This window comes from Aquarana catesbeiana, linkage group LG08, assembly GCF_042186555.1.
Source record: "Aquarana catesbeiana isolate 2022-GZ linkage group LG08, ASM4218655v1, whole genome shotgun sequence".
In the NCBI taxonomy this organism is placed as follows: domain Eukaryota; kingdom Metazoa; phylum Chordata; class Amphibia; order Anura; family Ranidae; genus Aquarana; species Aquarana catesbeiana.
This window is the reverse complement of record NC_133331.1, coordinates 21,188,501-21,260,589: the sequence shown is the minus strand read 5'-3', so window position 1 is coordinate 21,260,589 and position 72,089 is coordinate 21,188,501. Positions and strand designations below refer to the sequence as shown.

At 43.4% G+C, this 72,089-nt stretch overlaps 1 protein-coding gene across 2 annotated transcripts; it reads right to left on the bottom strand.

Annotated features, from left to right (window-relative positions):
• Nucleotides 1-20,225: 20,225 nt before the first annotated feature.
• Nucleotides 20,226-69,430, bottom strand: LOC141105223 (killer cell lectin-like receptor subfamily G member 1). 2 transcript variants are annotated; one of them, XM_073595113.1, is made up of 7 exons: nt 69,252-69,430; nt 64,324-64,425; nt 52,170-52,247; nt 48,819-48,863; nt 44,270-44,421; nt 23,204-23,325; nt 20,226-23,049 (listed from the first exon to the last, which is right to left on the bottom strand). In XM_073595113.1, the coding sequence occupies exons 1-7, from the start codon at nt 69,262-69,264 to the stop codon at nt 22,926-22,928; spliced, it is 636 nt and encodes a 211-aa protein (XP_073451214.1). In that variant the 5' UTR covers nt 69,265-69,430; the 3' UTR covers nt 20,226-22,925. The 2 variants fall into 2 exon arrangements, with proteins under 2 accessions (XP_073451214.1, XP_073451215.1); XM_073595114.1 differs by lacking the exon at nt 48,819-48,863.
• Nucleotides 69,431-72,089: the final 2,659 nt, after the last annotated feature.

The window sequence follows — 72,089 nt, the reverse complement described above, 5'->3', positions numbered from 1 at the left end:
ATGGTGCTGCTATAAGACCTACAAACAGTACAAAATATTTTACAGCACACACATACAAGAATGACATTTCCTGCAGGGCTAGTTAAAAAATACCTGAACATATTCAAAAAATACGGGGGGGGTTTGGTCACACTATATGGTCATATAGTGCTAAGCCCACTTACTGCGACAAAGTACCCCGAATTAGTGGGTCCTACTCTAGTAATAGAATGGAAGATCCTTTGTCTCAATCATGGGAGCTGAACTCCTCTATGTGGGAGAACTGAAGGGGATACATCCTATACACTGGTGGCCACTAAATAAGAGGTAATAAGGAGGGGGAGGGGTGCTCCAGCCCAAAAAACCTGGTCAGGGCCTATTACAATATATAAGAATATATTTGGGGGGCACATCATACAATGTGTTTAAATTCAAGATGGTGCTGCTATAAGACCAACAAACTGTACAAAATATTTTACAGCGCACACATACAAGAATGACATTTCCTGCAGGGCTAGTTAAAAACACCTGAACATATTCAAAAAATACGGGGGTTTGGTCACACTATATGATCATATAGTGCTAAGTAGGGATGAGCCGAACACCCCCCTGTTCGGTTCGCACCAGAACTTGCGAACAGGAAAAAAATTATTTCGAACACGCGAACACCGTTAAAGTCTATGGGACACGAACATGAATAATCAAAAGTGCTAATTTTAAAGGCTTACATATGCAAGTTATTGTCATAAAAAGTGTTTGGGCGCATGTTTCCCGTGTTTAGAACAGTCTGACAGCAAAATGACATTTCAATGGAAAAAAAGTCATTTAAAACTACTAGCGGCTATTAACCACTTCAGCCCCGGACTATTATGCTGCCTAAGGACCAGAGGACTTTTTACAATTTGGCACTGCGTCGCTTTAACTGCTAATTGCGCGGTCATGCAATGCTGTACCCAAATGAAATTTGTGTCCCTTTCTTCCCACAAATAGAGCTTTCTTTTGATGGTATTTGATCACCTCTGCCGTTTTTATTTTTTGCGCTAGAAACAGAAAAAGACCGAAAATTTTGAAAAAAAATGATATTTTCTAGTTTTTGTTATAAAAAAAATCCAATAAACTCAATTTTAGTCATACATTTAGGTCAAAATGTATTCGGCCACATGTGTAAAGAAAGGTGCAGCGCTAATAAAACATAATTAAAATAAATAATACATTTACAGGAGCAAGATACGGAAATATCAAAATGCTAAAAATCAATATGCTAAAAAACATAAAGTCCTTCAGTAGCATACAAAACTAGATGCATGCACTAGTAATGTCCAATCATTATATCACACGTGACAGCTAATGATGTCCAAGTATTCAGTGAATATCCACCACACGTGACTGCATGCCATTAAGGTAGTAGATGAGTGTGCCCAACACCGATATAATGAGTGGCCTCTCACCTGATGACCAGGACCCTTTTGTTATAGAGGGTCAATAAAGCATTCCCATATGGGTCAATTGACAGGGGATCCTGTTTGGATGAAGGTAATCCGTCAGGAGACACAGGGCTGAAGGTGAGGATGGCTCTAACCAGAGCTATGGATAAGGATGGCTCTCACATGGTATATGTAATATAAAAGGACAAAACATAGTGCTCTCTGTACATACCAATTTATTTAAATGAGTAAAAAATGTCACTTACAAAAATGGCACTTCACAAGTGCCAGAACGAACACAACAAGATTGATGGAGAACCGCCGTGCAGAGACACGGAGTGGAGCATGCGCGGTAGCAGCGGGTGACGTCACGCCGTTACGTTCTGGACGCGTTGCGTCCCAGTGGGCGGGGACTTCTTCAGCACATCTGCTGAAGAAGTCCCCGCCCACTGGGACGCAACGCGTCCAGAACGTAACGGCGTGACGTCACCCGCTGCTACCGCGCATGCTCCACTCCGTGATCTGCTGAAGAAGTCCCCGCCCACTGGGACGCAACGCGTCCAGAACGTAACGGCGTGACGTCACCCGCTGCTACCGCGCATGCTCCACTCCGTGTCTCTGCACGGCGGTTCTCCATCAATCTTGTTGTGTTCGTTCTGGCACTTGTGAAGTGCCATTTTTGTAAGTGACATTTTTTACTCATTTAAATAAATTGGTATGTACAGAGAGCACTATGTTTTGTCCTTTTATATTACATATACCATGTGAGAGCCATCCTTATCCATAGCTCTGGTTAGAGCCATCCTCACCTTCAGCCCTGTGTCTCCTGACGGATTACCTTCATCCAAACAGGATCCCCTGTCAATTGACCCATATGGGAATGCTTTATTGACCCTCTATAACAAAAGGGTCCTGGTCATCAGGTGAGAGGCCACTCATTATATCGGTGTTGGGCACACTCATCTACTACCTTAATGGCATGCAGTCACGTGTGGTGGATATTCACTGAATACTTGGACATCATTAGTTGTCACGTGTGATATAATGATTGGACATTACTAGTGCATGCATCTAGTTTTGTATGCTACTGAAGGACTTTATGTTTTTTAGCATATTGATTTTTAGCATTTTGATATTTCCGTATCTTGCTCCTGTAAATGTATTATTTATTTTAATTATGTTTTATTAGCGCTGCACCTTTCTTTACATATTTTATTGAGGGATTTGATTGTTTGACCCTGGTGTACAGCTGCTTAGTTTGTGTTTTTTTGCATACACGCGCTGATTTACTTATCCCATTTGCTGTATTCGGCCACATGTCTTTGGTAAAAAAAATGTCAATAAGTGTTTTTTTTTTTTTTCTTTATTATTTTTTTGCTTTTTTATCTGATTTTTAAACTGTTCCTTTCATTTTTTTTTTTTTTTTTTTAATCATTTTTATTGTTATCTCAGGGAATGTAAATATCCCCTATGATAGCAATAGGTAGTGACAGGTACTCTTTTTTGGAAAAATTGGGGTCTATTAGACCCTAGATTTCTCCTCTGCCCTCAAAGCATCTGACCACACCAAGATCGGTGTGATAAAATGCTTTTCCAATTTCCCAATGGCGCTGTTTACATCTGACAAAATCAAAGTCATGAAATGCTCGTAGCTTCCAGTTTCTTAGGCCATAGAGATGTTTGGAGCCACTCCGGTCTCTGATCAGCTCTATGGTCAGCTGGCTGAATCACCGGCTGCATTCTCAGGTTCCCTGTTGAGACAGGAGAGCCAGAGAAAAACACGGAAGACGGTGGGGGGGGGGCATTCCCTCCCACTGCTTGTAAAAGCAGTCTAGAGGCTAATTAGCTGCTAGGATTGCTTTTACATGAAAGCCGACCGCTGGCTGAAAAGAATGATACCAAGATGATACCTAAACCTACAGGCATCATTCTGGTATAACCACTCAAAGTCGTGAATGGCATACCTGAAGACATAAAAATGGTTAACAATAAAACACAGTAAACGGTGAAGTATAAAAAATTGCATACCTGAAAAGCAAACATGATAAAACATAATAACAATAAAATATTGCAGAATAGAATACAGTAAAAAAGAGCAGAACAATAGAGAGAGAATAGAGAGAGAGAGAACAATAAAACGACAACTATTTTTTTTTATTCTATATATATTTTTTTTTTTTTACACTTTTTTTGTAACTAACTTTTATAACTGTAACCGGTTCCAGGTTCGGGTCTCTCAAAATGCGATGGCATCTTGGGAGACCCTGTGAAAGTGTGCCTAGTCTGTGCAATGCTGTACGCTACGCTAATACTCAACTAGTGAATGGTAGCGTTCAAAACATTCACCAATGCAAAGACAAGGATTGTCAGGACAGGAGGGACAATAATAGCGGGTGTCACGCCTATATCCGCGCTTGCTGCAGACACAACATCTTTTTTAGGGGGTTCGTTGGGTAGGGGTACTCGGTAGGACATAAAGAAAATGCCTCTCATGCAGCTGACTGCATTTGGTTGGGGATGTGAATGGGGGAAGTACGGGCACTGCAGAAGTGGTGGGTTCCCAATTAGGATTGGCGAATGCAGCAGGAAGGGCATTATGGGCACAACGGGCCTGTGTTTGTCTTTTTGGTGGCAGCGGGACACTACTTGTGCTTGCCACCTCACCAGCTTGAACTGCACTTATGGGACTCGCCACGTCACCAAGTGTTACTGCAGTGCTGGTTTGACTACGACCGGGGTGTACTAGGCCGCTGGTGCTTGCCAGTTCACCAAAACGCTACCAGAAAAACTGTTAGCGATCGCAGGGATCAGGCCTGACTCTGTGAACGCTGCAGTTATGCGTTTAGAGTTTTGTAAGTGACAGTGATCGATCGATACTGCACTTTGGTGGGCTGGGCTGGGCCGAGCGGAGGGGCAAAACGCAGGTGCTAGCAGGTATCTGGGCTGATCCCGCTAACACTGCGTTTTTGGGAACCCTAAACTGCTGGGGATGCTAGTATAGATCTGATCGGATCAGATATTGATCCGTTCAGATACTACATTACTAAGGGAGGTGTACGGTGCGTGCGTGAGTGTTAGCGGTACTGGCGCTAATCTGACGCTGCCTGGGGCTGGTGCTTGCCAGTTCACCATAACGCTACCAAAAAAACTGTTAGCGATCGCAGGGATCAGGCCTGACTCTGCGAACGCTGCAGTTAAGCATTTAGTGTTTTGTAAGTGACAGTGATCGATCGATACTGCACTTGGGTGGGCTGGGCTGGGCCGGGCGGAGGGGCAAAACGCAGGTGCTAGCAGGTATCTGGGCTGATCCCACTAACACTGCATTTTTGGGAACCCTAAACTGCTGGGGACGCTAGTACAGATCTGATCGGATCAGATATTGATCCGTTCAGATACTATACCACTAAGGGAGGCGTATGCTGCGTGCGTGGGTTTTAGCGGTACTAGCGCTAATCTGACGCTGCCTGGGGCGACGCATATCACCGCCGGGCGATCAGGGGGCTAAACCTTTATTCGGTAATAAATGGCGGGTGCCCTGACACTATAAAAAATAAATGAACTAACCAGCGTCACCCGTAACAGTTATACGGTGATCAGTGGTGAAAGGGTTAACTAGGGGGCAATCAAGGGGTTAAAACCTTTATTAGGAAGTATATGGGGGTCCCTGTCAAAAACGCTGACGGCGAACCTAAATATTTACCTCCCTAACTAGCGTCACCAGCGACACTAATACAGCGATCAGAAAAATGATCGCTTAGCGACACTGGCGATGGGGGGTGATCAAGGGGTTAAAAATTTATTAGGGGGGTTAGGGGGGTATCCTAGACCTAAAGGGGGCTAACAGTAACTGTCCCACCACACTAACTGTCACAAACTGACACCATGCAGTAATCAGAAAAAAAAAAAAAACTGCTTGGTGTCAGTGTGACGGGGGGGGGAGGGGTGATCGGGGGGGATCGGGGGGTAATTGGGGGGGGGATCGGGGGTGTAATGTATGCCTGGCGTGTTCTACTGTATGTGTGTGTTTGTGTAACTCACATTCCAGTCTTCTCTCCTCGGCGCCGGAACGGAAAATGCGGAGCTGAGGAGAGATGACATCATTTCCTCTGCCTCTGTGTACAGAGGCAGGGAAATGATCCCATTGGCCAGGAGCGATCGCGAGGGGGGGGCACGATGGATGGCCTCCCCCTCACCACCAATCGCCGGGGAGGATTTGCCGACCGCCACAGGCACCAGGGGGGGGGGTCCGATCAGACCCCCCACCCGCGGGCAGGCAAGGACGTACCTGTAAGCCCTTTTGCCTGCCCGTGCTACTCTGCCGACGTACATTGTCGTGCGGCGGTCGTCAAGTGGTTAATGAATTGCCAGTCCGACAATACACTTAAACGTTCATTGATAAAAACGGCATGGGAATTCCCCACAGGGGAACCCCGAACCAGAATAAAAAAAAAAAATGGCGTGGGGTCCCCCTCAAAATCTATACCAGACCCTTCAGGTCTGGTGTGGATTTTAAGGGGAACCCCGCGCCAAAATTAAAAATAAATGCCATGGGGTCCCCCAAAAATCCATACCAGACCCTTATCCGAGCACGCAACCCCCCCTCCTGAACCGTACCAGGCCACATGCCCTCAACATTGGAAGGGTGCTTTGGTCTAGCCCCCCAAAACACCTTGTCCCCATGTTGATGGGGACAAGGGCCTCATCCCCACAACCCTTGCCCGGTGGTTGTGGGGGTCTGCGGGCGTGGGGCTTATTGGAATCTGGAAGCCCCCTTTAACAAGGAGACCCCCAGATCCCAGCTCTCCCCCCTGTGTGAAATGGTAAGGGGGTACAAAAGTACCCCTACCATTTCACAAAAAAACTGTCAAAAATGACAAGAGACAGTTTTTGACAATTCCTTTATTTAAATGTTTCTTCTTTCTTCTATCTTCTGTCTTCTTTCTTCTATCCTCTATCCTCCTTCGGTTTCTTCCTCTATCTTCTTCTGGTTCTTCTGGTTCTTCCTCCGATGTTCTCGTCCGGCATTGTACGGCGGAGTTTGCTGTTTCCATTACTGTTTTTTCCCCTCTGCTGACAGTTCTTGTCAGCATTACTGTTGATTAGCTGTCTCACCCCCAGCTGACGAGACATAATTACCGCCCTTTGCTCCACCTGACGTCTGCCCGGCCATTTGGTTGATAACCAGCAAAATGGCTGTGCCTGTCAGCCTCCGGAAAATGGCCGCTATGCAATCATCTATAGACTTCAAGAAAATGGCCGCCCATTATATCCTATGGGTGAGCTATTTAAAGACACTCATTGTGCCACCCTGCATCCCCTGATGAAGTCACGTGGTGTGTGACGTCACGCGCAGGGACGGGACAGGCACTCTATGCTGACTGTTGATACAAGCTCGCTGCTCGTCTGAGATAAGGAATCGTTTGACTTGTTTTTATGTGAGTACCTTTTATGCTAATAAAACCCAGCTTGTTGCCAACAATATATTTGGGACCTTCCTTTTGTTCTTTTCCCATTGGGGACCCCCTCTATATACGTGGAGGAACTGAGTTCCCATATGAGGCTGCCGCCCATAGGATTAAAGGTTGTCGCCCCCATATACTGGTCTGATGTTGGTATCCCATCACCTGGAAGGATCTAGCCCCTGCACCAGGAGGAAGGGTCGTTATTCCTACTATTGGTTTATTCTGTTACCCCATTACCTGAAGGTAAGGGGCCACTACTTATAAGTGTGTGGTGTGTTGCACGAAGAGGATACATCACTGTATACTGGTTCCAGTCACCTCACTCCCCTCAAGAGGACTGCTATATGTGCACTTTATTTTGGACATTTCTAGTCATTTGTCACAAAAGATTTCATTTTGGTTTGCACTAGTCACTTTGTTCACTGTTTGCTTGTTGCCTGGCGTACTTAATGTGCCTGGCGTGCACATTACTTGCATTATCTTACCAGCCCAATTTAAGATTCATTTCACCCTGTTGCACTTTATTTACCCATTGGGGTTGTTTATTGCACTTTGATTCACTATTATTTTGCACATGTTTTTGGTCACATGTGGGCTGGTCTATTTATTTATCATATCACAGCTAATAGCTATTAGTTAATACTAGCATGATACCATAAGCACGGTCACTTTCTTGGTAATTTTGCATTTATTACATTAGTGCATTTACTACTAGCACTGTCACTTTGGTTTTATATATTTTTATTATGTTTATGTACTGTATTTATCATGTTCTTGTTGGATGAGCGCAACACCACTTTTTAATCTATTTGACACCATCCACTGCCTGACTGACACCATCCACTTCTCTACTGACACTGTGTTCTGCTTTGTACTCTGATATGTCCTCCATGCCCTGCTGTGTACTCCCTGATGTGCCCTACGAGAGAGAGAGAGAGAGAGAGAGAGAGAGAGAGAGAGAGAGAGAGAGAGATGCAATTATTTTAGTAAATATTAACTGCTAAATACCTTTTCTCATCAGTAATATATAGCAGCCTTGTGATTTTTATCAGTGTCTGGTTAAAGCTTGCCTGGGGGAGGAATTTCCATTCTACTCTGACTGTCCTTTGAGGCTGCAGGACCTCTGCTGTCTAGACAGTGCTGATTGGCCCAGTGCTGATTACATGCACCCTCCCAAGAAAAAAGAAAAACTCTTTTGCATTACACACCAAACTGAGCATGCGTAACATGTCCCCAAGCCTCTGTACTGTCAGCAGATGGATTGAGGACTATGGAAGAAGGGGAAGATCAGAGAAGACAGGATCACACAGCCTTTCACACAGTAAAGAGGATTAACCCCTTAGGTTCCACAGTGAGTATAACAAGCATGCTTTACTGCATATACACTACAGACTGATTTTACTATTGTGGGTTTAGTAACACTTTAAGGACTTGATGAACTCTCCACTTAACTGGCTTACAGGTATAGTGCTAACGTGTTTCCTGAGTATGCTTTCATATACAAGAAGATGGCAACCAACCTAGAGCATTACCATAACACAATTTTATTAAATTAATATTACAAATTTACATGCATAACATGCACAAGCATATCAACAAATGCGAATTACAATGCCTTCAGGTCTACAGCGCTCAACTGATGACATGAGAAAACCTCATAGCGTCCAAAATGGCTTATGCGCTTCTAGGGTCAAGCCCCCTTCCTCAGAACCAAAAGTATGGATGAGTGAATGCCTGTTTATATATCATACTATGCTATCAACCATGGTGTCAACTCAAGTCCTTCCCCTCTGCAGAGGGGTGGGATCACAAGTCACCTCGGCATACTGTTCTAAACAACTAGAGTGATATTGCCAAGTACACAAACCTGGGGTCAAATGCTAATCTAGTAACATCCATAAAATAGTGCATAGCACACCATACCTCCATCCCGTGTGTCAATTCCCAAGTCTATAAATAATAAGGCCTGATGATCCCATCTTTAAATGAATGTAACATGGTATAAGGCAAATACATTCGCACTTCTGGTTATTGACACTTTCTTGTGCATCATCTTTAGAAGAGGCTTCCTTCTGGGATGGCAGCCATGCAGACCAATTTGATGCAGTGTGCGGTGTATGGTCTGAGCACTGACAGGCTGACCCCCCACCCCTTCAACCTCTGCAGCAATGCTGACAGAACTCATACATCTATTTCCCAAAGACAACCTCTGGATATAACGCTGAGCACGTGCACTCAACTTCTTTGGTTGACCATGGCGAGGCCTGTTCTGAGTGGAACCTGTCCGGTAAACCACTGTATGGTCTTGGCCACCTTGCTGCAGCTCAGTTTCAGAGTCTTGGCAATCTTCTTATAGCCTAGGCCATCTTTATGTAGAGCAACAATTCTTTTTTTCAGATCCTCAGAGAGATCTTTGCCATGAGATGCCATGTTGAACTTCCAGTGACCAGTATGAGAGAGTGAGAGCGATAACACCAAATTTAACCCACCTGCTCCCCATTCACACCTGAGACCTTGTAACACTAACGAGTCACATGACACCGGGGAGGGAAAATGGCTAATTGGGCCCAATTTGGACATTTTCACTTAGGGGTGTACTCACTTTTGTTGCCAGCGGTTTAGACATTAATGGCTGTGTGTTGAGTTATTTTGAGGGGACAGCAAATTTACACTGTTATACAAGCTGTACACTCACTACTTTACATTGTAGCAAAGTGTCATTTCTTCAGTGTTGTCACATGAAAAGGTATAATATAATATTTACAAAAATGTGAGGGGTGTACTCACTTTTGTGAGATACTGTATAAGCTAGCATTCAGCTATCCATACTTTTGGCTCTGAAGAAGAGGGCTTAACCCTCGAAAAGCCATTTTCGATGCTATGAGGTCTTCCCATGTCATGAGTTGAACGCTGTGGACCTGGAGTCATTCTCATATGCATTCCTTGATACACTTGTGCATGTCATGAGTTGCATGTGCATGTCATTTGTGAGTATAACATTTGTAATATTGATCTAATAAAATTTTGTTATGGTAATACGCTAGGTCGTGTGCCTATCTTTGTTGTTGGCTGAGCCATGAACACCTGGAAGTATTTATTTATTTATTTATTTATTTCAGGTACTTATATAGCGCCGTCGATTTACGCAGCGCTTTACATATATATATTATACATTCACATCAGTCCCTATACCCTCAAGGAGCTTACAATCTAAGGTCCCTAACTCACATTCATACCTATACTAGGGCCAATTTAGACAGGATCCAATTAACCTACCAGCATGTCTTTGGAGTGTGGGAGGAAACCGGAGTACCCGGAGGAAACCCACGCAGACACAGGGAGAACATGCAAACTCCAGGCAGGTAGTGTTGTGGTCGGGATTCGAACCAGCGACCCTTCTTACTGCTAGGCGAGAGTGCTACCCACTGCACCACTGTGCCACCCAAGGCAAACTTAACCCTTTCCTAACTCCTGGGAAGCCTGCTAACTTACTAACACAATACTAACATAACAGATGTACCCATACATATTTTACATCTGTAGCCAAGGGTTTGCTAATATAAAGGTGTTACAGTTGTTATTGTTTTAAATGAGTTTGGCTCCCTCCAGTGTCTTCTTAATGCTGTTAGGACTTTCTTTAATTTCTAAAAAGGAACGCAGCAAAGCATTGTCAGAGATGTAGTTTGGAGGAGAAGTTGACTCTGTTAGCTGGATCAGCCCTGAACTACAATACAGACAATGCAAAGCATGCAGAACGGCTTGCTGGGAGCAGTAATAAAAGGATCAGTTTGGCCATCTTTCAGCCTCTCTGGACGCCATTCAATACCTGCCAGCAGGAGGTCTGTGTGTGTGTGACCAGGATACATGCGGCCTATACAGTGTGAAGCCAGATCGCCAGCCTCTGAGGTACCTCAAAGTACAGCCCTACCAGCTTAGCAAGCAGATCGGTTTGCAGTACCAGGAAATCTGGAAGTTTCCTGCACTTCAGTCATCTGGAGAAGCGGTACAGCACAACCATCACTTTTCATCAGACTGAGACATCGGGAGGGGAGTCCAGATGGAGCCTCACAGCATCTGAGTCTATTGTGGTGAGAGGGCATCTGCCCATTGTAATAAAGTGCACTGTTTGCTGAGTGAGTTATTTTACAGAATGCTGGCGAGACTTGTAGTTCCACGGAGGTGAATCTACTCCTTCACAGGCAACATACAGCTGAACTCTGGGGTTTGTTATTCCCTGCGCTGTAAGGTCAGTACTGTATTACACTCACACATAAGGAGGAAGTTACAAGTGCCATATTTCCTCAGTTAAGCAGTTATCAACATACAATTTATTCTACAGTTTGCTTTTTCTCCCTTTCCCCTTGTGGATTACAAATGCTGCAGTTTAATCTACAGACTAGCTGAAGATATCTGGAGTCAAGGAACTTTTCACACCTTCTGCAAAGCATTACTGTTCTATTTGTAGCTTGAAAAGTGAATTACAAATTTGGGGGAGCCATTGAGTACATGTCAAATATTGCATTGTTGAATGTAAAGTAATTTGGTGTGTGTATTGAGGCCTCAGTGGAAAGGTGTTTAATATAGGTATTGAGTGATATTGAACACTTGTCCCATTGTACACCTGTCTACATATACTCCCTATGGTGATTATACCGTATATGGCCACAGTTAATATACTTGAATTGAGTGCTACCAACTGTCATTAATTGTTTGTGTCTATTCACATTGTTCATTGTGTTTATTATTCACTCTAGTAAACTTTCTGAGTGGTTCAGTGACATTGTGTGAGTTCCTCATTGATAACACCCTATTGCAGAATGGAACCCAAGGTGTCAGAGGTAAGAGAGGATCTGCAGAGTCGGGGTAGCCAGTGGGGTATAGAGTCAATCAGTAGCCCTCACGGGGTACCGCTACACACCTCTCTTGAACAACATTGTAGAAATAAAGTTAACTTAATTTTGTACCACACACCTGTAAACACTTGCTTACAGGATGTTAATTTAAAGTAGGGGATAATGGAGGGGGGTTCACTCCATCTGAAAAAACATCAGACTGGCAATGAAAAGGAGACGGGTCTACTCAATTCAAATCTGTCAATATAGCCAAGCTAGAAAATAAGTTTCATTTCTTTTGAAAAGAGACATTTCTGTGGATGGAAAAACAGATTGTACAAAGGAAACAAAACCACCAGAACCCAGTGTGTGATAACACACGATGACCACACAGAGATGGAGAAGACCTTTGAGGCACTACACAAACATATACATATGCTGCAAGAATGTTTTCAAAATATGTACATGAAATAAGTGTAAAAAATCTTGCCATATGTGAAGTCTACACATTTAGCCTCACCCTGCTGAGAATGTAATCTTCACATATGGTCATGCAATTTTTTTACACCACCTTACCAAAATGTGATTATGTTATTGCCTTTGTCTCTGTGGGAGATTTCCCATAATTTCTTGCTCTAATGCTTCCCAGAGAGTCTCATCCATGTGTCATAGAGCCTCATCAATCATGTTTGTAATTTTTCTATAAACTGTCTCTCTCTCCTGACGGTACATTGATGCATTCTGAGCAGTTAAATGAAGTCTTCTCTACTTTTAACATTTTTCTAATTTCTAAAAACCTCTTAACATGTTTCAAAACCTCTTAACATGTTTCAAACAAAATGATACTCATTTGATCTTCCCAAGAAGCATGATACAGCTTGGGTGTAGACCATTTGTATCCAAACTGCTTTAAACTGCTGATTAAAGCTTTGGATCCACTCTGGAGATCCTTGGCGTGATAGTGACATTCTTTTGCTCTATTCTTCCCACTGACACTAATGATGGGGCCCTATTCCATGCCCTGATATCAACAATGCAGCCTTATTTCTCCCACTGATACCAATGGTGGGGTGCTATTCCTCCCACCGATACCAGCAATGGTGCACTATTCTTTCCAAAGACACTAATGATGGGGCCCTATTCCATGCCCTGATATCAACAATGCAGCCTTATTTCTCCCACTGATACCAATGGTGGGGTGCTATTCCTCCCAGCGATACCAACAATGGTGCACTATTCTTTCCAAAGACACCAATGATGGGGCACTATTTCTACTCCTAATACCAACAATGGAGCAATATTCCTCCCACTGATATCGATGATGCTGGGTGCTCGCAGGTCACTCAGCTGTGTTAGAAAAGCAAATGAATATTCGCTTTCCTAACACTAAACCATCTCCCCGCCAATCAGGTGCTCAGGTCTGTTACCCGTCACCTGATTGGCTGAAACGGCAGGCGCTGTGATTGGACCCCTACCAGTGGTCCAATCATAGCAGAGGACGGGAAGAGAGGATGGGAGAAGACATCGAGGAGCTGTCCCACCGCCACAGAGACAGGGTAAATGCAGATGGCGGATGGGAGGGCACACTGGCAGCATTTGATGGAGCACAGTGGCTGCGTTTGATAGGGCACAGTGGGAGCATTTGATGGAGCACAGTGGCAGCATTTGATGGGGCACAGTGGGAGCATTTGATGGGGCACAGTGGCAGCATTTGATGGCACAGTGTCAGCATTTGATATGGCACAGTGCCTGCATTTGATGGGCACAGTGGTTACATTTGATGACACGGTGGCAGCAATTGATAGGCACAGTGACTGCATTTGATGGCACAGTGGCTGTGTTTGATGGTGCAGTGGCGGCAATCGATAGGCACAGTGGCTGTGTTTGATGGTACAGTGGCGGCAATTGATGGTACAGTGGCTGCGTTTGATGGCACAGTGGCGGTAATTGATGGGCACAGTGGCTGTGTGTGATGGCACAGTGGCTGAGTTTGATGGTACAGTGGCTGCGTTTGATGGCACAGTGGTGGCAATTGATGGGCACACTGGCTGCATTTGATGGCACAGTGGCAGCAATTGATGGGCACAGTGGCTGCGTTTGATGGCACTGTGGCGGCAATTGATGGGCACAGTGGCTGCGTTTGATGTTACAGTGGCAGCAATTGATGGGCACAGTGGCTGCGTTTGATGGCACAGTGGCTGCGATTTATGGTACAGTGAGGCTGCAATTGATGTTTTTTTTTTTAAGAATTTTTCAGTTTGTTTGCGCCCCCCCCAAAAAAAATTTGGGGCACCAGCCGCCACTGATGATGGGGCATTCTTTACTCCCATTGACTTCAGGGCATTTTCTACTCACACTGGCCACAGTCCAGCCCCCCTTAAAAGTCTGAAGGTCAGTAAAATAGCCCTTTGTTGAGAACATTTGGAGACCCCCGATGTAGACCATGGACCATTGTACTATGAAGACACTTAGGTCTAAAGTCAAAAGCTAATGGTCAGCTCTTCAAACAGCGGCATTTCCGTTTGGACATTGGTCAGTTGAAACATTCCTCGTTTTATAGCTTACAGGCTCCAGTCCCCTGCAGTAGTTTTTTCTCCCCCATGTCATTATACAAATAATAAATATACCAAAACATAAAGCGCTTCAGGTGTCCACCAAGATCCACTAATAAATCAAAATATAAAGAAAAATAAAATATATAAAAATATATAAAAACACCTTCAAATGACCCCATAACACTGACACAAAGATTAAAAATAAATAAATAGGATACTATTTGCCACATTCCATGGAAAGAACCAAAGAACATGCTTGCTATTTGCTTTAGATGTTGGCCATTCATATATCACTGAGTTTATACCTCCACACATGGTGGTGAATTGTATTTTATTTGATTTGCTTTTAATCTGTGAGTTAGAGTTATTGGGTACAGTGATTTGAATAAAGATATATATATATATATATATATATATATATATATATATTTTTTTTTTTTTTATTTAGTGGATCATGGAGGACTCCTGAAGCTCTTTCCATATTGTTACATTTATTTTTTGCTTTGGAGTCAACGTACCTCCCCCCTTTTTAAAGCGTAACTCCACTTTTGATCAGAAAAAAAACATTCCCCCCTGGGTGATCTATGTATATTGCAAGGATTATAACAACCTTTGTTGCAGATTCCTAACTTTTGTTATTCTGAAAAAAATCCCTGTTTGTTCCTCTGTGCCTTTGTGCTAAGTGGGTCCAATGGTAGTGGTTTCATAATTATCTATCAGCTGTGCCCCTGCACAGCACTAAAGAGGAAATATGTTGGGCCTGGATACCATTAGACGTGTTCCTATTGGAAGTATACAAACAAGATATTTGGGGGGCACACCTTCACATTAAAGCTGGTGCAACCATAAGACCATACAATAGAAGAAAAATATTACAGCGCACACATGCAAAAAAACATTCACCTCCAGCAAGGCTAGTTAAAAACACCTAAACATTCTCAAAAAGACATTTTCAAAAATATGGGGATTTGGTCACACCATATTGCTATATGGTGCTAAGCCCACTTACTGCGACAAAGTACCCCATGATTAGTGGGTCCTACACTTTCCATAGATTTGTGAGATCCCGCTTCTCTGAACCATGAGAGCTACACTCTTCTAAATGGGAGAATTTAAAGGTCTCCACCTATGACACAAGTGCATGTGTGCGCTGTAATATTTTTTTTCTCCTATTGGAAGTATCTCACCAAAAATTAAACTTTTGTTTCAAGGGATGCCTGAAATCTTTGGCTCACCAATTTTCCCAGAAGTCTGCCTATCACACAAGCAGGAAATTATGTTTCTGGTGTGTGTTCAGTACACACTCTGTGTACAGAACAACTCCAGGTAGCCATATTGCATTGCATTTATAGAAAATTACAGCGGCTGTAGATCCCAAATTAATTTCCTATATCTGTGGTCATGTGACACTTGGGATCCCAACTTCTTTCTGGAAGGAAGGTTCTTCTTCAAGTATTCTCGCCATCACCTGTTGACATGGACACTTCTTATTGGGTTCATCAGTGGGATCCTGACAGGGCCCTGAAGACTCCATCAGAAGAGTGATGATATCTCAATGAGGAGCAGCAATATGCCTGGTGACGGGCTCAAATTGCTGCAGTGGATCACTAGTCTTCAGTCCTGGATAAGGTGTCATAGAGGATCAGGTGACAATGGACTCTTTTATTCTAAATCGGTGGGGTATATACAGTGTGGACGGAAAGTATTCAGACCCCCTTAAATTTTTCACTCTTTGTTATATTGCAGCCATTAAAATCGTTTAAGTTCATTTTTTCCCTCATTAATGTACACACAGCACCCCATATTGACGGAAAAACACAGAATTGTTGACATTTTAGCAGATTTATTAAAAAAGAAAAACTGAAATATCACATGGTCCTAAGTATTCAGACCCTTTGCTGTGACACTCATATATTTAACTCAGGTGCTGTCCATTTCTTCTGATCATCCTCGAGATGGTTCTACACCTTCATTTGAGTCCAGCTGTGTTTGATTATACTGATTGGACTTTATTAGGAAAGCCACACACCTATCTATATAAGACCTTACAGCTCACAGTGCATGTCAGAGCAAATGAGAATCATGAGGTCAAAGGAACTGCCTGAAGAGCTCAGAGACAGAATTGTGGCAAGGCACAGATCTGGCCAAGGTTACAAAAAATTTCTGCTGCACTTAAGGTTCCTAAGAGCACAGTGGCCTCCATAATCCTTAAATGAAAGACGTTTGGGATGACCAGAACCCTTCCAAAACTGGCTGTCCGGCCAAACTGAGCTATCGGGGAGAAGAGCCTTGGTGAGAGAGGTAAAGAAGAACCCAAAGATCACTGTGGCTGAGCTCCAGAGATGCAGTCGGGAGATGAGAGAAAGTTGTAGAAAGTCAGCAATCACTGCAGCCCTCCACCAGTCAGGGCTTTATGGCAGAGTGGCCAGACGGAAGCCTCTCCTCAGCGCAAGACACATGAAAGCCCGCATGGAGTTTGCTAAAAAAAACACCTGAAGGACTCCAAGATGGTGAGAAATCAGATTCTCTGGTCTGATGAGCCCAAGATAGAACTTTTTGGCCTTAATTGTAAGCGGTATGTGTGGAGAAAACCAGGCACTGCTCATCACCTGTCCAATACAGTCCCAACAGTGAAGCATGGTGGTGGAAGGATCATGTTGTGGGGGTGTTTTTCAGCTGCAAGGACAGGACGACTGGTTGCAATCAAGGGAAAGATGAATGCGGCCAGAGTGCTCAGGACCTCAGACTGGGCCGAAGCTTTACCTTCCAACAAGACAATGACCCTAATCACACAGCTAAAATAACGAAGGAGTGGCTTCAGAACAACTCCGTGACTATTTTTGAATGGCCCAGCCAGAGCCCTGACTTAAACCCAATTGAGCATCTCTGGAGAGACCTAAAAATGGCTGTCCACCAACGTTTACCATCCAACCTGACAGAACTGGAGAGGATCTGCAAGGAGGAATGGCAGAGGATCCCCAAATCCAGGTGTGAAAAACTTGTTGTTTCTTTCCAAAAAAGACTCATGGCTGTATTAGAACAAAAGGGGCTTCTACTAAATACTGAGCAAAGGGTCTGAATACTTAGGACCATGTCATATTTCAGTTTTTCTTTTTTAATAAATCTGCAAAAATGTCAACAATTCTGTGTTTTTCTGTCAATATGGGGTGCTGTGTGTACATTAATGAGGAAAAAAATGAACTTTTTAAATGATTTTAGCAAATGGCTGCAATATAACAAAGAGTGAAAAATTTCCGTCCCTACTGTAATATATTTATATTACCCTACTGCCCTACTGACCCTGTCCACTACCCTACTGACACCAACCTCTGTTCTACTGACACCAATATCTGCCCTACTGACACCATCCACTGCTCTACTGATGTGCTGCCGTATATATATATATATACACACACACAAACACACATATATATGCACACATGCATACTGTGTGTGTTTGAGCTTTGGGGTGCACACTCTAATACAATAGGCTTCACACCTATGCTTGTTACCAATTATTAAATTCCTACATCATGTATATGGGAAGAGCCTGCAAGAGTGCATAATGGATGTTTGAATGAACATGGTTTAGGAGATATTTTTTTTACCTACAGGTAAGCCTTATTATAAACTTACCTGTAGGTAAAAGTAAAAAAAAAAGGTATACAACCGCTTTAATGCCAAAACCAACATTTATTATATTACAGCTTACCAATTCATAGATGTAGTGGCTGAATTAGTTTTCTTTTTAGGCTTTCTCTCCTTTATTTTTACCTGGTCACCTGGCTAGGAAGTCTATTGTTTTTCAAAAGAACAAGCTGTACTGCAGATGTCTCAGTTACGGAGATGAGACAAGCCATTTGACACTGCCAGGGGTGCTTGCAATGATCAGCTTTTATTTATTGATGTAAAACCTTTATCCCAAAAGGAGAAAAACGTTTGCTGTAACTGATTTTAAAGTGTTGGCTAGAGTTTGGCTTCAATGTGTTAGTGTATTTAAATCTGCTAGTACATCTAACACACATGCACACACACACTGATAATGTTCTGTCTGCTGTGCTCCTTCATCCAAGGGGTGCTCAAATACAGGGGGTGTGTTACTGGCCAGATCACTACAAAACAGAGGGGAAAAAAGCCTAAAAAAGAAAATGAATGCAGCCACCACATCTAATGATTGATAAGCTGCAATCTATTAAATTTTTATTTTTGGGTTTAATGCCATGTTAATGTGTGGCACATAACAATGAAACATAATAGACTAGTGCAATATAGGCAGTTATATATGTATTATTATTTTTATTAATATCTTTTTATGAAGTGTCCAAACCATTATCCAATATCATCTTGGGCTTGTAACAAAGTGCAACTTTCACATACATGTACATACGTTTGGAATACATGTGCAATTAAGGGAGAAGTACGGGTAAAGCTCATTTGGCTGTACTTCTCCTTTGGATCACAGGAGTGCAGTTAGTTCTGCACTCCTGTGACCCGTTTTCAGCAGACAGCGGGCTGACGTCACAGAGCCGGTCCAGGCTCGGACAAGATCCAGACACTGGAGTCGGGATCCACCCACATGCTTGCACCGGCACCTGGATCAGCCTCTCAGTGAGCCACTGAGAGTCTGAGCCGGTCGCTCCCACCCCTCCACAGCCCAGCACTCTAGTAAGTGCAGGGGGGAGGGCAGAGCAGAGAGCCGGTGATTGACAGTCAGCAGCTCTCTGCTCATGGAGCTCTGAGAATTGAGTGATCAGCGGTGTTTGATCGCTCTGTTCATAGTGATAGGGCTGGTGGCATGCAGCATCCACCTAGGTAAGTATGGTTAACTGCTTGCCGACCAGCCGCCGCAGTTGTACTGCGGCAACGTGGCTCGGCTGCGCGAATCGCCGTCATGTTATGTTGCTTCTAATTTTGGCCACTAGTGGCACGCGCCCTGCTCGGCCACAGAGCCGATGCGAGCGCCCAGCGGTCCGTCATCTCCCCTACACAGTCCCCTCCCTTCTTCAGTTAGAGCACACTCTAGGGAACACAGTTAACCCCTTGATCGCCCCCTAGTGTTAACCCCTTCCCTGCCAGTGACATTTATACAGTAATCAATGCATTTTAAAAGCACTGATCGCTGTATAAATGTCAGTGGTCCCAAAAATGTGTTAAAATTGTCCGATTTGTCCGCCATAATGTCGCAGTCCCGATAAAAATCGCAGATCGCCGCCATTACTAGTAAAAAAAAAAAAATAATAATTAAAAAAATGCCATAAAACTATCCCCTATTTTGTAGACGCGATAACTTTTGTGGAAACCAATCAATATACGCTTATTGCGATTATTTTTTACCAAAAATAAGTAGAAGAATACGTATCGGCCTAAACTGAGGAAAAAAAAAAATTTATATATTTTTGGGGGATAGTTATTATAGCAAAAAGTAAAAAATATTGCGTTTTTTTCAAAATTGTCGCTCTTTGTTTATAGCGAAAAAAATAAAAACCGCAGAAGTGATCAAATACCACCAAAATAAAGCTCTATTTGTGGGAAAAAAAGGACATCAATTTTGTTTGGGGGCCACGTCGCACGACTGCGCAATTGTCAGTTAAAGCGAAGCAGTGCTGAATAGCAAAAAGTGCTCTGGTCAGGAAGGGGGAAATCTTCCGGGGCTGAAGCGGTTAAAAAAAATTTGGATTATGGAATATGGAATTATGGAAAAATGGAATATGGATTTACCATACTTCTCTTTTAATGCCCATCTTTTGAAACTGAAAAACAGATTAGCAAAGTTCTATTTGCTGAATGGTAGGTGTAACGAGCCCCTTGCTCGCTCGGTTCCACTCTCCTGACACTCCTCTGCAGCAATAGAATCAGATTGCAGATCCCAACATCTGATGGCTCAGTCATCCAATGCTCCGGGATTAGAACTACAGCGTGTGCTGTTCTAACCCAGTTGTGATAGCTCAGAACAAACACCAGGCAGGCTGTATGTAAGTTCAACCAGGAATCTCTCTTTATTGACAGGAATACAGTCTCTTTTATACAATACAAGAGGAGATGCAGACCTGCTCATATTACTCTAATAATACAGCTGTAACCTAATTAACCTAATTAACATGAACTAATTAACTAATCCCTTTAGACAGCCTAGATGACTCAGACATGACCTTTAGGCCAGACTGGCCGTCTTGTAGTTCAGAAAATCCAATCAACATTATCACAATAGCAGAGTTAATTAAACACAAACAATGATGGGGATCTAATGACTCTTAGATCCCATACTAGAGATTTATTTACAATACACATTTTAGCAGACAACAGACAGGTAGCTGGAATTGATGACATTAGCATTTAACAGTAGGAGTCCCAACGGTAGGAATCAGTCACTATTCTAATATGGCAAATCCAGGGTCCCCAGAGTCTGTGTGTCCTGGGGGACCAGGACCCGAATTCACAGTAATACCGCCTCAAGGGTCCCCAGGCATACAGCTCACAAAGAGCACCGTTCCCCCAAATGCCAGGGCCCACGATCGATCGGCAAGAGGCTAGCATACAGTCCCCTCCAAAAGTCTCTCTCCTGGCTAGGTCTGTCACAGTAGGGTATGTGCAAGGTATTTATTTTTTATTTTTAATCTTGTGAAACCATCTTTGTCTATTTAGAAAAGGTAAAGCAGCTCTTTTTGTTGTGTTTGGTGCATTGTGCGCATGCAAATGATTAGTCTTCAATTCCTTTTTCCTACATCCGGGCTTTTTATGTATATGCACAGGATGAAGTATTTGGATGGCTCCCTGGTAAACTTGCCCTCAATTCTGTTAAGACTGAACTCCACACAAAAACATTTTTATAGGTAGAACTCTTTAGGCCTCATGCGCACTGGACATTATAATAACGTTATAAAAACGCCAGTAGCTTTGCAGTAAGTTTTTCAACTTTTTTCAACTTTTTTAACGTCTTTGCAATAGCGTTTTTTTTAGCGTTTTTCCGCGTTAGCATTTTAGAGGTTTTTTTTTTTTTGAAGAAAAAAATGTTTTTTTTTTTTTTTTTTCAATGGATCAAAAACATTAAGGCTCCATGCACACTGGAGCTCATAAACTGCAGTTTATTGGACTTTGGGCGTTTTTTTTTTTAAAGCCCATAAACTCCACTCTATGTTAGCCATGGTCGTTTTTTAGCTTCAATGAGCAGTGGAGTTTATGGGCTTTTTTCTGAACGCCAGAAATTCGCATTCAAAGTGCCGTTTTTCACCACCCAAAAAACGTCAAAAACCGCCAAACGCCAATAAACGCTCATAAACGCGGGTTAATTAGCATTCGGCGTTCTATTTTTTAAATGCATTGTGGGAGTTTGGAATGCATTGTGGGATTTTTGGAGTGTCCTCTGTGTATTTTTATTAAAAACGCCCATAAACGCTAACGCTAAAAAACGCTCATAAACGCTAGTACAAAACGCTGTTAAAAGCACGTTTTTCATTCAGAGTTTTCTGCAAGCAATCTGGCGTCCAGAAAAAGCTTTTTTGAGCTTCAGTGTGCATGGAGCCTAAAAAACGCTGGTGAGCAACGTTTTTGAGCGTTTATCAGCGTTTATCAGCGTTAGAGTGTTTTTACAGCTGAATAACGTCTCTCAGAATCCAATAGTTTTGGGGTTTCTTTACTGCTCAAAAACGCCACTGCTCAAAACTGCTGATGTGTGCATGGACACATAGGATACCATGATGGAGAGTTTAATTACTGTAGAAAAAAAATGTCTACAGCCAAAAACAGCTGCTGTAAAAACGTCAAAAAACGTCCAGTGTGCGTGAGGCCTAGTAATAGTCACAAAATACACAAATACACTTTGTGAGCACCAAATGCCTTTGCAAACCACACAGATAAGACAAGACCAGTCCCCCTGCACAAGGAGATAGAGTAGAAGTAAACGGTCTTTATTACAGGGAATTTCACACTGGATTACTGCACAGATCTGGAAGAAATACACAAAGCTCACCGAGATTCAAGAAGAAGACACGTGATGAATGGATTAGGTAATTTTTGCTAATCCTGGAGTTCAGCTTAAATGTAGAACTAAAAGAAAAACTTTTTTTTTTTAATTTTGAATAGAGCAAGAAGGGGTTAAGTCAGATTTGTTTGTTTCCTATTGGGGAGATTTCTTTCACTTCCTGTCCCATAGCCAAAACAGGAAGTGAGAGAAAATCCCTCCAAAGTGAAGGAATTCCAGGGTGTCACCAGACCTTGTGTCCCCATTGGAAGATTTCCCCTCTATCCCTGTTCTGGTGGCAACCCAAAATTTGGGATTGTCTTTCACTTCCAATGATAATGGTAAACAGGACAAATAGAGAGTGTGAATCTCCATACCTGGGGCACAGACATCAATAAAAACCTGCCAGGGGTTCTAATCAATCTCTGGGATGTTGCTTTTAGTTATACTTTAATGTTTATAAGTGTAGCATTGTTGATACTCTGAATTCTATAAGCAGGACTTCTAGGGGCACACTGACATCGCTATGCAGCTTCATCGCATATTTGCTAATGTATGCAATTAAAATCACTGATTGGAAATTAAATTAGACCGGCTGTCTTTGCTCACTGGTAGGGCCTGTGCTGGAGTACTTGTTTGGCCCTTTGTAGAGGTCATCTTCTTGTATTATTTGTATTATGGATCAAGCAGAGTGTCTGTATGTTGGGAGGAATCTGTCAGATCTTCAGGGATCTCTTCTGACAAATCCAGTTGTGTTTAGATTGACAGCGATCCTTTCTATATCCAGCAGTTGCATGTATTTGTACACAGCTGTCTGTTGATTCTCCTGATATCTGAAATCTGGGAAATAAATAACAATGAGTAGTTATGAGGATCTATTGTTTTCTGGATGAATATTTATATGTAAAGTGTTGTGTAAATTGATGGCACTATATAAGTAACTGTAATAAAACACATAAATAAATATTCTCAGTGTAGATGAAGAGTCACTTACAGGCTGGTATTATAGAGTCGACCGTCCACCCATCTCCATCCATCTCCATCTCTGTACAGACCAATCCAGAACAGTTCCTTGGCTTGTCCTGCTTGCAGTCTGCTGAATCTTTTTATAAGCTCCTAGGAGAATAGAACATTATCTGTCACAATCCAGATTATTAGTATTAATGGAGCAGAGATTCGTCAAACTGGATTTGAAGAGTGGTCCGACCGGGAGACCAGTTTAAAGGATAACAAGGAAGAGGTGGGCAAAGTGCACTACAGGGAAAGTGGGTGTGGCTAAACAATTAAGGCTCCCCCTGGTGTAGTAAATGACATACGTCCCCCTTCAGCAAATATACATATTAGTAGAACATTAATTATTTAAAAAATATAATTAGCATGTGTATACAAATAGATACTGGCATTTGCAACTAGTATTCAGAAAAGGAGATACTATAAATATACAGAAAATGAGGTATCAATGATTACACTCAAGATACAAGAGAAGTATACCTCTCAACTTTTTGAGCTGGGAATGAGGGACACCTATCAGCAAAAGTATGCAGGCATAGGACACACCCCGTTGCCACGCTCCCTTAAAGGGGAATTGTACAAAAAATACAAGATTGGTTAAACCCACAATTGCTTTTTTTACCAGTACTATTCCTTATATTGGCTTTTGGAATTTACAAATGCAGTAATTTAGAAATCAGATGAAAGGTTTAGTGCTGGAAAACCCTTTTTGATAGATAAAAAGTGCATTTTATATACATCTATATAGATCAGACCAAAATGAGGGACAAATGAGGAGGAATGAGGGACATTGCTCCAAATCAGGGACAGGCCCTCAAAATTAGGGACAGTTGGGAGCTATGGAGAAGTGGTATCTGGGGGAATTTACTAAAACTGGAGCACTCAGAATCTGGTGCAGCTGTGCATGGGAGCCAATCAGCTTCTAACTTTAGTTTGTGCAATAAAGCTTTGACAATAAAATCTGGAAGCTGATTGGTTTCTATGCAGAGCTGCACCAGATTTTGTATTTTCCCATTTTAGTAACTCAACCCCAATGTGTAGAATCCATACATACAGAGTAAGAACAGATACTGAGAATTACACCGGTATACAGGACAAGAGAAGTAGTACTGTGCAGAGGGTGTGGCTGCTTGTGGAGCAGCTGAAGTCTGTGTGGTGCTGAGCTCCTCTGATGTCTGGTACAAGCCCAGGGTTGGGCTCCCCTGGGCGGGGATCTCTCTCAGGAGAGTCCCAGGCTTTCCGGCCTACACAAGGACTGTCTAGTGAAGCTGTGGTTGGTGGTGAAGCCGGAGCACAGAGCTCTGGGAATGGGAAGCAATCTGCAGAGACTGTAAGTAGACGTGGAAATGTTTGTATGAAAAGTACCGATAATACTGATAAAAGGAAGTCTGGAGATGTTATTCAGCAAAAGAGTTCTCAGTCCAGCCAGTCATTGCAGGCCCAGCAAGCCCAGCACAGTGCAGCTCAGTCTGTTCAGAGACATGTTATTATCTCTCAGCACAGTCCAAACTCTGGAAGTGCAACTCAATCCAGCCAGTCATTACAGTCAATGCAAACCCCTCAGAGTGGGGCTCATTCAGTCCAGGAACTTACTAATACCACCCAGTACAGTCCAAGTTCTGGAAGTGTGATCCAATCCAGTCAGCCATTACAACCACAGCAAGCTCAGCAGAGTGCAGCTCATAGAGCTCAGAGTGGAGCAGAGACATCGGTTTCTCCCAGTACTCCTCGCAAATACACCAGAACTTCCTTAGAACAGAAAACCATTAAAGAGAACTTACAACAGTGTGTAATGGTGGGCAGCAGCCAGGGACGTTCATCGCGCTCTAAGTTGCAGCAGAATAAAGAGGGGGGTGGTAATAATTTTCCACAATCTGCCCCAGTGAAACCATCTACACCCAGCAGAGACCCTCAGACCAGCACTGGTAATGGGAAGGTGGATCAGGATTTCAAGCGTCCTGCAGCCGCGAAGCAGAAAGTGTTAAAGTCTGAACCTGCGCTGCACCTGGCTGACAAGATTCCTTTCCTTGTAAAAAGAATGGAGTCCCTGAGAAAAGCCAAGACTAGGATCCAGAAGCAGATTGACTGTGTTTATAGACTTAAAGCTGCCAACCCCAAGAAGGAAATTTTATATGACAGCAAACTGAACTCCCTGGGCATTGAACTGGCCGGTGTGTCAAAGGACATTGATACTGTTCTGGAAGAACTGGGACCAGTGGCGGAGGTGTACCACAATCGTGATCAATTTGAGGCGGGATTGAGTGGAAGGATTGAGTCTTCTACAGAGTCAGACTCTGGGGATCCGGTCCAACGCACGCAGCCACCACATGTGTCTCCTGAAGGGAAGACTGTGCAGCCTCTGGAGGACAGTGAGGTTGGAGTAGATCCTCCTGCTGGACTTCCAGCTCTGGAGGGTGGTGGGAACATCAGTATAACCCAGCAGACATTCACAGTACAGGAGACTCAGAGGAGTGACATGGTGCACTCCCAGTACATGGATTGTGAGAACAGTGCTGCTGCCACTAGTACTCCTGGTGGGAGCCATGCTGGGGGGACTGGTGTTCATGGTGGGAGCCATGCTGGGGTGACTGGTGTTCATGGGGGGAGTAACACTGGGGTAACTAATAATGATGATATGAGGTGCAGTGATGATGTCACTAATATTGATGCGGTGAATAATCCTGATGTTATCAATGCTGGTATATCTGAATGGGGTCATCAGCAGTCTGAGGGCTCTGAGAATGTAGCGATGGAGGAGTCAGTTCAGAATAACCCTCAGGATTTCCCCCCTTTGGTGGATCCACCACCTGCTCCACAAGGGAATGCTGGTCCATCTGGTCATGTCCCTCCTCGGAATGCCTGGAGCCGTGGGGCCCCTTCTTTTTCCACCAGTAACAGTTATACTGGTCAGGCCTTTAAGAGAAGGAATGTGGTCAGATTGAAGCATAGGGGTTCCAGAGAGGAGCTCCCTGATAGGAGGTTTGTAGTAAGGGAGTTGCTGTGTCATCAGATGGGGTTTGCTCCTGCAGACATACTGGCAGTCATCAATCTCCCTGACAGACAAGGTTATGATGTCAGCTTTAAGCTCATGTCTGACTTAGACAGGTTCTGGGCCAGTTTCAGTGGTTTGCGGGACAAAGAGGGTTGGAGGAATTTCATCTTTATTCCCATCTCCAAACCTGACACAGCAAATGTTACCATCATGTTCTGGAATGAGTCTGTGCCCCCCCAGGATGTTGTCATCTGGCTCAGAAGACATTGTGAAATGGTTTCTGAGTTGACAAAAACTAAAGACAGTGATGGGATCTGGACGGGTGGTTGGAGGGTTCTTGTTAAGTTGAGGCAAAGTAACAATGTTACCCATCACCTGCCAAACTCCTTTTTCATTGGGCGGGAGAGAGGAGTTTGCTTCTATGCAGGTCAGCCCAGGTTATGTTATAAATGTGGTAAATCTGGCCATGTGGCGAATGTTTGTACGATCCTGAAGTGTAATCTTTGTGGGGAGGTTGGCCACATCAGTTCTACCTGTGAGAAGGTTAAGTGCAATCTGTGTGGTGGGCTTGGCCATTTCCATAGGGATTGCCCGGAGGCCTTCCATAATAAGGATGGGGAATCTGCAGACAATGAATTGTTGGCTGCAGCAGAACAACTAGAGGAGGAAGCTTTAATGAATGGGGCTGTATTGACTAGGGAAGAGGTGGTCCCGGAGGTCCAAGAGACTACTTCCGGGCGGGCGGACAGTGTTCAGCAGGCTGAGGAGCAGGCTGAGGAGCAGCCGGCCCCACACTCTTCCTCTGTTCCAGTTCCTGTCTCTGTGAAGATCACTGGTCAGAAGAGGAGGAATAAAAAAGATAAGTCTACCCGTAAACCCGAAAGTGACTGGATATTAGTGCAGAAGTCAGCTAAAAAAGTGAAAGGGGCACCAGAAGTGGGTACGGCACTTTCCACCAATAGGTATGAAGCGTTATCAGATTCGGATGTGGGTTCCTATTCTCTGGAGGCCCAGGAACTGGAGCAGGAATTAAAAAGGGTGGGAAATGAGTATGCGACTGGCTCAGAGGATGACCCGCCCACTAAAAGGCGTCCGCCCCCTGATCCTGGATCCGCAGAATCTGATATGGAAACTGGTAGTCAGTAGAGTGACTCCGATTCTGACTTATAATGGGGGTCTTATTTTTTCTCCTCTTTGCTGTGATGGCAGGTTTTTCTCTAAACATTGTCTCCAGCAATGTGAACAGCATTAAAAACAGGAGGACAAGGCATGCCGTTTTTGAACACCTCAGGTACCTGGATGCTGATGTCTATTTTTTACAAGAGACACATCTAACATCTGTTGGACTTATGCGGGAGGCAGAGAGGGAGTGGCACACAGGACCCTCATTTTGGTCTTTGGCTGTGGAGCCTTATGCAGGTGTTGCCATCCTTTTCAATACTAAGGATGTGACGGTGCATAGACTCACTGAGGTGTCAATGGGAAGATGTCTTATATTGGAGGTAACAATTCACGGCAGGAGACTCCGATTAATTAATATATATGGGCCTCAAACAATAGCAGGAAGAATTGGGTTATTTAATGATGTGAAATCATATCTTTTTACATCAGTCCCTGTGGTTATGGTAGGAGACTTTAATGTCACTAGGACATCAAGTGACCGTTCTTCTGGTAGGGTGGTGGGTAGTGACTCCAAAGTTCTTAATCGTATTATTTTGCAAACCGGTTTAAGTGATATTTTTGCACAAAATGGCAGGAAGCCAGGCTTCACCTTCTTTCGCGGTAATATCAAAAGCAGACTAGATATGGCACTGGTAAGTCCTACAGAATTGGTGACCAATATGAGTGAGAAGCTGGTACCTTATTCAGATCATGTGGCCCTTTACTTTTGTCTGGGAACCTGTAAGCATCCTGATATGGGCAGGGGGCTATGGAGGCTAAACTCTAATCTTTTAGAAGATGTATCTGTCCAGCAACAAGTACAGAACCTCTTGCAACACCATGATGAGAGACTAGACTTCTATGACTGTACTGCGGATTGGTGGGAGGATGTTAAAAAGGACATCTCTTCTCTCTTGAGGAAGTTGTCTGCTAAAATGGGGAAAAGTAGATATAGCCATTATCTCAGGCTGAGGAAAGAGCTGGAGTCGCTTTATTCTGGCGGGTTGGAGGCAGGGAGGAAGATTGATCAAGTAAAATCTGAGCTAAGTCAATATCAATATAGCAGATACAACTCCCTGGTATTTGAACGGGATTATGGATCCCCAGGGACACCTGATCCCTTTGAAAATTGTAGGGACAATGTGACTAGGAAGTTAATGACGGGCCTGAAGGATTCCCAGGGGATTTTGCAGGAGTCTCAGGAGGGTATTCTGGGAGTGGTAAGATCATACTATGCTGACTTATTTCGGGAGAAGGGTTTGGATAAGAAGAAGATGGCACAGTTCTTGGAGGCGGTTCCAGGTCCTGTTGTTGATAATTTGGATTTTTCTCCTTTGACAGCAGACATAACGGTGGAGGAAGTTAGGGAAGCTATTGATAAATTACGTCAAAAGAAGGCACCAGGACCTGATGGCATTACAGCTGAATTTTATAAGAAATTTAAAGAGCTCCTGGCTCCGATTCTTGTGGATGTGTTTAAAAGTTGTTTGGAGAAACGCCTGATGCCTCCATCCATGAGAGTATCATCCTTAGTTCTGCTGTTCAAGGGTAGAGAACCTAATGACATCAAGAACTGGAGGCCTATAGCCCTTTTAAATGTAGACCGGAAGATTCTGGCAAAAATATTATTTTCTAGGTTGAAGTGTTTTTCTCCAGCACTATTGACAGACTGTCAGTATGGCACGGTAAAAGGGCGGAATATTTATGGTGCTCTCATTTCCCTGAGGGAAGCTTTTGAGAGGTGTAAGGTTCTTAGGCATGGGAAGTATATGGTGAGTTTAGACCAAGCTAAAGCTTTTGACAGGGTTGACCATGGGTATCTGTGGGCGACTTTGTTAAAGTATGGTATCCCAAGGTTATTTGTTGATTGGCTGAGAACTTTATACTGGAAAGCTGAGAGTTTTCCACTTATCAATGGGTGGCAGGGCGGTACTTTTGGGGTTGAGGCTGGGGTGAGGCAGGGTTGCCCCTTGAGTCCCCTCTTATATGTTTTTGCCATTGATCCTTTTTTGAGATCACTGCAGGAGTGTGATTTTCGGGGGGTACCTGTGCCCCATGCCTCGGCCCTATCCGTATTCGCTTATGCGGATGATGTCACTGTAGTGGTGTCCACCTCCCATGAGGCCCAGTTGCTAGCAGCTTCCATTGGAACTTACTCTGAGGCCTCTGGGTCTCTTGTCAACTTTGAGAAGAGTGAAGCTCTCTGGACACTGCAGAGTGATCCAGATTTTGATCTGCCCCAGTTTGCAAAAGCTTCAAGTTGTCTTAAGATCTTAGGGGTTAAGTTTGGAAGGGAAGATAATGCCAGGCTAAATTGGGAGGAGAAATTGGATGCTGGTAATGCAAGGGTTCAGCGATGGAAGAATTGCAAGTTGACCTACAGAGAAAGGGTCAAAATGTTGAAGACGTACTTAATTCCTATCTTTCTATACGTCTCTATGGTTTTTCCGTTGCCAGAATCTTTCTCTGCAAGGCTCTTCAGTCTGTTTTTTCAGCTCTTCTGGGGTAATAGACTGAATCCAATAAAAAGAGGGGTTACTTACCTGCTGAACAAAGAGGGTGGGTTGAATATGATAAATCCTAAGGTGTTTTTTGATTCTCTGTTTCTTAAAGTTAATTTTGGGTGTTTGGACTCCGATGTTGGCCCTCCGTGGGTAAACAGTGTTAGGGCCTGGATATTGCCTCGTGCAGAGTCCTGGATGCGAGGCGGTTCTCTCAAGAGGAAGAGATGTACTCAGGGTTATCTCCCACCATATCTGGACTCAGCTCTAAAGTCTCTGAGGAGGTGGGGGATTGAGAAATCCTACCTTGAAAAAAGTCCAAGGAAATTGTTATACCAGAGGATCTGTAGGACCTTTTTCTGTTCTCCACTTGTACTCAGAGACTGCACTACAGCTGTTATGGAGGAAAGCTTAAAGTTGTTGAATAGCCCCAGATTACCCTCAAAGTTTCATGACATTGCCTGGCTGTCTCTCTATGGGAAGATGTATGTGAGGGGGAACATGAAAGGTCTGGCCGCATCTGAAAGGATCTGCCCTTTGGGCTGTAATCAGGAGGAGTCCATGGAGCATTTCTTGGTGGATTGTTGGGGAAGCCGTGAAGTCTGGAAGGAAGTAGCTGCTGGAGTTGGGATCCAAAGGTTGGAAAACCTAAGTTGCTCAGACAGGCTTTATGGTGTTCCCCCAACAATACACGGTGTAGATAGAGGGACAATGTACATCATCATTACCGTAGTCAAGTACTATCAATGGCATGCAAGGACTAAAGTTGCCATGCATAATGAACAGTTTATCTCCAGTAAAATTGCAGGTTTAGTGTTATCCGAGTTACGATGGATTAAGGGTTTGGAAATTAGGAAATGTTGGAGAAGTATAGACTTATGGAAAGGAGTCTTATTGTGACATTTATTTCCTATTAATGCCCTTTTTTAACTGCTAAGTTTTTGACCTAAACAACATGTCAGTAATTGTTGTATTTATGTTATTTTAAGTCAGTTAGTCTGTTATTATGTATCTTGTTTGTTTTTACAAATAAAAATCTCCATACATACAGAATTAGAACAGATACTGAGAAAGTGATGGTAATTCCCCTCTTGTGCAATTGACATCAGAACAGGCATCCCAATTAGGCTTCACACCAGCATTGTGGCCTTTGCTTGTGTGCAGGCGGCCTATTTCACTCTGGGGACGCAGCAGCAGTAGGGACACAGTCACAGGTCTTAATTTGACTTTACCTGAATTTGTGTCTGAACAGGTGTGCTTTGGTGATTGTGTGTGATTAAACATTGTACACATTAAATACAGAAGTGAGATGATACAGTATATTACAGATTTGTTCCTAATTCCTCCAAGTGGACTGATGCCTATAATCAGACCTAAATTAACACCTAGCAGCTGTCAACGAGTACCTGACAAGACTTTGTAGGTTTGAGGCTGTAGATAAAGTTATAGACAATTATCCCACAAACCTTTAGTCTGAGTTCACACTATTGCGAATTGGATGTGGATTTCCCCGCATCCAATTCCTATGTCAGTTTTGGAGCCGGTTCACATATCTCCGTAGCAGCTCCGGTGTGAATTGCACAGGAGTCCTGTGCATCTTCTGGTCTATTTCAGGCCCAAATTCATTCCAAAATTTGCACTGAAATTGGACCTGAAATGATGAACGAGGAGGCACCGGACTCCTGCTGTGAGCTGCTCTGTCCCTCAGTGTGACCCCAGCCTAAAAGAATCTTCATAGACCTTGTAACGGCAACTCAGCAAGGAAGAGGAGCTCTTTACAGGCTGAGGCTCCAAACAGTCTGGGAATCACCACTCATTTTCTTAGATCAGAGGAAATATGTTTTTATTTTATTTATTTATTTATTTATTTATTTTTTATGGTTGAACTGGATGGTCTTTTTTTTTTTCAACCTGACTAACTATGTTTTCATCCCTCTTGAGATCCAGAATATTATTCCTGGGGACATGACAGCTATTCCTTCTGATAGTACAAGCTATGAGTTGAATGCCAGTTGAAAATGGTATGCCCTGGCCTTCAAGCTTAAAGTGGGGTACACACTATGAGAAAATCAGAAGAAATATTCCAAATGAGGCACAACTATTTAATTTTTGTATAGTGTATACACAGAGACATGGAGAGTGTGGGACTTTAAGGGTACATCATATGAACGAAAACACAATTATATAAAAATATACAAATATTTACCGTATATACTTGAGTATAAGTCGAATTTTTCAGCCCTTTTTTTTGGGCTGAAAGTGTCCCTTCGACTTATACTCGAGTCACCGCCGTCTGTCTGCATGATCAGCGTGTCATGCAGGCAGACGGCGGCCGGCGTGTGATGATAGTGTTCGGCGGCTATTCCAGCTTTCAAAAGCCGCGCCTCCTGCTCGTCTGTGATAGGCTGAACGGCTGTCAGTGTACAGCCTATCACGGACATTCTCTCATCCTCGTCCGTGGTATGAGAATGAGAGAATGTCCGTGATAGGCAGTCAGCGGTCAGCCTATCACAGACGAGGAGGAGGAGCGGCTTTTGAACTGTGGAATGGCTGCCGAACACTATCATCACACGCCGGCCGCCGCTTGAGGATGGAGATCGCCACAGGGAGGCTGCACAGGACACAGGACACATGCACACAGGACACATGCACACAGGGACACAGGAACACAGGACACACATGTTAAGGACAGGACACATGCACACAGGGACACAGGAACACAGGAACACAGGACACACATGTACAGGACACACATGTACAGGACACACATGTACAGGACAGGACACATGCACACAGGGACACAGGAACACAGGACACACATGTACAGGACACACATGTACAGGACAGGACACATGCACAGGGTACAGGTAGGCTGCACAGGACACAGGTAGGCTGCACATGCACACAGGACACATGCACACAGGACACATGCACACAGGGACACAGGAACACAGGACACACATGTACAGGACAGGACACATGCACACAGGGACACAGGAACACAGGAACACAGGACACACATGTACAGGACACACATGTACAGGACAGGATACATGCACACAGGGACACAGGAACACAGGACACACATGTACAGGACACACATGTACAGGACAGGACACATACACAGGGTACAGGTAGGTTGCACAGGACACAGGGAGGCAGGCAGCTGCAGATGGGCATTGTTGACCCTCTGCATTTATCACCCTTGTCTTATACTCGGGTCAATACATTTTTCCCAGTTTTTTGTGGTAAATTAGGGGCATCGACTTATACTCGGAACGACTTATACTTGAGTATATACGGTATTAGAAAAAACACTTTAAAAAGTAGTGAATACAGTTTACAGTCACAGTCATAGGTATACACACATCATCTATCACTGACAAATGGAAGTACTGTAGTCACATACAACTAAATATAACCACCTCCAAAAATTTTGACATGTTTCGCCCAGACCGCTTCATCAGGAAAAGAACGAGGATATTTGATTAGTAAATATAAAAGCACATGATATGTTCAACCTAGATGTGTAGAAAACCTCCAGCACTGGGAGAAAAGACCCGGGAACATTTTATTTAACTTGTGAGGTGTCAGATATATTCTGTGGATCAATTTAAATTGGATCAATTTATCTCTAATAGCAACCAATTGAGAGAAGGGGTAATCCAACAAGTCTTCCCAATCTTCATTGTCTATATCGGGAACTGATGGCAGGAGAGCCTTGTATAGTTCTGAAAATGATTTAGTTAACATGTCATCGCACAACATATTTTCAATGTCTGAGGTGTACAGGTCAACTGGGTATATGCCAAACTGAGCAGAATAGGCATGGCAGAGCTGCAGATACCTGAAGAATAGGTGATTGGGGAGGTTAACCCGTGATTTCAAGTCATTAAAAGGTAACAGCTTACCATCAGGACATACATGGCCAAGTGTCTTGATGCCCCTAGATGCCTGACGGCCGGATCTGGAATGAGCTGGAACTTGGGGAGGGTTGGATTGAACCATAAGGGGGGGGGGACCAAAGATGAGTGTCAGCAATGCGCTTGGGCACCTTCAAACACCAAGCCCTGAGCACTGCCCGCATTGAGAGTGTTATTGGGAGTTATATTCGCTGTCCCCGGTAGGGGAGAAGGCGTAAAGACATGTAGGAGCCCAAATAAGCTGCTTCTAGTATGACAGATAAATTAGTGTCATCCGAAATTGCCCAATTGTGGGCATGTATAAGAAGTGCTGCCAAGAAGTATGAGTACAAATCAGGACATGCTAGTCCCCCCTGGATCCAGGGTCTACATAATGTTTTCTTGATGAAATGGGAAGGAGTGGATTTCCATAAGAAGGAGGAGAGCAAGGAGTCAAATTTTTGAAGAGCTTTTTAGGAATCCACACGAGGGAATGTCTCAAAATTTTCATTTTGATTAGGTTAATTCATCCAATGAGAGAAAGCAGGAAGTTGCCCCATGCTGTTAGTCTCTGCTTGGTAGTATGTAACAGTGGGTATAGGTTTGGAGGAGCAAAATCCATTGGATGTTACATAGTTACATAGTAGGTGATGTTGAAAAAAGACAGAAGTCCATCAAGTCCAACCTGTGTGTGTGATTAGAATGATGTCAGAATTACATTGTATATCCCTGTATCTTACGGTCGTTCAGGTTCTTATCTTATAGTTACTTGAAACTATCAATGCCCCCTGCTGAGATCACCGCCTGTTGAAGGGAATTCCACATCCTTGCCGCTCTTACAGTAAAGAACCCTCTGCGTAATTTAAGGTGACCACGAATCTTGTTAAACTCCATTCTGCGAAAAAGTTTTATCCCTATTGTGGGTAGGGATGAGCCCGATGTTCGAGTCGAACGTAAGTTTGCCTGTTCGCCGAATCCCATGCTGTTTTTTTCAATGACTTATGTGTATTGCCGCAACCGACAATTCATTATAGCCGCAAGTAGTTTTAAATGACTTTTTTTCCTTTAGAAATGTCATTTTGTGCATTGACTGTTGTAAACACGGGAAACATGCGCCACATTACAGGCATACTATAGACACCCCACAGGTACGAAATTTAAAGGAATATTTCACTTTTATTGTTTTACTTTAAGCATTATTAAAATCACTGCTCCCGAAAAAAAACGTCCGTTTTTAAAACTATTTTTTGCATTAATACATGTCTCCTGGGGCAGGACCCGGGTCACCAAACACTTCTTATGACAATAACTTGTATATAAGCCTTTAAAATGATCACTTTTGATTACTCATGTTCGCGTCCCATAGACTTTAATGGTGTTCGCATGTTCAAACAAATTTTTTGCCTGTTCGCATGTTCTGCTGCGAACAGAACCGAGGGGGGGTGTTCGGCTCATCCCTAATTGTGGGGTCACCAGTACCGTATTTGTATATTGAAATCATATCCCCTCTCAAGCGTCTCTTCTCCAGAGAGAATAAGTTCAGTGCTCGCAACCTTTCTTCATAACTAATATCCTCCAGACCCTTTATTAGCTTTGTTGCCCTTCTTTGTACTCGCTCCATTTCCAGTACATCCTTCCTGAGGACTGGTGCCCAGAACTGGACAGCATACTCTATGTGCGGCCGGACCAGAGTCTTGTAGAGCAGGAGAATTATGCATGCCAATATTCTGTTTGCTTTGTTAGCAGCAGCTTGGCATTGCATGCCATTGCTGAGCCTATCATCTACTAGGACCTCCAGGTCCTTTTCCATCCTATATTCCCCCAGAGGTTCTCCCCCCAGTGTATAGATTGCATTCATATTTTTGCCACCCAAATGCATTATTTTACATTTTTCTACATTGAACCTCATTTGCCATGTAGTTGCCCACCCCATTAATTTGTTCAGATTTTTTTGCAAGGTTTCCACATCCTGCAGAGAAGCTATTGCCCTGCTTAGCTTAGTATCGTCTGCAAATACAGAGATTGAACTGTTTACCCCATCCTCCAGGTTGTTTATGAATAAATTAAATAGGATTGGTCCCAGCACAGAACCCTGGGGGACCCCACCACCCACCCCTGACCATTCCGAGTACTCCCCTATTTATCACCACCCTCTGAACTCGCACTTGTAGCCAGGTTTCAATCCATGTACTCACCCTATGGTCCATGCCAATGGACCTTATTTTGTACAGTAAACGTTTATGGGGAACTCTGTCAAATTCTTTTGCAAAATCCAGATACACCACGTCTACGGGCCTTCCTTTATCTAGCTGGCAACTCACCTCCCCATAGAAGGTTAGTAGATTGGTTTGGCAAGAACGATTCTTCATGAATCCATGCTGATTACTGCTAATGATACCGTTCTCATTACTAAAATCTTGTATATAGTCCCTTATCCCCTCCAAGAGTTTACATACTATTGATGTTAGGCTAACTGGTCTTTAATTCCCAGGGATGTATTTTGGGACCTTTTTAAACATTGGTGCTACATTGGCTTTTCTCTAATCAGCTGGTACCATTGCAGTCAGTAGACTGTCAGTAAAAATTAGGAACAATGGTCTGGTAATTACTTGACTGAGTTCCCTAAGTACCCTCAGGTGCAAGCCAGCTGGTCCCGGTGATTTATTAATGTTAAGTTTCTCAAGTCTAATTTTCATTCTGTTCTCTGTTAGCTATGGAGGTGCTTTCTGTGATGTGTCATGAGGATAAACACTGCAGTTTTGGTTACTGAAGCCCCCACGATTCCCTTGTGAAGACTGAGGAGAATAAATTCAATACCTTTGCCATCTCCCCACCCTTTATAACCAGATGTTCTTCCTCATTCTTTATGGGGCTAATATGGTCTGTCCTCCTTTTTTTACTGTTTACATACTTAAAGAATTTCTTGGGATTTTTTTTGCTCTCCTCCGCTATGTGTCTTTCATGTTCTATCTTAGCCATCCTTATTGCACCCTTACATTTCTTGTTGCATTCTTTATAAAATCTGAAAGCTGATGATGATCCCTCAACCGTGTATTTTTTTAAGGCCTTCTCCTTTGCTTTTATATGCATTTTTACATTGGAGTTAAGCCATCTAAGACTTTTGTTCGCTTTTTTAAATTTATTACCCAATGGGATGCATTGGCTAATGCCCTTATTTAATATGCTCTTAAAGCAAACGCATCTCTCCTCCGTGTTCTTTGTTCCTAAGATTTTATCTAAATTTATGCCTTCTAGCAAGGTTCGTAGTTTAAGGAAGTTGGCTCTTTTAAAATTCAGTGTCTTTATATTCCCATTATGTTTCCTATTTGTGTGATTTATACTGAAGCCAATTGACCTGTGATCGCTGTTACCTAAATTGCCCCATATTTCCACATCCGTGATCAGGTCTGTATTGTTGGTAATCAGTAGATCCAGTAACGCTTTATTTCTAGTTGGTGCGTCTAGCATCTGACCCATAAAATTGTCCTGTAAGACATTTAGGAACTGGCGAGCCTTAGGTGAATGCACGGTTCCCTCCGCCCAGTCTATGTCTGGATAATTAAAATCCCCCATTATGATAACACCTATAGCATACTCCCAGAATTATTTTCCCCTTAGCTTCATTCCTTTGGAGCTCTACCCATAAGGATTCCACCTCTTCCCTAGCTCCCTTAGTGATGTCATCTCTCGCATTCACTTGTACATTATTCTTTATATATAGGCATACTCCTCCCCCTTTTTTACCCTCTCTATCCTTACAATAAAGGTTATACCCTTGAATGTTTGCCAGCCAATCATGAGAGCTGTTGAACCAGGTCTCTGAAATTCCCACATAATCCATATCCTCCTTGTACAACAGTATCTCTAGTTCACCCATCTTGTCCGCCATGCTCCTGGCATTGGTGAACATGCCACGTAGTTTAGACCGGGCGCATATTATCCTCTTATTTCGTGCTCCGAGATTGCAACTAGGACTTGCTACTATACTTACCTTGGGTTAATGTGCTTTGGTCAACCTACCACTAATGCCCCCAATACTACCCTCTGGAATATGTTCCGCACTGACTATCTCTACCTGTGGATCTTCCCACCCATCACCTATTTTAAAAACCCCTCTAACTTTTTGGCCATCTTCATTCCCAGCTGATCTAATGTAACATTAATTCCTAAGTATCTAAAGGATGTTGTCCATGTGAGAGGCAAAGCAAGTCAGCTACCACCTGTGCCCCCTCATCTATGGGTAAGATTAAGGATTTCCTCCAGTTTACTTTTAGACCAGATATTTTAGCATATTTATCTAGAATTTGCAGGGCAGCATGCAAGGAGGGCCCAGGGTCATGTAGGAAGAGAATGAGGTCGTCGGCATATAATGCCAGTTTTTCAGTTATTAAACCTACTGATGTCTCAAGGCAGAGGCCAGAGGTTCCATTGCCAGGGAGAATAGAGACGGAGACAGGGGGCAACCCTGTCTCGTGCCTCTCTCCACGGCAAATGTAGGGGAGAGATCACCACTTAATTTTATTTGCGCCATGGGGACTGATATAAAATATCAATCCACCTATGAAAGTTTGGTCCAAATTCAAAAATCTCCAAAACCTTGGCCATATATCTCCAATTGACTGTGTTGAAAGTTTTTTCAATATCTAAAGCCACAAGTACCCTTATTGCCTTATCTCTTGGAGGGATTTGGAGGTGGGGAAAACCGTTCGTAAGTTTGTATCTGTGGATTTACCTGGCATAAATCCAGTTTGATCTATATCAATGAGGTTGAGGAGCACATTGAGCACCCTGGTGGCTAGAACATTGGTGAGTATTTTAAGGTCATAGTTTAGTAGGGAGATTGGTCTATAAGAAGAACATTGTTGCAGGTCTTTCCCCGGTTTTTGCTTGGTACATGGTTTGGGGTAATGTGCCTATGTCTAGACATGTGGAATAAAGTGTTTGTAACTTAGGGGCTATTATGGATGCTTAGGTTTTATAGAATTCCCCTGGGAGACCATTGGGTCCTGGAGTTTTATTGTTGTTAAGGATCCAATAGCTGCTTCAATTTCAAGCACTGAGATTGGTGCTTCTAAACTTTACACGTCTGCTAAAGCTAGGGACGAGAAAGATAGAGCCTGAAATTCTTCTGCTAAGGTCATGTCAGAAGGGCAGATAGCCTGGCTATATAATGCCCTATAATAGGAATGAAATTCTGCCAAAATATCTCCTAGATTAGTAAGCCAATCTCCATTAGTGGACATGATAGCAGGGATAACAGTTTGCATATGAGGTTCACCAGGTTGGCCAACAGCCTTCCATTTTTATCCCCAGATTCAAACGGTTTATCAGCCATAACTTTGGCATTAGACTGGGTTAAAGAGGTATAAAGAATCAATAAGTCACACCTCGCCCGGGCAAGTTGGGAGAACAATGCAGGGGAGGAGTCCACTGTAAATGCCTCTGCTGCCTCGGCCTTCTGTTGCTCCAGGGACCTAGTATGGGAAGAGAGATCCCTCTTAGCTACCATAATAGCTGAGATGTAATCCCCTCTGACTCCCCTCTGACCTCTGCACCGCTCCAACAGCCGGTAAGACCGGAGCATCACAAAACAGAAAGTCTATGCGGGATACTGAACCGTGAGTGGCCGAGAGATGAGCAAATGCATTATCCAATGGATGCTTCCATTGCCAAATCTCAGTAATACCAATGCCAGCAGCCCATGCCGACAAAGCAGAGTGAGGAGAACGTGTGGGATTGGAAGGATCCAGTGTCCCATCCAGGATGGCATTAAAATCGCCCCCTATTACAAGTTTGGCAGCCTGTAACGGAGCAAGTTTTTCATATATAGTATACAGAATGGTATGGTCAAAGGGAGGAGGTAAGTACACATTCACAAAAGCCCACGAGGTAGCATGAATGTCTAACAGTAAAATAATTAATCTACCCCTGTGATCTGTAATAACTCTCTCTACTGTGTCAGGCAATGATTTATGTAAAAGGATGGTGACTCCTCTGGCATAAGTTGAGTATGTGGCATGAAATGCCTGACAAACCCAGGACCTTCTGAGGGCTAAAATTGTATTGATCATTAAATGGGTCTCTTGAAGAAACAAGATATGTGGTTTATAGGAGTTGAGGTATTTGAAAAGTAAAGATCTTTTAAATGTATAATTTCACGGATATTCCATGAAATATGTAAAATTTTCATATAATCGGTTAGATACTTTAGTTTTGGTGGAATAGGACACTAACCCAGGAGTCCCCTCCGAACCCAAATGAGGCCAGAGGAGGTGCCATTTAACAATAATACAACCACCATAACCATACAAAGACTCCGCACCATAAAAGAAAAAAGAGCAGTTGAGCAGTTGTATAACTAGTATAACAAATGAATGCCCTATCACCTAGCCAAAACCCCAACATAACCTGGCTAAGGCAAACTGAGTCCCAAAACATAACCAAAGTTCTGCAGTACATTCGATGGACAACGTAGTGGTTACCAACGATTCTTCTTTTTCCCATAGAACCTTGACAGTCCTTCACGACTGCTTTTTCTGGTCTCTATAAAAACAAACCGTGGGGGGTAGGTGTGTATCGCGCGTTAAGGTACTCTCAAGTTAACTCCAGTACTTGTAGTATAGGAAGTAGGATAAGGCAATCCAGGATATGGAAAATTTGTGCATCAGATGAAGTTTCGTGATAAGAAACCCTCATCCCAAGGTAGTCAGCCAGACATCAGCATCCGCCGGGGTATAAAAAAAAAAAACGAGCTGCGCCATCATGTTGGACTAGGAGACAGCTGGGGTAAAGCATGCTGTATTTAATGTTTTTATCTCTGAGCCATTTACAGACATTGTTGAAGGTTTTCCTCTTTCTCTGCAATTCAGCTGAAAAATCGGGGAAAAGAAGAACAGAGGTATTGCTGTATTTCAGTGTGGGGTGCCAGGGGGCTTCAGAAAGAATCCTGTCTCTGTCACGAAAGTTAAGGAAGTGGACCAGGAAAGGCCTAGGAATATTCCCAGGGATGGCTCGGCCCGTGGGCACCTGATGGGCTCTTTCTACCACATAGGTAGAAGAAATATCTGTAAGGCCCAGCAGGGTTTTGAAGAACTCCTCTGCGAATTTAGATCTCAAAGATGTGAATCGCTTCCTAAACATCCGCTCTTTCCGCATGGAGTCAATCTGGTCAGTCATATGCACCCTACGGGGAGGAGAAGTTCTTGCATCAATAGACATCAACGATGCATATCTACATGTGCCAATTTTCCCCGCTCATCAGAAGTTTCTGCATTTTGAGGTGGAACAGCGCCACTTTCAGTTCGTGGCCTTGCCCTTCGGGTTAGCCACCGCTCCCCTGGTATTTATGAAAATGTTGGCCCCAGTACTAGCAAGACTAAGGGGCCAGGGTATAGCAGTAACGGCATACCTAGACATCCTGCTACTGGTAGATCAGTCAGTAGCACGGTTAAACCAAAAGGGTGTCCAGAACGGTCAGGTACCTGGAACACCTAGGTTGGATTCTCAACCTGGAGAAGTCATCATTACAACCATTAAAGAGACTGGAGTATTTGGGCTCGGTCACAGATACAGCCCAGGAAAGAGTGTTTTTGCCCCAGGCAAAAGTCAACTCTATAAGAGAGCTGGTCCAGGTGGTCAGGGCAAGGAAGGGTCCTTCCATTCTCCTTTGCATTAGGTTGCTAGGGAAGATGGTGGTTTCATTCGAAGCAGTTCCCTACACCCAGTTTCATTCAAGACTGTTGCAATACAGTATTCTGTCTGCTTGGAACAAGAAGAGCCAAGCTTTGGATTATCCAATGAATCTGGCCCCAAAAGTGTGCCAGAGTCTCAGTTGGTGGTTAATAACCAGGAATTTACAGAGAGGATAATCCTTCAGTCCGGTTACCTGGAAAGTAGTAACAACAGATGCCAGCCTATGGGGCTGGGGAGCAATCCTAGAAGAGACCACTATCCAAGGGAAGTGGTCAGAGTCCGAGAAAACCTTGCCTACCAACATCCTAGAGATTCGGGCAATACGTCTGGCTCTAATGGCCTGGGTGTTCAGGTTACGGAATTTTTCCATCAGGATACAGTCCGACAATGCCACAGCAGTGAACTATATCAATCACCAAGGGGGCACTAGAAGTCACGCAGCCCAGAGGAAGGTGAACCATATTCTGGCTTGGGCAGAGGAACATGTTCCTTGCCTATCCACAGTCTTCATCCCAGAAGTAGAGAATTGGCAGGCGGATTTCTTGAGCCGCCAACAGTTGTTCCCGGGAGAATGGCCCCTACATCCCGATGTCTTTCTGGCTATATGCCAAAGAGGGGGTACCCCGGACTTGGATCTGTTGGCATCCAGATTCAACAAGAAGTTGGACAGCTTTGTGTCAAGAACAAGGGATCCACTCGCACACGAGACAGATGTGTTAGTGACCGCGTGTTATTAGTTTTCACTGACTTATGCATTCCCCCAGTTCAGTTGCTACCGCAGCTTCTTTGCAGGATCAAGGAAGAAGGGAAGCCGGTAATCCTAGTAGCTCCGGCATGGCCCAGGAGATCCTGGTATGCAGAGATCATGAGGATGGCAGTAGGAGATTCATGGTCTCTTCCATCTCGTCCAGACCTACTGTCGCAAGGGCCAGTATTCCATCTTGTCTTAAAGTCGCTAAATTTAACAGTTTGGCTGTTGAAGCCCACATCCAAAAGAGTCGAGTGCTTTCAGGTTCAGTGATTACCACCCAGATTAATGCTAGAAAGCTGGCCTTTAGGACCATTTATTATAGGGTCTGGAGGGCCTATGTCTCCTGGTGTGAAACCAAGGTTGGCACCCTTGAAAGTATGTCATAGGTAGAATTCTTTCCTTACTACAGTTGGGGGTAGAAATGAAGCTAGCCTTGAGTATGATCAAGGGTCAGATCTCGGTCCTGGCAGTATTTTTCTAAAGGCTTATACAAGGGGTAACTCGGATACATCCGCCAGTTAAGTCACCCTTGTGCCCATGGGATTTGAATCTAGTTCTGTTAGTTTTGCAAAGACAGCCCTTTGAGCCAATACATAGTATTCCTTTGCTTCTTTTGACAAAGAAATTGGTGTTCTTAGTTGCGGTAACCTCCGCAAGAAGAGTGTCAGAATTGGCTGCTTTTTCCTGTAAAGAGCCATACTTGATTATTCATAAGGACAAGGTGATGTTGCGTCCATACCCAACCTTTTTTGCCTAAGGTAGTGTCAGGTTTTAATCTGAATCAGGATGTTTCCCTGCCTTCCTTTTTTCCAGAACCTCATTCTGCAGAAGAAAGATTGTTACATTCTCTCAATGTAGTGAGAGCAGTCAAGGCCTATCTGAAGGCGACAGCTCAGATACGGAAAACAGATGTTTTGTTTGTGCTGCCAGAAGCCCCCAGAAAGGGCCAGGCAGCATCAAATTCAAAAGTTGCTAAGTGAATTTGTCAGGTGTTTAGTCAGGCTTATAGTCTGAAGAAAAGGGTCTAGCCTTTTCAGGTTAAAGCGCACTCTACCAGGTCAGTCAGTGCTTCATGGGCAGTGCATTACCAAGCCTCTGTGGCTCAGATTTGCAAGGCCACTACTTGGTCGTCAGTACATACATTTACAAAATTCTATCAGATGGATGTAAGTTGGCAGAAGTTTGCCGCCTTCGGGTGCAGTGTGCTGCAGGCAGCAGTATAAGTCCCCACGCCGGGTGGCGGCCGCAGCTTTTGTTTGTGTTTCCCTCTCCTCAGATGGCATTGCTTTGGGACATACAACAAAGTAATTACTACGGTGCTCTGTGTCTTGTGATGTACGATAAAGAAAATAGGATTTTTATAACAGCTTACCTGTAAAATCCTTTTCTTGGAGTACATCACGGGACACAGAGGTCCCTGCCCTCTTGTTGGGATATATATATAAATATATATATATATATATATATATATATATATATATATATATATATATATATATATATATAAAATGTATTGCTTTGCTACAAAAACTGAGGTACTCCCTGTATGGGAGGGGTTATATAGGGAGGGGGACTTCCTGTCTTTTGAGTGTACCAGTTTCCATTCACCTATAGGTGGCGAATAAAACCACATAGTAATTACTATGGTGCTCTGTGGCCCGTAAAGTAATCCAAGAAAAGGTTTTTACAGGTAAGCTGTTATAAAAATCCTAATATTTGATCAATTTGCATCACCATTGGTTTTCTGAGACAAAAAGCAATCAACATAATTCCCCCTTGGCTGAGTTGAAATCGATCAGGAGCTCACTAAATATATTGAATGAAGGGTCTATATTGTGTGTTTTTATTGAATTCAGTTTAATCTAATTGAATAATTGAATGCATACTCAAACTGATACACATGTGGCCACCATTAAGGTAACATTTCATAGTGTGATCTCATCTGTTCTGGTCATTCCTGTATAATAAACATGCAGATGTTGGAACAATGGAATATAAATCCTCTGTATCTGTCCATCCATCTCACATCTATTAACATGTTATATCATACCTGCTGTTTCCAGTCCTCTATGACCAGTAGATGGGCTCCCATCTCTTCACACACTTCCCGGCTCTCATTCCATGTTCTGTATTCTCTACCAGATGAAAAGTAATAACAGTTCTCTCCGTGCCGCAACCAGCCATCGGGACACACTGTGCATCCTATAAGAAAATGTTTTAAAAGAGAAGTATGGGATTTTTTTATTTTTTTTTGGGGGCGGGGGGTCGTACTTACCTAGGTGGATGCTGCATCTGTCCATTGCCGACTCTAAGGCTGAGAACTGTGCAATCAATCATCACCAATCCCATTTTTTCTCAGAGCTCCCTGAGCAGAGAACTTCTGACTTTCATTCATCGATCTCTGCTCTGCCCCCTCCTTCCCAAACTCACTAGAGTGCTGGGCTGTGGATGGGGTAGAAGCGGCTGGCTCAGGCTCTCAGCAGCTCACTGAGAGGCTGAGCCAGGTGTGGTCCAGGCATGTGGGCAGATCCCGACCTTATGGTCGTGATCTTTCCGGAGCCCGGACCGGCTCTGTGACGTCAGCCGACAGTGGGCTTCAGGTCACAGGAGTGCAGAACAAATTTCACTCCTGTGATCCACAGGAGAAGTACAGCCAAACAAGCTTTCTCCATACTTCTCCTTTAATTGCTTTAAAAGAAAAAAAAAGTCATGTCCATAATCCTTGTCCTTCACAACTCAGCTGTTTTAGCCAAACAATGGCAGCTTATGTAATTCTCTCATTGCAACTGTATTTTAACTACTTCAGCTTTAACAGATGCACAGCTGTCATGGACTAGATCAGCCTTTACCTTTTTGCTATAGACCTATTGATTGGATGTACCACATATTCCAAAATAATTTTTTACTTTTAGGTTGTGTGTGGTATGTCTAAATCTTAGGTTACTCACAGAAAGGAGGCAAAGGAGCAGATTTACTATAGGCAAATAGACTGTGCACTCTGTTGGTGCAGGTGCACCAGAGCTTAGTAAATTAGGTAAAGCTTAATTTGGCAAGAATACCCAATCACATGCAAGGAAAATAAAAAAAACGTAATTTATACTTGGACATGATTGGATGATGGAAGTCAACAGAGCTTCTGTTCATTTACTAAGCTCTAGAACAACTGCACTTGCAGAGTGCACAGTATATTTGCCTTTAGTAAATCAACTCCAAAATTCCCAAACCAGCACTTAACCGCTTGCCGACCAGCCGCCATCATTATACTACAGCAGGTCGGCATGATCCCGCAAACCGTCATAGCTATACGTCGTCTCGCGGGATCAGGATAGCAGGCATGTGCCCGCCCGCTGCACTGCGGGGGTGCCAATGCTCGTGGCCAAGGGTCGCGATGACTGCCGGCCACTAGCAATCGTGGGCACGAGAGACAGAACAGGGACGTGTGTGTGTGTAAACACACAAATCCCTGTTCTGTTCTGTGAGGAATGACAGATCGTGTGTTCCTAATAGCTAGGAACCGCGATCTTCCATCCCCTCTAGTCAGTCACCTTCCTCTATAGTTAGAAACACACTTAGGGAACACAGTTAATCCCTTGATCGCCCCCTAGTGTTAACCCCTTCCCTGCCAGTGACATTTTTACAGTAATCGGTGCATTTTTATAGCACTGATCACTGTATAAATACCAATGGCCTCAAAAATGTGTCAAAAGTGTCCGATGTGTCTGCCATAATGTCGCAGTCAAGATAAAAATCACAGATCGCCGCCATTACTAGTAAAAAAAAAATAATAATAAAAATGCTATAAAAATATTTCCTATTTTGTAGACTGTATAACTTTGCGCAAACCAATCAATATACACTTATTGCGATTTTTTTTTTTACTAAAAATATGTAGAAGAACACATATCGGCCTAAACTGAGAGAAAAATTAGCTTTTTTTTAAAAAAAAGGGGGACATTTATTATAGCAAAAAGTACAAAATATTGTGTTTTTCTTTCAAAATTGCCGCTCTTTTTTTCGTTTATAGTGCAAAAAATAAAAACCGCAGAGGTTTTTACCGTACCACCAAAAGAAAGCTCAATTTTGTTTGGGTGCAGCGTCACTCTTTTTTCGTTTATAGTGCAAAAAATAAAAACCACAGATGTTTTAACTGTACCACCACTGTTTGGGTGCACTGTTTGGGTGCAGCGTCGCATGACCATGCAATTGTCAGTTAAAGCAACGCAGTGCCGAATCGCAAAAAAATGGCGCGGTCTTTCAGCAGCCAAATCTTCCGGGGCTGAAGTGGTTAAGGAACATGCCTGTCCAATGTTATAGCTGAACAGACAACAGCAATTAATACAGTTTTTTGTAGATGTAGCGCACTGGGGTTTAGTCAGGGAGCTCCTCACCAAATTCCTTATCAGGAGTAGCTACTGTAATTAGTTGTTAGAGATCCATTGATTTCTCCCTAAGTTTGGCCTTTTTGTACTTTTCTCTTCTGCCAGTAGGTGACTGGGAACTTGGTGGCATTAGATGTGAGAAGGACATTTCAAGGTCAAGTTATGCGTATATGGCATATCTCAGCCAATGGGCCGGGATTTTCTTGAATCCCTTGGTCTGCTGGGAGAACCTATATAGTCGGGTGGAGTCAGGTGATCTATGTTCTGTGCCACCTTGTCCGCCCGACCCGTAGTCATGCTCCCGCAGCCGCCCGCAACCGTGCCTGTGCGAGGTGACGTACAATGACAGCGATTCGCACAGGGGAGCCAACTGGCAGCAGTATAACTGCGGCGGGTGGTCATTAAGCGGTTAAACCATAGCAATTATTAGCCGCGGTGTGCTTAGCACCACACAAACTCTTTACAGATAAGCCACACCCACAAAATGAGTGCCCCACCCCTAATTTGCAAATTACTCTGCCTACACTGGCTTTCTGCAAAAAAAGTGCCCCTAAAAAATTTTCAGAAATGTTGGCAATTATGCTAGTGTAAGAAACCAATGTAACGTAATATAAGCCTAATGTTTTCCCTTATATAGCAGTTTTTAGTCTGATAGAGAAAGAGGCAGCATTAGGAGCCATTTATATACTGACAAGGGACGTGCTGACAGGAGGAGAGAGCAGAATTACAGTGGGAAGGTTGCTTTTGCTTAGTCACTGTCCTACTCCTAGGGTGGGGCAGTGACCATGTTGCATGCTGAAAGCAATTCCAGACAACAAATAGCATTCAGTGAGGCTAATGCCTTCCAACTAACACTGTAACTGTGTTAAAATCTGAATTTTCACTTAGTTCTCAGTAATCCATTGGAGCTAGATTTTTACAAATCATCAATTAGGGTCAGTAGGGGGCAGTAGGAGTATACTTCCTGAGCCTGTGCTGTGTGACTCCCCCTCTCAGTTCTTCCTCCATGAGCGGTCACATTATCACTTCTCATAACTGGACTTCTAGGTGATCTATTCTGATAGTCAGTGTGGGATAATGGACAGATCTCTGATCATACAGGAGCCTCTGGAGGGGTCCTTGAAGAAGCATGAGGAGAGGATAGATAATAGAGGTGCTAATCCTCTAGCATCTGTTCTCCTTCACCCTCTAGTATGTGTTCTCCTTCACTAGAGCATACCATTGATAAAGCTGAATATTGACTGCGGTAATAGATATATTACACCAAAGAATTGGGGTAAGACTAAAACCAAACTGCTAACTGGAACTAGAGCATTTCCATACCTGAGTTCTCCTCTGTATTTATATATGACCCCAGTCTAGATTTCAGATCTATAATTTTCCATCCCTGGGGCCTTTTAAAGACCTGAAACACATTGGTCAACTTTGCTGGCTATAATGGTTTTTGGATTTGACAGTTTTGTCATTAAACCTCTTCTTATTCTCACTTTTACGGCAGGCTTGAATCTGATTGGTGGCTGGCATTTTTTTGACACCAGGCTTTCAGTATGTGTGAGATGACAGGGGGCCTGCTGTGAGAGTTCCAGTTTTTGAAGTTAGATCATCCCAGATAAAAGTTCAGAGAATGTTGGCTCTGTTCCCTATATGCATCTCATGGATTCGTGTTTAGTTTTGGATGCATGTACATTCTAATCAGAAAACCTCAATAAGCACCATCAATGTCCACTTCTCCTTCTCCCCAAGTTGGATTAACAGCCTTCAGTCTCCAATCAGATTCCAAAATATCAGACTATATACTCCTTCCTATAAGGAATACTCCATCCTCTGTGTACTCTTATAAAGGAGACTGTTTGCCTAAAACTTATTGAGCAGAACTTTGTTTCTATTAAAAGACAGAAAAGAGACCACCCTAAAAGCCACCAACCAAGTCCGTGTTCAGGTTTGTAGATATAAGAGACATGGGAAAGCACACAAGTGTGTTTTAAATGTACCTGTTTTTCAGATGGAGACGAGGGGGCACTACAAGGCTCCAAATATACCTTATGAGCCATAACTGCTAACTCTATACAGTACATTACCAAACCATCATGAGCTCTCCATCCCTTCACTTTGCCTTTAAAGGCCAATTACCTTTTCTTAGATCCAAGGTTTACACTTGTGCCTCATTCTAGTTATTCTCTACTTGATAAGATCACATGGACAGTAGCTAACAGGACTTACCGGCAGGTTTCTCATTGATGTTCTCACACAGCTGCTTCTTTATTCCTATAAACAGGGAAAGCAATTAAAAAATAACACAAGTCTTTTTTTAGAAATGATTTAATACTTATATTCATTCTTCTTGTGTGAAATAGCTTTAATAATTAGCATATTGTCGAGATAAAGAGGAAGCTGTAATGGTTTGAGGTCAATTTTATTTTAATGTTTTACATTTACACAGTATATTTAGTTTTTCCAATAAACACCTTATACGTACATTAAATGGATTCCCAGAGCACTATGGCTTAGCTAGAGACAGCCCTGCAGAAGAAGCCTGCTTTCAGGCATGCTGGCTGTCATTGAAACCTCAGAATGGGCCTTATGATGAGGGGGAGTCACTGCTCTAATTCATTCACTTGTGTTTGTAAATTTCAGCTTAAGCTCTTGAGCTCTGTAAACAACAAAATTTGTACAGCATATGGTATGGATACAGGGGGTAATATGTGAAAATAATCCTAAAGCAAGCTTCTCCTGCTGGCTGAATAAAAGATCACATGATTTTTATATGCAATATTTCATATTTTCCTTTCTAACCACTTCAGCTCCTGAAGGTTTTACCCCCTTCCTTTTTTCCCCATAAATAGAGCTTTCTTTTGGTGGTATTTGATCACCTCTGCGTTTTTTATTTTTTGCACTATAAACAAAAAAAGACTGACAATAATGAAAGAAAAACAATATTTTTTACTTTCTGCTATAAAACATATACAATAAAAAAAAAATGTAAAAAATCTAATTTCTTCATCAGTTTAGGGCAGTTTGTATTCTGCTACACATTTTTTGTAAAAAAATCTCAAAGAACATATATTGATTATTTTGCACAAAAATTATAGCGTCTACAAGCCATGGGATAGATTTATGGACTTTTTATTTATTTTTTATTGGTTTTACTAATAATGGTGGCAATCAGTGATTTTTAGGCTCCATGCACACTGGATGTTAAAATAACCAGTAGCTTTGCAGTGAGTCTTTCAGCGTTTTTTAACATGTCAGCGTTTTTTAGCGTTGTTTTTTTTAATGGATCAAAAGCGTTAAAAAACGCTGGTGAGCCATGTTTTTGAGCGTTTATGAGCGTTTGGTGTTTTTTGTGGTTAGAAAAACGACTCCTAATTGCAATTTTATGGCGTTCAGAAAACAAACAGCCCATAAACTCCACTGCTGATAAATGTCCAAAAACGTCCATGTGTGCATGGACACATAGGACAACATAGAGGGGAGTTTATGGGCTGTTAAAAAATTGCCCAAACTCCCAAAAACGTCAGTTTATGAGCTTCAGTGTGCAAATTTGACCCGGGGGGGGGGGGTTATTTACTAAGGGCAAATCCACTTTGCACTACAAGTGCACTTGGAAGTGCAGTCACTGTAGATCTGAGGAAGACAAAAACAGCATTTTTGCTTGCACATGATTGGATGATAGAAATAAGCAGAACGTCCCCTCATTTCAGATTTTCCCGTCAGATTTATAGTGACTGCATTTCCAAGTGCATTAGCAGTGCAAAGTGGAGTTGCCTTTAGTAAATCAACCCCTAAGTGACACTTTTTGGGGACCAGTGACACCAATACAGTGATCAGTGGTAAAAAAAAATGCACTGATCAATGTATAAATGACACTGGCAGGGAAGGGGTTAACATCAGGGGTGGTCAAAGGGTTAAGTGTGCTCCTAGAGAATGCTTTCTAACTGGGGGGGGGGTGGACTGACTGAAGGAAGAGAGACATCTGTGTTCCTGAGTAGCAGGAACATAAGATCTCTCTTCCTGTCTGAAAGTCCACCGTTCTGCCTCTCCAGCGAACGATCGCGGGTGGCAGGCGCGCCCCAGAGCCGAGAAGAGAAATCAAGTACAGGTACTTGATTTTGCGCTTAAGGGCCTGCCCTGCCACAGTATATGTACAAGGGGGGTCCTTAAGTGGTTATACAAAATTGCTATACATTGCCATTTAATTGACAAGGGTACTTTTGGTACAAATTCCTATTATTACATCATAGATTTTGTAGAATACATAGAGTAAATTATATACAGTACAGTAATCGCATAAATGTGAAGTGCAAGATACTGTTTATCTAATTAGTTCCTCATTAGTCCCTCATTAGCTCTAGTTCTGATTGGCCCAAGTTGACTTGCATTCTGGGAAAGAATCGTCCTTATGGAGTCAGTGGAAGGTCTCACATTAATAAGTTTCTCAGCCAGGGTTCCATGGAACCCTAGGGTTCTTCCAGAGGTTGCTAGGGGTTCCTTGATCAATGAAGAGTTTCTTCCAATAACTACTGATATCAATTTTCTTTTTACCTGTCCATAAGGGGGGGGGCAATTTACCCACTGGTGAACTATGTAAGAGTGTCCTTCTCCCACTGACTATTTAATTTAGGGATCCTCCTTCCATTGGTCACCAGTGTATGAGACCACTACACTGACTACCAGTATAAGTAGGCCATTTTCCACTGACCACCAATGTAACTAGCCATACAACTTTCTTTTTGGACATTATTATTCGTTCCATTTCATGAATGTTACTAAAACATTTTTTTTTTATAGATCAGGGAAGTGTTAAAATTTGCTCTAGGTGTCAAATATGTTAGATACACCACATTCTTTATTCCTTTATGTATTATTTTATTCATAGCTTACTGACCAAATGTGTTGTGAACTAGCAAGGTAAATATTAAGCATGGATTCCCCAAGACATGAACATTATTTCAAAGGTCATTCTGTATTAATAGGTTGAGGCTGACCCTGGCTGTATGTAAGGGACAAGGATTAGAAAGCAGCTCCTGCCAAGCTGGCTCAGGTTCTGCCACGCTACTTCTTCGGATAGGGCACACATATCTGTCATTTAAGAGAAACTCTGCCATATTGTTTCACCAATGCTCCTGGTCAGTGGCCCTTCTTTCAGAATAAAGATTATCCACATAAAATGCTTTTCAACGCTGTACTGTTGATTCATTTTGGTACTACAACTTTACATCTTCCTCCTTCATATAATATTATCCCAATGCAGAAGAATTCAGTGCCCTCAATACAGAACAAAAGAGTCCAGCCATCTTCCCTTCCAGTCTCTCATGAGTCCCCCAGCAGAGGGTCCTCACACAAGGTGTAACTCGAGGCCCAGGCCCGGAAGGCCTACTATACTCCAGGCTGCAGATCTACATGGTGGAGGTCAGGGCTAGCCAGTTCCCATCTACCATCTTCTCTGGGACCACACCATCACTAGAATATAAAAGGGGTATAAAACACTACTCACCAGCATCACCAGTGAAGTGGTACCTCTAAAAAGGCACTACCACCCGCCAACATGTATCTAATAAAAAATAAAGTTACCTGCAGATGAATTGGTGATGTTCATCCACTGCTGCTTCCACTGGCTGATCTCATTTTCTAAAGACTGACCCTTATAAACTGGAAGACACAAAACATTATAGGTAGAATTAAACTTTTACATGTTAGAAGGGTCATCGGTTAGCACAGTCCATTGTAGAAAGAGGAATTATTTCCAATGGTTTTGTGTCCCCCAACAACCAATCAGATTCTAGATTTCATTATGCAGCTTGATAAAAACAAGTCCAGAGACTCTCCTTATTTAGTGCCGTTTCACACGGGATTCAGATCAGATTCGACCAAGTCCACTTGTCAGTTATTCATGTGGACCTGATCTGAAGATCCATGCAGCCCTATGGACAGATGGATGTAAATGGACTCATGTCTGTTTACACCTGCCTACCTTCAGGTCTGTTGTAAAACTAGAAATTAGGAGAGGGTAACACCTATGAATATACGTACCAGAATGGGCTATCAGTATGTATGCAGACCGCACACTTATCACAGAATTTAAATACCCATTACTGGACACAAAGCCCAAAACCTACTTACAAAAATGCAGCTTAAAGCAAATAGTTAGGTTCCTCTAAATCATGGCATACATGGAAGAAAAAGGACCAGAGGGTCTAGGGACAGGTTTATTCAAGGAGGAACACACTGGCTGTAAAATTATAAACTGGAACAATTTATTGGCATATATAAATAAATTTATATATAAATAAATAGATTCCACCCACAATATTAAATAAACATACTAACCTCCACCACTAAATAAAGTGACATAGTGCTGAACAACAGACTCCCCACCTGGTACCCTCTTCATTCATTCCAAACACCCCCAAAAATACCATTATATGTGACCACCTACTGAGGATAACCCAGATAAAAGGGCAATGAAATAATATTCAGAAGGCAAAAGTATGTCAATTAGGTCATACAGACACAAAACGATAAAAAAGTTGGTGAAGGGATTCACTTAAGAAGGTAGCCTTAGTAGATCCTGCCAAAAAGATAATGTTGGATGGAAATCAATGAGATCAAAAGAGATCAAGGGTCACAGGAAAGGATCCATTGAGAAAAACACAGTAAAAGTCCTCTATCCTGCCGTATCTTCATGGAAGTGTAAATTCATTAAAGTTTATTAATGAAAACGGCATATCATGGAGAGATGAGGTGCAACAAAACGCATACCTTTACTCCTCTACCCCCTAGACAGTTCTGTGTGTGGGGGAGAGAGGACAGCTTGTCTCTTAATTAACGTTGGAGCTGCCAGAGTGGAAGTGTAAATTCAGTAAAGTTTATCAATAAAAATGGCATGTCATGGAGAGATAAAGTGCAACAAATCACATATCTTCACTCCACTACCCCCTAGGCAGTTCTATGTGTAGGGGGGGGAGAGGAAAGCATGTCTCTTAGTTTATGCTGGATGAAAATAGGAAAAAAAAACCTTCTGAGTAGCGAACCCCCGATGGTCAGCAGGGTAGGGGGGTTGTCCAGATAATTCCAGTATGTGTGGGGGCTGCCACGTCCAGGTCCTAGGATCACCGGCCGCCCGACACTGGTTAGGAAATTACACTGGACTTCCACATGCTGCTCACTCAGCGCTTCCTCGTAGATACCAGGCACCACAGCCGTACAGCGTTGGGAGCAGAGCTTGTCTCAGAGGGCTCGCAGCTGCGATGGAACTCTCCGTAATCCTACACCACACAATGTGCAAGGAAGGTGTTAGATGAATGTCTATTGAGATCACAGTTGTGAAGGTTGTGCGTAGATCACAGGAATCAACGGTTTTCCAGTGTGAACATCCATACATAAGGCAGCAAAAGCACAGGGGGAAGGAGACATGAATTGCAGGAGGGATGTTAAAGTAATTCCAGGTGGTGGCTGTGATAATTGGGCATCTAGCTGACGCGTTTCAATCGACAAACTATTTTCATCAGAGCTAGAGATACATTGGAAGACTGGAAGCTAAATACTAGAGTGATTTGTCTAATTGGCTGCAATGAAATCCAAACAGACTACCCCTATGAAGCAATTAACCCTAAGGACTTGATAGTAATGTGCACATGAAAACACCTTTAAAACCGTCACACACACAATGAGTAGATGGATAAAAGAAAGATCAGAAAATATTGTAACAGGAAGGAGGGGGGGGGGAATTACTAGTTCCAAAAATTCCATATAATTATTAAAAATTTAAAGAAATGAAAAAGTAAAAAAATCAAATGGTCAAATAAGAGGAAGAGGAACACTTACAGTATAATACAATTTGGTTATTTATTAGAGGGGGAGCAAAGAAACATCACATGTCACCCTCTGTGTGCATATAACTAAAGCCCATCTTTATTTCCAAATTCAAAATAATTAGGATTCTAGAAAGACTGCTAAGTTACATTCATTGTTTAAACCAGCAGGCTGAAGACTGTTTAAAAGATAGATCCACATTTTTTCTTTTTGGTATAAAATACGGTCAAAATCCCCCCTTCTGAGGGGGAGATTCACTCTGTAAAAGCCCTTCACACGAAGACCACTTGGATCTCCACCATGTTCAGTTAGAAAATGTAAAGGTAGTGGTCGTTCGTCATCTTTTTTGAGGATGCTTTGGATGTGTTCACTGATCCTTATTTTAAGTTGTCTTTTAGTTTTACCTATATATATCTTGCCACAAGGACAGGTGATCATATAGAGTATATGGTAAAGCAATTGATAAATCCTTTGATTTTAAATTCTTTTTGACCCGCAGAATCAGTGAACATATCCGTTCTCTCGACGTGACCACAAATAGAACATTTCCCACATGGGAAGCTTCAGACGGGGCAGGTCAGTCAACCAATTTTTGCTAGGGGATCTTATATATTCAGAGAGGGACAGAATATCCCCCAGGTTTTGTGACCTACGTGCTGTCATCATGGGTCAATCCCCTATGAACTTCCCCAAATTAGGAGCTTCAGATAAAATGTTCCAGTGTTTAGTGAGGACCTCTTTAACCTGGTCCCATTGAGCTCCAAACCCAGTAATGATTCTGATGGGGTCCTGGGGACTGCGTTCACTTTTGTCCCCAGGTGTATCAGTCAAAAGGTCCTCTCTTTTAGTGTTGATGGCTCTATTTTTGGCCCTTCTGATGGACCTATGTGAGTAACCTCTCTCCTTAAAATGTGTGTAGAGCTCGGAGGCCTCTTCCCGAAAATAAGCATCCGAGGAACAGTTTCGTCTGATCCTCAGGAACTGACCGATTGAAATTCCCTGAATCAGGGAATGTGAATGATGGCTAGACGCCTGCAATAAAGTGTTTGCAGCTGTTTTTTTGCGATATGTCTTAATTACAAGTCTATCATGTTGTATACTGATCTGTAGATCCAAAAATGAGACTGTATTTGGATGATATATGTATGTGAAACGCAAGTTTCGATCATTGATGTTCAGTTCTTGCATAAAGCTGTCCAACTGTGATGGAGTGCCCTCCCAGACCATGAAGACATCGTCAATGTACCTCGGCCACAGCTTACTGTGGCCGAGGTACAACGGTGACACATATATCACCTCCTCTTCCCACAATGACCTACCGCGCGGAGGCCCCACTCATAGGGAATCGACGTATAGAGTGACTCCACGTTGATCCCAATGAGCAGAGCCCCTGCCGGACAGGACACCCCCCGTATTCGCCTAAGTACATCCCTCATATCCCTAACATAGGATGGCAAATCACTGACAAGTGTCTTTATCATCCCGTCTGTATATTTGCCTATCCGCTCAAGGGGTCTCTTTATAGCCGAAACTATGGGTCTGCCCGGGGGATTAGTGAGGGATTTGTGTAGCTTGGGAATAGTGTAAAAAATCGGCATGTTATATTCTAGTACCGTCAAGTAGTGAAGTTCTTTTTTAGTAATAAGATTACTCTCTGGGTACAGGCGGCGGAACAAATGGCAGACCGCCAAGACCTGCAACTACACAAGACAACGAGGCATGTTGATACACATACGCTGCAACTGAGAGAAATGCAGAGACACCTCGAGGATCTTGACAACCGTGGCAGACGCCATAACTTGAGGGTCAGAGGAGTGCCAGAATCTATTGAAGGCAAACAGATCACCCACTCTACAATCAGCCTGTTCAACGGCCTTTTACGCAGACCATTGCAGACGCCTATTGAACTGGAGAGGATCCATAGAGCACTGCAGCCAAAGGGGAAAGACACTGATTCCCCATGGGACATCATCTGCTGTCTGACAGACTTTAAACTCAAAGAAGAGATACTTAAGCAGGCCAGAGGCGTGCCACAGATCGTACATGAAGGGAAAACTGTCCAAATTTATCAGGACCTATCAGGCATAACCCTCCAACATCGCCGCGATTTGAAACCCCTGCTGGACACTCTACGCGCAAACAGCATCACATACAAATGGAAATTTCCTTTCTGCTTAGCTGCCACCTCACACGGCCGCACAGCATACCTTAAAGAACCTGAAGACCTCCCCATCTTCTGTGACACTCTGCACATACCGAGAGTAGAGGTGCCCAATTGGTATGCAGATTTTCGACGTTCCGCAGTTCGCAGGGAACACCTACCTGAGGAACCTATGGAGGCCTCCAACACAGACCAAAGGAGAAGAAGATCCCCTTCTACCACTCCGCCTCATGGTGCACACCGTACTAACCGACGCAATCAAAGCCCCCACTCTCCCACCTCCAGGAGAGCCAGGAGGGGACGCTGATGCTCATCTCAGTCGGTTGTGGACATCTGGGCCCCAGTACCTGTCCCTATGCCTGGTGGGTCATGGCAGTTACTGACCCAGACACAGCTCTTCTTAACATAATTTTATTGCAGTTATATTTAGACTCTCCGGTTCATGCTTATTATATTTTACTACCACCGTGTACCAGACTCATTGCCTTCACAGGGAACCATGTCAGGTTTATGCACGCAAAATCCCAACCTCCGTGCTCCTAAGATGATGCCACATAGCTTCTCCATTCTAACCATAGAGGCCTGAAACGGACCATGCATACTACAACTACCAGAATGCACAGCGATGGCCATCCGGAAACTGTAACTGACCTCCCTAGCAACACACCAGCTTCCGGCACCTCACACTCCCATCATCACCGACGCGACGGACACAGAGGATAGATGACAGCTCGCTCTCAACACTGAACAGGATCTACTACTTACCGGACAACATCGGCACCCAAACCTGGCTTGTCACGGGACCCCCGCAAGTCTGCGGTCACCTTTCAACTCCAGACTCCTGATATCTTGAATTGACGAGCCACGTCCGGCATCCCCACGGCTCGACATCATCCTGATGCTCGCTGGTGGAATTATGCAAATGCATACTACACGCTCTTCTGCGCAGGTCCCAGAGCCCAGATCTCATCTCAGGCGCACAGTCATGCAGAACCGCGCTCTGATCACTAACACCAACAAACACTCCAGGTTGGTAATAGACTCCTTCCTTATACTACCTACTGCTAACACACCTGGCTCCGCCCGAAATCCGAGTCTACCTACACCTCTGGGAAGTATGAAGGACTTGATTTCCCGCACCACGCAGGTACTTCGCTATACATCCCACCGCCTCCCTCTGTGACTCCACCGACAACTCTGCAGGTCACTGTAACACTGATATATGCTCCTCCTGCACGTTACTCTCTCTGTGTCTTACATTTACCTTTAATGTTTCTGTTCTAGAATTCCGTTGATTTGTATTTTTGAGTAAGTTAATACCTCATTATCTACTACAATGTTAAGGTAGTTTTAGTATAAAGCCTACATCACTACTAGCTTTGTGACAACGACTACAGTAAGCCGGATCTGATGGACCCCTACCTCACTATACACCCTAGCAGGTCTTCTCATATAGCTGCACACCCTGACTCTCCACCTGCAACCCCTTGGGAACATAGAGGAAGGCCCTGTAATATATGACTACCTATATAAGATGCCGAACTGGAAAACAGAATTTAAGTCCCCTGTAATTACATCTGTATAACTCCCAAATTAGCGGACATGGTCCTCCTAACTACATGCTAGGTGGCAATACATACATGTAGACACCCATCTCTTACAGACCCCTGCCTTGATCTTACCGTACCAACCTACTAGACCAGCATTCTTTACACCGAGCTACTAACCTATATCACACACCACCACACTCAAATACCTATGGTCATAGGATGGCAGGCTACACCTGACTCCGTACCTAAATACCCCGATAACTCACTTGTGCCAGGTCTCTGCCAACCCCCACACAGTCGCAGTGAGGTTCAACAATCCGGACCGCACGGATTGGGAACCTTCAGTGCTCTGTACCAGACCAAATATATTCGATTAAAGAGACAGCAGACTGTGTTGATACTTCTGCTGCCTCATCGGTCTCTCCCCTGTGTTGTGTTCAACACGACTTAAGCTTCTGCTGCAACTTTGAATAACGCACCTCCCCGACACTTTGTCCCTAAGAATATACCCCCCCCACCCCGACTGAGGTCATGGACCCCAGTGACCTAACCACAGTGCAGACCCCTCCTTACTCTCCACTCACATTGCGTTCTATGAATATACGGGGCCTAAATACACCCGAAAAATGGTCTCTTCTTCTCACCCATTTACAAAAATCCAACACCCACATTGCGCTCATCCAAGAAACACACTTTAGATCTGATGCCATCCCCAAGCTACGGAACAAACACTTTCCCACTGTTTACCACGCGACCAATAATGAAGCCAGATCGAAAGGAGTCTGCATCCTTATATCGAAAATGTGCCCATTTATAGTTACTGATGTGCACCGAGACCCTTTGGGGAGATTTCTCTTCCTCAAGGGTTCTCTACACAACAAGACCATCACCATTGCCAACCTGTACGCTCCAAACTCACGACAAGTACCGTTCTTCCGCAATACACTACAGCTCCTCACGACTTTTAGCACGGGAAGCCTTATAGTGGGCGGCGACTTTAAAGTCCCTCTCGATCCCTCCATAGATACATCCAATGGCACATCTTCCTCTACTTATAGGGCTTTACGCGCCATAAAAACACAACTCAGGGAATTACTACTACACGATGCCTGGCGCACACTCCATCCCACATGTAAAGACTTTACCTTCTTCTCCCCGCCACACTCCAAATATTCCAGAATAGATTACTTCTTCATCTCCCAAAGCGAGCTCTCAATACTTCACAAGTCCTCAATTGAACCGATGACACTTGCAGATCATAACCCAGTTTCCATGACCCTACACATTCCTAACAAAACTACCCGCGTTCACATATGGCGTTTGGACAACTCCCTACTCACAGACACCGAAATCTCACAAAAGGTTTCCGAACACCTACGTAACTATTTCTTGGACAACAGTCAGGGCGACTCTGCTCCAGACGTAGTGTGGGCTGCACACAAATGTGTTATAAGAGGCACATTTTTATCACAGGCCTCACATAGAAACAGACTACGGAAAGCAAGAATTAAGGAACTAACTACACGCATTTCTGTTCTAGAACGGAAACATAAGGCATCTCTAGCCTTAGAAGCACTGACTGAACTGACTCAACTACGAACCGAACTCTTAAAAGAATTACACAAAAACATCAAACGGAAATATATGCTCACACAAAAATGGTTTTACGAGTTTGGCAATAAATCCGGGAAGATGTTGGCTAGAGCAATACAGGCAAAAAAGGCGGCCCACACTATACACTCCATTGTAGACCCCTCGGGTAAAACACTGGTAAAATCTGAAGACATAGCGGAGCAATTTGTGAGCTACTACACGAACCTATACAATATCCGTACCCCCCAGTCATCTCCCACCCTGACCGACAGGAAAGAGGCAATACACAACTTCCTTTCCCAATACGCACCCTCGCCCATCCGGACCGAAGACTCAACATCCCTAGACGTCCCCTTAACGGAAGAGATCACCTTAGCACTAAAACAGATGAAACCGGGCAAAGGCCCCGGACCGGATGGGCTGATGGTCGGATACTACAAATCCTTCCCTGATCTACTATTACCTCACCTTGTCCAGGCCTTTAATAACCTATCCCCTACCACTCCGGCCTCCAAAGATATATTGGAAGCCCATATAACCCTAATCTCCAAACAGGGGAAGGATGACAAATTGGTCTCTAATTACCACCCTATTTCTCTACTTAATGTAGACGTTAAACTGTACACCAAAGCCATAGCCAATCGCCTCCTACCCATGATCCCAACTTTAATTTCTACAGACCAAGTTGGTTTTGTCCCCGGTAGAGAAGCTAAAGACAATACTACCAAAGCCCTAAACATACACCACTGGTTGACCTCCACCAATACTAAAGGCTTCTTCCTATCCTTGGACGCGGAGAAGGCGTTTGACAGGTTGGCATGGGACTTTATGGAAACTACCTTACAAACAATAGGCCTCCCGCCGAGACTTGTCAACATGATTTTAATTCTTTACTCTTCTCCCACAGCTAAAGTCCGAGTGAACGGTGGACTGTCGAGCGCCTTCTCCGTGTCCAACGGTACTAGACAGGGATGCCCCTTATCTCCCTTGATCTTCATACTAACAATGGAACCCATGCTACGCAGACTTAGGGAAAACTCAGACATCAAAGGCATTCAAATTAACCAAACACAATACAAAGTAGCCGCTTACGCGGACGATGTCCTCCTATTCCTCACAGAACCGACCACTACCATCCCGAACCTGCTCAAAGACTTTGCTCTTTTTAAATTCTTATCGAATTTACAAATCAACTTCTCCAAATCCAAGGCACTCAATATATCACTATCACAAGAAACAGTCACACAATGCAAACATAATTTTCCTTTTGGATGGGAAACGCAAGCCATAAAGTACCTTGGCATTAACATCCCCACCAAGCTCTCAGAACTATTCAAGCTAAACTTTTTACCAATCCTACAAACCATCGAAAATGATCTTCAAAAATGGCAAGCTGGACCATTTTCATGGTTTGGAAGAATAGCCATTTTGAAAATGAACGTTCTACCTAGGCTACTTTATCTTCTTCAAACCATCCCTATACTGCTCCCACACTCCTTCTTTGCCACGTACAAAAGAATTTGTAGAAAATTAATTTGGCTATCCAAACAGCCTCGATTGAACTGGCACAGACTGACGACTCCCAAATTACGGGGAGGATTGCAGGTTCCAGACATACAAATTTATTACCAGGTCTGCCATCTAGTCAGAATTGTAGACTGGCACGTACATGGCAAAGAAAAAGAGTGGGTAAATATAGAAAATGCCTTTACCGAGATCCCGTTACAACTCCTCCCCTGGATCAACCCAAAACTGATCCCGAAAACTACCACTTTGAATCCCCTAATCAATTCCACCCTATTAAACTTTACAAAATCGTGCAAAATCCTTAAGATCCAACCCATATCGGGACCACTAACACCTATTGAAGACAACCCGGAATTTTCGCCGGGTGTCTCCTTACTCCACCCAGCCGGAGAACCTCACAGACCAAGGCTCCTAGCTCGGCAACTTTTCCATCAAGGAACTATATTATCGCACCCAGCTCTGACAAACAAATTTCCAGAATATCACATTCCCTTTTACAAGTATCTGCAGATCCGCCATTATTTACAGAACCTCTGACACAAAGACAACATACACAGGGAACTCACACCCTTCGAACTTTTATGCTCCAACACCGAACCCCAAAGACACCTCATTTCGACCATCCACGCACTTTTCTCCTCACATCAACACATCGAAACAGATACACTGGTAAAACAATGGGAAAATGATCTGAACACAACCCTAACCACAGACGACTGGAGAAATGCGCTCTCTCACATACACAAAGGTTCCGGCAATGTAGCAACACAGGAGTGCAGGTTCAAAATCTACTCAAAATGGTACAGGACTCCCGACAAAATCAACAAATTTCTACCCACTGTATCCCCCAATTGCTGGAGATGTAACGCTGCCAGGGGTTCCCTTATCCACATTTGGTGGGAATGCCCTCTCATTCAATCCTACTGGGCTGCCATTCACAGTTTAATCACCCAGATCACCACTTACACCCCAGACTATACCCCGGCGCAGTACTTACTTCACCATACCTCGATTCCCCAACGTATATACAAGAAGTCACTTACTCTTCAGTTCATTAACGCAGCAAACCTATGCATCCCCGTGTACTGGAGAAGCACGTCCCCTCCCTCGATCCCAGAGTGGATCCAGAGAGTGGACAGGATAGCTGACATAGAAAATCTCATACATCAAACCTCCGATTCACCATCCAAATATAAAGATACATGGAAATGTTGGACCCATTTTAAACAAACGCAACTAACACACACACAAACCATCCTCCTACCCAATACAAATGGAGCCGACACTGGCCTGTTAGCTCATCCCCACACGAACCAATAAATATACATATTGTCCTATCCCTCCGTCTTCCTATCCTCCCATCCCCTCTTTTATATCATATATAAAGCCCTAGTAATTGACTAACCTACTCCCTTTTATCTATCACCTTTTTTGACATTGTGAAGACTAACACCTTACACGATGCACATTACCGACATGCCCTACGGCAAATTAATATACCCACTCTGGGCACAGTTAGCACCCTATTGGGGTGCCCAGGGTTTTGGGTAGCTCTACTACCGTCGGTCAAGATCATTTACATTACGAATACCTTATAGCACACTTCACCTCACTCATGACCCGCTCACTGCATTTGATCAGAAAATTCCATGTAAAACAGAGGAAATGTTCTTGTTGTTTCTCCTTTACTTTTCAGCATGGAATGTACTCATCAACACATTAGTATTGTAGGCCTCTGAAATTCTGTCTGAATTTATCATCTACTTGATACCGTTTAGTTTATTCTTCTTATGAATCTATATGTTGACTGTAGACTACTCCCTGCTGTATTGGTCTACCACTGTATTGTGATTTGTAATCTGTGAAAACCCAATAAAATGTTTAAAAAAAAATAAATAAATAAAATAGTGGTCTGAAGAAAGCAACAATTTCAAGTTCAATGTTTATTTGAATGTTCATTCATGTAGGAATTGGTAGAATTAAAAAGATGATCAGAACAATGGATAAAAAAAAAAAAAAAAGATTACTCTCTGAGGCAAATAGTAGTTTTTCATTAAGGATCTGAACAATCCTGGGAAATGGGTTATCAGTAAGTTTACTGTAGGTAGAAGTATCCATTAGTTGACGCTTAACTTCTTTTTCATATTTCTATCCCGTCAAGAGGATTATATTCCCTCCCTTATCACTTCTTTTTATGACTATGCCGGGTACCTCTCGAAGTTCTTTTAAAGCCTGGCTTTCCCTTCTTGTTAAATTGTCCAGTCCCCTCCAGTCCCAATTTATTTTCCTAAGGTCTTTTGTACTTGATCTAGGAATAATTTTATCCATTTATTTTTGGAAATGGGGGGCATTTTTAAGGATTTTATTGTGAGATTTGAGGGTCTGTTGGTCACATCTGGGTAGGTAGAAGCCTCCAAGTCACTATCAGAGTCTGGATTCTTGTGTAACAGAAATATTAAATTATTTAGATCTTCTTGTTCTTCTTGATTGACTAGAGCTGTAGTTTCTGTATTTTCGCGGGTGGAGTGCCAGGATCTGAATATCACCTTTTGCAAAAAAGATAATATACTTTGAATTCCTGCATAGTGGATTTCGGTGAAAAAAACAAACCCCTCTTAAGTAGGGAAATATGATGTTTGTTGAGGGGAAAGTCAGTAAGATTAATGACAGTGCTGCTGTTCAGCACTATCTCACATTATTTAGTGGTGGAGGTTTGTATGTTTATTTAATATTGTGGGTGGAATCTATTTATTTATATATGCCAATAAATTGTTCCAGTTTATAATTTTACAGCCAGTGTGTTCCTCCTTGAATAATCTTGTCCCTAGACCCTCTGGTCCTTTTTCTACCTTCAGGTCTGTCCCTTTCCATTTTTCCATACCTAAATATGTTGTATCGGAGGTAGCCTGATATAAACGGACAGCAGAGTCATATAGCTGTCAGAGGTCTTCTCATGTCCACCGGGCACAGATGTCAAAAACCTGACATTTGATCTGCTCATGGATCCCCTGCTGATTGGAGCAGACTCTGCTCTGTGTAAAAGAAGCCTTATGGATTGTGTCCAGCATACTCTATAACTTACCCAGTGCTTCAATGATGCGGATGAGGATAATATTGGATCCTACAAGGAGGGTTATAATGACACCTTTCCAGGAAGGCCGCCAGAGTTTCTTCCCACTGTTATCTGTAGAGATTATCAATACTTTATTCATTAATCATAGTAAGATAAAACCGTTCCTACTTTAAATTTCCAGTTTTTATATTTCAGTAGAGTGCAGGAATAAAGTGCAGGGGTGGGCTTCCTAACACATGAAGAGTCAGGAGCCAATCTTTCTTTATGGAGGAAGTGATGTCACTGTGATGTAACTTCTTCCTTTACAGAATCACACATCCTGGAATTAGAGTGGAGTTATGGAGCTTCCTGGCCACAAGCCAATCGCATGTTCATAGCAACAAGTCCATCATCTCTTATAAAGTCTATCTAAACCCCAAAGCAAACATGTAATCTATTGGAGCTCATCGGCCCTTAGAAGTGGGAACTTTTAAAAAAGAAAGGGGATGGGTTGGTTGGTGGAGCTAATATCAGGGATAATAACAGAAAAGTGTTAAGAAGATTAATGGGGTACCCCAAGTCCCAGGGGCAGCGGACATATTTCCACAATAGTGGTAGTCAACAACATTTTGTACCACTTACAGTAGTCAAAATAAATGGTGAAACATTTGAACAACCCCTGCCCTTTTAGAAGGGTGGGCATGGATAAGCAATGGATTGCAATGAATTGGGCCAGAACATTGATGAAAGCCACAAGGGACCACCAGTATATTCTTGTTCTAGATGACGCAAACCTGCTATCCAGAAGTTATCCCTTTTAGAAACTCATCAGAAAAAAACCCTCGCCAAAGAACTATTCCATATGTTAATCCACATTGGAAAAGCAAAAGAGATCCTTATGTATCGAGCGACTTCCTTTATGTCAAAGCGATGAAGGTTTTCTGTACATTGCTTAAAATCAAACAGGTAAGAGCTAAAAGGTATGTTGCATTAATATATTGACAAAGATGGGCAGGACTGGTGTAGCACCCTCCTAAGTAGGTGCTATGATAGTTAGGTAAGTGTTAGTGTATGTTTTTGATAGGAGAAATGTATTACCACACTGTAGGCAGTGTGGCTGTAATTCTGGGTAAGGTAAAAGCATAGTTTGGCTCACTGTACTCAGTGAGCTGTGATTGTTTAGTTAGGTCTGCTCTGTGTGCCAGTCAGCTGGATTGCTCCCTCTGTATCCAGGTAACTTGAAAAGTTTCTGGATGATAGGTGTGGAGTTATGCAGATGGCAGCATTATTATGGATGCAGCCCCAACCTATCTCAGGGAAGCACGCTCTGATGGCATGCTAGGAGATTGTATTTATTCTGGGAGCACACAGAGCTCTGGGTCTTTTCCCAGAGTGAATAAGTCCAGCCTGGGGGGCACGTTTTCCTCCAAGGCAGAAGCTGCTGTTAGTGAGGCCTCAGGTGTGTGACCTGAGGGGAGGAATGCTGAGACCCAGGCACTTAGAAGAAGCTAACTGAGGGGAGCTGTTTGCCAAAGATCTGTCTGTTATTAATGGAGGGTGTTGCTTGGAAGATTGGAAGGATGCTATTATCTGTCCTTGGACCTTGTGAGTACAGACGCACAGCTCTAGCTACTATGTGCCTTATAGTTAGCTGTGGGTCTTTTAAAGGGGACACTGGCTGGTGTCCTGAAGAGCTTTGTCCAGATAATTGTTATGGATGTTATGTTTGTTTATATGCAACTCTATGATGCATCTCTGTTGTACTTACTTCCTGTGTGGTGTTTCCTGTTCCTGCTGGGTATTATTCAATGAACATGGCTACTGTGCAGTAATGGCTTGTGCTGTCTTTACTTATAACACATGAATTCAGAAGTATCTGGATCTGCAGCCTGTATCCTCCTCTTCTCAGGAAATTCGCCTGTGCTCCTGGCCCCTCCTTCCCGTTGAGTGATCCCACAGCAAGCAGCTTGCTATGGGGGCGCCCAAGCCAAGCTGCAGCTCCATTTGTGTGTTTGTGTGCCATGCGATCTACAGTAAGAGCAATCTGGTCTCATGTACTGTATAGACCAGCGCTCTTCTGACAGGAGGGGAGAGCATAACACAGCACACCTCCTCCTGACTGTTAGTGGGGGAGGGGGATGGGCGGCTATCTGTAATGGGGACTTGGGGAGGGGGATATGTGTGGGGAGAAAGAAGAAGGGGGTATGTGCTAGGAGGAGGGTTTGGGGTGGTTACAGGGTGGTTCAGCCAGGAGAAGGGATATCTGTGCCAGGAGAGGGGGATGTTTTTGCTTGAAAGGGGGGTAGGGGTTTAGTGCTGTTGGGGATTTGGGTAGGGAGGAAGAATTTGGGCTGGGAAGGGTAATTATTTAGAGGGGGTTGTGCTAGGAGGAAGGATTTGTGGAAATGTGTCCTAGGAGGGGGATTGAAGAAAGAAGACTTGTGCTGGGAGGGGAGATGGGGGGGGGGATTTTGTGCCAGGAGGGGGTGGGAGAGTTTGGGCTAATAGGAAGGATTAGGGGGGGATTTGTGCTGGCAGGGGGGATTTGGTGGAGCAGGTTTGTTCTGGGATAGAACATTTGAGAAGAAGGAGGATATGTGCTAGGCGGGTGATATTTTGGGGTGAGGAAGATTTGTGCTAGGAGGGGGGATTTTCGTTTTGAAATTTTTGCACGGGGGGGGGGGGCACATCCGGTATGCTATATGCGGCCCTGCCTCTGGCTCCTGTAGGAGTAGCGCTACATTGGGATTGTCTTCATCTCTGTCTCATGTTTTCTTCCCTAGATGTCTTGTAGTCTACCATAGCATTTTTTTGCTTTGAGTTGCTGTATGGTAGAAGATCCCTCAGCTTCCTGGATATTGAAAGATTTGGAAGTGACTACCCACAAGAAATTGATTTAACATATTTCTCAGATGCAGGATCAAATTGTATAAAACAGTGTATACTGGGCTGAATGCAGCATATGTGTTTCTGAATGCAACACGTGAAGAGTAAATGATGGAGGAGTATTGGTTTTGTTAGTAAGCAGAAGGAGGAAGAAACATTCTTACTTGTAGTGGACGGGTGCAGAGTCTGTCAGTAGCTGGTTAAGGCAGCAGTGCTGGCATGATTGTGAGAAAAGGTGCCAGAGGGTATCAGATGGAAATTTATTAGGGGGGGTGCTATTCGGAGTGGGTGAAAACTAAGTTTGGAATACAGCAGGATATTAGAGATATGGCCTTATAACAGATATGGATGTCAGTGCATCTTTTTTTTTTTTTTGCTGAATCTTTGATTGACTCTTGATTTGTACTGAATCTTGTGTTTTGGACTTTTATATTGTATATCAGGAGGTTAATGTAGTAATCCCTCAAGTTGTGTAGTATATGATATTGGTATAGTCCCGTGCGTTGTCCTGTTTGGTCCTTGTATGTTTGTTTGATGCCCGTTTACAGTTATGACATCATAAAACATTTTCAAGACCTAATTTTATGAGGTCGGGACCAAAGGACAGACAGGGGTGTCCATAATAACCGGATTTCATCATCTTTTCCTTATCCTGCAGCAGGAAAATTAAGCATGGAGTCTGAATTGGTTTGTAGCAAGAGATATACAAATAAACCGCCCCTGAATCTCTCTTACTCCACTGCGCCAAAGAAAAGTGCAAAGCTGTATAAAAGATGTGTAAATGAATACAAAATGTACATACACAGTGTACAGTGAAAAAAGCTGCCACTTAAATAAATACGTAAACTGATCAGAATCCCAAAACTATACCTCTCACATGTGTACAGATAGAGATAGCGGCGCTAATATAGATTGTGTAAAATAATGGGTCAGAGCAGCATAATGCCTATGACCCTCTACTTATACATAAAAATAATAATAGTGTCATGAAAAATATTATTTTTATCATGAAAAGAAATTTCTTTAACACCCAGTGAAAAGTGTCACTATAAATAATAAATTACAAGAAATGAATGAATAAGTTCAACAGTTGTTTTTCACTCTTCTTGTGTGAAAAATCTTCTACTCTTCCACCACACCACCGTGATAGTGACACCACTCCCTCTGAAGAGCGCACTCACCGGATTGTATAGCCTCCCACTCTCGTGTTCGGCAAAACAGTAATTGAACCACACCTGGGTTGCATGTGATGAACCGTGAATCCAATCAAGCCAGCTCCATATGTGAAAAAATGAATAAAGTGCTCCACATAGCGTGATACCATTTTGACAGATTACTGCAGCTTACACTTCAGGTCCACTGTGACCGCGGTGCACCGTTGGATCACTGATCCTGTTGCTTGCTGTGCTTGCTGTGGATTTTTTTAAAGGCTTTTATGTTTCAGTTTAAAAGTGAGTGTAACCATTGAAGTGTGTTTGGAGTGATTTTAATAAATCTGTCAAAATGGTATCACGCTATGTGGAGCACTTTATTCATTTTTTCACATATGGAGCTGGCTTGATTGGAGTCACGGTTCATCACATGCAACCCAGGTGTGGTTCAATTGCTGTTTTGCCGAACACGAGAGTGGGAGTCTATACAATCCGGTGAGTGCGCTCTTCAGAGGGAGTGGTGTCACTATCACGGTGGTGTGGTGGAAGAGTAGAAGATTTTTCACACAAGAAGAGTGAAAAACAACTGTTGAACTTATTCATTAATTTCTTGTAATTTATTATTTATAGTGACACTTTTCACTGGGTGTTAAAGAAATTTCTTTTCATGATAAAAATAATATTTTTCATGACACTATTATTATTTTTATGTATAAGTAGAGGGTCATAGGCATTATGCTGCTCTGACCCATTATTTTACACAATCTATATTAGCGCCGCTATCTCTATCTGTACACGTGTGAGAGGTATAGTTATGGAGTCTGAATTCCCCCGAATCATGTGACACCAGTGAGATGAACACTAATACCACAAATACCATCAATCATTTCTACAATATTATAAGACAGAAGAGCCTCTTACCTGTTGTCTCCATGTCTGATAACACAACAAGAGTCCTGAACTGGTGTACTGTGGTATCCGGTCTAATAGATTATATGTATATCACATATACTATACATGGTGTGACTGCACTGCCATCCCCCTGTTCCTGTGTGGTCACCCAGGCTGAGATCTGTCCAGTTCCGTCTAACCATGAAGAACAGTGTGAAGATTAAAATCCTGTATTTCATAATATACAGTATATGTGTGTTTAAATAACCGTATAAGGATATTAGCTTGTTAGCTCCCATGGGATGTTTCACCATGTCAACTAAACCTAAAATCCAGAGAACACCTCTGAAGCTTCCTACACACTATATATAATTCTGCTTCTATTCTTTGTATGTCATTGTGAGAAAATACTGCTTTATGTCTTCTTCAGTACAGTGGTGTATCATCCATGGGCTCTGGGGAGGGTTGTGTCGACTGTGTCCTCACACATTACACACATGGTGGACCTGCTGCCTCCAGTTGTCCTCTAAAATGCCCCACCTCCGCTCTTATGTTCCCCCCTTCCCCAGCACTGCTTTCCTGTAACTGCTGGCTTCTCTTCTGCTGGCCCACCAGCTTCAGGTGCTGCAGGAGAGCCACAGGCAATTTAACTCCACAAATAGATTCTTGAGCAATCCAAGAATATTTTATGGGTACAGGTATATTTAACCACCAGTGGCGTCACTAGTATTGGTGTCACCTGGTGCGGTAAAACATGGTGTCACCCCCCTTGATGAATAAATAACCTCCTTCCCCCTAGCCTGCCACAGTGCTCTGACCTGCTGCTGACAGCATTAAAAATCACAGATTTTTACAAACTGTTAGTAAATTTACTGATGGCTGACAACCCTGTCTTAAGATTGTTTAATAATCAGTCAGTGGCAGCCCATCCATAGGGGGCGCACGGTGCCACCCCCCTTATCTATGCATCTGGCCCCCTGATCTACATACAGGGCGCTGGACGCATGGATTCCTATGGGGGATTTTTTTTCTTTTTTGAAGCACGTGATTAGAGCCAGAGCCAGTTGTGTGAATATTGTCACACTGATTCTGCCTCCTGGCCAGTCAGGAAGCAGGTCCTGAGACCCGTTTCCCGATTAGCCGAAAGGAGAAGCTACCCTGTTGGCTGAGGGAGGAGGAGGGAGGATACACATGGCGCCGTGATGCAGAGGAGGAAACACAGGGGAAGCCGGCCGCCCATCGCCCAGATGGAATCGATGCCCGGAGTAAGTGTTGTGGGTGACCGATTGACCGGGGGGGGGGTGTGTGCGTGTTACCGGTAAAAAATATATCACCGGCCACCACTGCTCAGATTCCTGTTCACTAAGGGAATTGTGAACCAGCACTAGTGGAAGCTCAGTGTTTTATTGTACTTTTATAAGAATTTCTTACAGACTGAGTGATATACTGTATATGTTTACTGCAGTGGCGACTGCTGGTGCTCCATTTTTTTAGGGGGGGCAGCAAGCAAATCATCCGCCACCCCCCCAGTCGGTCGGTTGGTCAGTCAAACCCCCTTTTATGCAAGATGCAGTACAGCAGCAGCAACTCACAGGGAGTCAGCTACTGCTCTCACCTGCTTCCCTCGGGACGCTCTGCTCTCCTCCAACTTCTGCCAGTCTGCGGGGGGGGGGGGGTGTGTGCGTGTTACCGGTAAAAAATATATCACCGGCCACCACTGCTCAGATTCCTGTTCACTAAGGGAATTGTGAACCAGCACTAGTGGAAGCTCAGTGTTTTATTGTACTTTTATAAGAATTTCTTACAGACTGAGTGATATACTGTATATGTTTACTGCAGTGGCGGCTGCTGGTGCTCCATTTTTTTAGGGGGGGCAGCAAGCAAATCATCCGCCACCCCCCCAGTCGGTCGGTTGGTCAGTCAAACCCCCTTTTATGCAAGATGCAGTACAGCAGCAGCAACTCACAGGGAGTCAGCTACTGCTCTCACCTGCTTCCCTCGGGACGCTCTGCTCTCCTCCAACTTCTGCCAGTCTGCGGGGGGAGATCCATGTGACTCGACCCAGCCAATCAGCGCCAAGCTCCAAGGAGAGGTGTGGTGGGAGCAAGGACTGACAGCTGGTGGAAGGGACCAGCTACTCCCAGAGAGAGTGACACAGACAGGTGAGTGCCAACTGTGGATGGGGTCAGGTTATTGATATCTCCGGCTTGCCAAATCTGGTTCCACCATGGGACCAGGACGAGTCGACTCAAGAAACCGGAAGTGAAGCAGTTCTGCTCAAAGCACCGCCCTACGTCCTACGGACCACCAATCATAAACCACCAAATGAAGCTGAATTCAACAGTGGGAGTGTTCGGGGCTCATTGCGCCCCGAGAACACTCTAAAGGAAGCCAATAAAGCTTCTCAGCCGCAATCACATGATGTCAAATACATTATGCTTCCCATAGACACCTGTGTGTCCGGCGCCCTGCACACACTTAAAGGAACAATTAAAAAAAAAATTATGATGACTAGCTTTGGTGGGGCGGCATCCCTGCGCCCCCTATTGATGGGCCGCCACTGGTTTACTGCCTAGGTCAGGAAAGGTAGACTGTGCATGTGTATGTATGCATATTTATATTGCTTTGTATACAGTAGTTATGTTTTTTTTTCCATGTCTGTGAGAGTGCAGTTTGAATGGTATTTGTTTAGTAAAAGTATAATGCCGCGTACACACGAGCGTACTTTTCGACCGGACTGGTCCGACGGACAATTCGACCGTGTGTGGGCTTCATCGGACCTGCAGATGACTTTTTTGGTCGAAAATCTGACGGACTTTAGATTTGGAACATGTTTCAAATCTTTCCGACGGACTCGAGTCCGGTCGA

Coding starts and splice junctions, on each gene's coding strand:
- LOC141105223 (XM_073595113.1), bottom strand. Junction 48,864..52,169: donor CATCACCAATTCATCTGCAG/GTAACTTTATTT, acceptor CCCTGTTTATAG/GAATAAAGAAGCAGCTGTGT. Junction 23,326..44,269: donor TAGAGGACTGGAAACAGCAG/GTATGATATAAC, acceptor CTATTCTCCTAG/GAGCTTATAAAAAGATTCAG.